This window comes from Ostrea edulis, chromosome 3, assembly GCF_947568905.1.
Source record: "Ostrea edulis chromosome 3, xbOstEdul1.1, whole genome shotgun sequence".
Taxonomy (NCBI): domain Eukaryota; kingdom Metazoa; phylum Mollusca; class Bivalvia; order Ostreida; family Ostreidae; genus Ostrea; species Ostrea edulis.
The window spans coordinates 8,064,840-8,136,928 of record NC_079166.1 but is presented as its reverse complement, the minus strand read 5'-3'; the positions used below and the strand labels follow the sequence as shown (position 1 = coordinate 8,136,928).

The 72,089-nt window shown below is 35.3% G+C and overlaps 3 protein-coding genes across 7 annotated transcripts; 1 reads left to right on the top strand and 2 right to left on the bottom strand.

The window, feature by feature from the left end:
• Positions 1-2,386: 2,386 nt before the first annotated feature.
• LOC125675787 (uncharacterized) lies at positions 2,387-24,002 on the bottom strand. Of its 3 annotated transcripts, none has more exons than XM_048913587.2 (23): positions 23,874-24,002; positions 19,041-19,116; positions 18,227-18,312; positions 17,511-17,542; positions 15,886-16,320; positions 15,319-15,750; positions 14,942-15,022; positions 14,373-14,495; positions 13,062-13,175; positions 12,412-12,483; positions 12,173-12,297; positions 11,443-11,526; positions 11,222-11,314; positions 10,898-11,014; positions 9,681-9,885; positions 7,933-8,076; positions 7,131-7,216; positions 6,804-6,874; positions 6,557-6,672; positions 5,084-5,329; positions 4,498-4,975; positions 4,176-4,250; positions 2,387-2,825 (listed from the first exon to the last, which is right to left on the bottom strand). In XM_048913587.2, coding segments are annotated over exons 2-23 (3,237 nt in total). In that variant the 5' UTR covers positions 19,062-19,116; positions 23,874-24,002; the 3' UTR covers positions 2,387-2,824. The 3 variants fall into 3 exon arrangements, with proteins under 3 accessions (XP_048769544.2, XP_048769543.2, XP_056015848.1); XM_048913586.2 differs by having other exon boundaries at positions 4,180-4,250; XM_056159873.1 differs by lacking the exons at positions 17,511-17,542; positions 18,227-18,312; positions 19,041-19,116; positions 23,874-24,002 and having other exon boundaries at positions 15,319-15,737; positions 15,872-16,281.
• Positions 24,003-32,013: 8,011 nt separating this feature from the next.
• Positions 32,014-40,809, bottom strand: LOC125674846 (kelch-like ECH-associated protein 1B). Its single transcript, XM_048912158.2, has 3 exons — positions 40,601-40,809; positions 39,358-39,591; positions 32,014-34,778 (listed from the first exon to the last, which is right to left on the bottom strand). Exons 1-3 carry the CDS (start codon positions 40,613-40,615, stop codon positions 33,741-33,743), a joined length of 1,287 nt encoding a protein of 428 aa, XP_048768115.2. The 5' UTR covers positions 40,616-40,809; the 3' UTR covers positions 32,014-33,740.
• LOC125674845 (calcyphosin-2-like) lies at positions 34,660-65,451 on the top strand. 3 transcript variants are annotated; one of them, XM_048912157.2, is made up of 19 exons: positions 34,660-34,764; positions 44,954-45,091; positions 46,747-46,802; positions 47,069-47,179; positions 48,671-48,737; positions 48,944-49,039; positions 49,649-49,780; positions 51,155-51,334; positions 51,669-51,736; positions 54,432-54,527; positions 54,926-55,000; positions 55,409-55,501; positions 56,117-56,210; positions 56,495-56,613; positions 57,809-57,894; positions 58,201-58,355; positions 58,960-59,079; positions 60,588-60,684; positions 63,527-65,451. In XM_048912157.2, exons 2-19 carry the CDS (start codon positions 44,960-44,962, stop codon positions 63,700-63,702), a joined length of 1,953 nt encoding a protein of 650 aa, XP_048768114.2. In that variant the 5' UTR covers positions 34,660-34,764; positions 44,954-44,959; the 3' UTR covers positions 63,703-65,451. The 3 variants fall into 3 exon arrangements, with proteins under 3 accessions (XP_048768114.2, XP_048768110.2, XP_056015847.1); XM_048912153.2 differs by lacking the exon at positions 34,660-34,764 and adding an exon at positions 41,650-41,962; XM_056159872.1 differs by lacking the exon at positions 34,660-34,764 and adding an exon at positions 43,169-43,401.
• The last annotated feature ends 6,638 nt before the right edge of the window (positions 65,452-72,089 follow it).

Here is a 72,089-nt window from a genome sequence, read left to right as displayed (position 1 = left end):
GGAGTGGTTTCTAACGGAATGCTGAATTTGATAAGTATGTTTTAGCTCACCTGTGCTGAAAGCTGAAGTGAGCTTTTCTGATTGCTTGTTGTCTGCATGTCTGTCTGTAAAAACTTTTCACATTTTCGACTTCCTCTCCAGAACCACTGGGCCAATTTCAACCTAACTTGGCACAAAGCATCCTTGGGTGAGGGGCTTTCAAGTTTGCTCAAATGAAGGGCCATGCTCTCCTCAAAAAGGAGATAATCAGGAAAATGCAAAAATAGGGTGGGGAGTCTGGGGACATATATTTTTTCCCCACAAGAACCACTGGGCTAGAAGAGCTGACACTTACCTGAAAGCGTCCTGGCAGAGTGCAGATTCAAGTTTGTTCAAATCATGGCCTCCGAAGGTAGGGTGGGGCCACAATAGGGGATCAAAGTTTTACATACAAATGTATAGGGAAAATCTTTAAAAATATTCTCAAGAACCACCTTGCCAGAAAAGCTGGTATTTACATGGAAGCTTTCTGACATAGTGCAAGAACCATTGGGCCAAAGAAGTTAACTTTTACATGAAAACTTCCTGACATAGTGCAGATCCAAGTTTGTAAAAATCATGGCCGCTGGGGGTAGGTTTAGGCCACAATAGAGATCAAAGTTTTCCATGCGAATATACATGTATAGGGAAAATCTTTAAAAAGATCGACCAAGGTGACTCAGGTGAGCGATGTGGACCATGGACCTCTTGTTGCTCATATTAGATCAGGAATGCTGCCACATAATAATGCATGTCCTACTATATATGCAGTTCACAAGGACGTTGAGTAGTCGTTCGTGTGTATGATATAAAGGCGTTATACGTAGAGTGTATAATCAATATGGAGTAACTTGATACGAAATGAAATACTAGTAAAAGATAAAACGTAATATAAGACAGACAGTGGTTATTATATATTGCATTTTTCCTCCTACAATTAGCTACACAATCATTAAGGAGGATGACATATGCTTACATGTATGTATTGTTATAAATGGGAGAACCATTTGAGTTGGATAATTAGATTTAAGTAAATTTTCTATGTACCTCTGATGTTTTAAAAAGCGCAAATAAGGCTTGTAGTATTGAATGCTGTTGTTAATGATAGAATTTGCAAAAAACCAACAATATCTGCAGGGACTGTAGCTCTTACAAAAACAAATCTTTATTTAGAATGATAAACTTTGCGGCAGTATTCATTTATACAACATCTTGTTGAAATCTGTTTACAAAATATGTAAGAGTACCATTTTCGAATGAAATATTTAAGAAACAACAGAAATTTTAGTCATCGAAATCTTAACCGATAATACTATTCAAATGTCGGGATTCTCAATATCCGACAAAAAATGTAGGAGTAGCACTTTGAAATTATTTGAAAATAAATCTATTTTAGTAACAGTAGCTGCCATATTGTTCATCAAAATATATCTCCGTAGTTTTGTTTAGCATAAACTCTTATGGAAATTAAACGGAAACAGTAGGTGTACATATGAAAGACATGCCTTGCTATGAAAAATCAGAACGGTTATTGCTATACCAAAACCCTGATGAGAACCTATTCAGTATAACCACCTCTATTACACAGCAATGTGTCTCTCTGCACAAGCACTTCATATTTTCCCGATGCTATGCATTTTCGAAAAGAATTTCATATAATGAATATACAGTCAAACCCTGAAATTTAAAGATCGCGAATGTTATGAAATACTGACCTTGGGGGAAAATTTTACTTTCAAATCAATAATTGCCCTGAACATATTATATCCAAATGATTCTTGAGGACCGTAATTGAAGTTTTAATCATATATGTCTTAACCACTCTCAAAGCTTTGAGGTCTCTGCTCTACTGTGTTGTGGGTACGGTGTATTTAGTGTTACTTTGACAGATTGAGTCAACTGTATCACTAAGAAAAGTGCCTACTGTATCTGATAAATAAGTAGCAACTACGCAAATAACACCAACACATTATTTGAATTCCTTTTGATAGCATTTCTGCCCATACGATAACTAGGGTAGCTTCGTTGTTCCTTGTCGAGGTTGTCGGGATCCTGGTTGTACACGAGGTAACGTTTACAGTGCCACAGTTGAATATTTCATCTAATGATTTCTAAGACCTTGAAGATGGGGCCAGATTGTGTTTATACTTGTTTCACTCTGTACGCTAACAACGTTAACCTTGTACTATACAACCTAGAGACAACTACTTTATCATAAGCATTTTTGGGGGGCATTTAAAGTCATTTGAATAGCTATGTATAACGAGGGCCTTATTTGACCCACATGATTGATATATATGATTTTGAATCAAACTAAATTTGCTGTGTTAAAGTCTCAAAATGACCTAGAATCAAAATGACAACATCATAAAGTTATAAATATATTTATATAATCATGCATGCCTTAAATTTTTATATAAAAAGAAATGTTCAGATGAATAGTAATCTTTAAATAAATTATTATTCCGTTAGAGTAATCATTTAAACAATCTAGCATGGTGATAAGACTCGCAATAATCATAAATGTACATAATTATGTTTATGACAATATGTTAAAGCATTGACTCTTTGATCCACCACATTAATACTTTGCATATGAAATCAGAACATCCAAGATTACTTTTAAGGGGAGGGGTGGTTACAATGCTTTCATAATATATGTATGGGGATAGACCGATACATCTCACATAAAATTGAAAACTGCACGTGGTGTTTCTCACCCCCACTTCCCGGATCTGACGATGATCAGTTAATAGTTTTCATAAAAAGTATCTGTAGGTGTTATTTCCTCCATCTTTGTACTTGGTCTGAAAAGGAACCAACAATTTACAATGAACATTATATATATATATATATATATATATATATATATATATATATATCTCACTAAAGTAGAAAACGAGACATTTACATTATGATTTAACCCATACTAAGGATATCTCAAGCACAAAACTGGCACTTCATTTTCATTATAAAAGATGCCCAATTTGAATTCAACCAGAACGGTATTTTTACAGGTTTCACGTCTTTAAAAGATTCCATGATCAGATAGTGGGGATAAATGGCTGTATTTTCGGTTACAGGTGCAGTAAGCTGATTGTATATATAATATGATTCAAACCACATAATTAGATAATATGTACTAATTTGAGTATATGACTGATGACTACATGTATATGTTGAGTAATTAGATAATGTGTACTAATTTGATTATATGACTGATGACTACATGTATATGTTGAGTAATTAGATAATATGTACTAATTTAATTATATGACTGATGACTACATGTATATGTTGAGTAATTAGATAATATGTACTAATTTAATTATATGACTGATGACTACATGTATATGTTGAGTAATTAGATAATATGTACTAATTTGATTATATGACTGATGACTACATGTATATGTTGAGTAAGGTAATACTTCCTGTTGGTTTAGAAGTTTATAGATTCATCATGTTCTAGATAATATGTGTATGCCCTGCGAGAAGAAGGGGGCAAGTCTTGAAATTGAGGCATGTATCGTTCACATTGACTTATCTTTTCTGACACAGAGTGCAGCTACTGTATCTGTAGATCAAACATACGCTGAATATGTATTATGAAATATGCGTAAAGTGTAGAGTCAGTCTAATTAAAATTAGATCTTCCATCCGCTCCCCAGTTTTCGATACGTCGCGACGTATCGAAAACTGGGGAGCGGATGGAAGATCTAATTTTGATTAGATTGAGTGTAGAGTGTTTAAGACTTTAAAAGAAATTTCATTCAATTGCATAAGAAACAGCAACTGATCAATATTTACATATACATGTACATGCAGAAGATAATTCGTAACCTTTAGTACTTAGAGGTCATTCTACTGTACTTGCGCCATTTGATCACTTTATGACAGTTTGTATGCAAATAATATCAGTATTCTTAAACTGCATACCCAAATGTACTTTTTTCCGAATCAACAATAAAAGTATAATCTTTGTCAGTTGCATAACTTTTTCATACCGGAATAAATCTTTTCTTCTGATAGCAAAAGGTTATGATGGAGAGCTTATCACTTGTATAGCTCTTTTAAAATCTGCGCAAACTATTATCCTTTACTACAGGAAATACATTTTAAAAAAGTATCAGCATGTGTTTGTGTGTAATATTTACCAACTTTTTCGTATTTCCAGCGTTTCCTTTGTCTCTGTGTTAATTTGTTTGTTCTTGGAAAACACAACTCTGAAACTGAATTGATTTATAAAGATTAGAAATTGACCAGCTCTAGCATCAAGCAAAGAAAATAGCTCGTTGCAAAAGATACTTCCTTATTCGAAATTTTACTACAATGCATAGAAATGAACATAACTTTGCAATATTTCAGAGAAATTTTGCATCTAAAATCATTATTAGATAGACTAACCTAAATCTGTTATAAGCCTTGATAAAAATTAAGTTTTATTCTTAATTGGTATCAAAATGACTATTGTCTTACCATACATCATCCATTGACACAAGGACAGACGCTTTAGGGTTTTTCAAATAGTTTTTCCGCAGCTTCTCTTGCACGTCGGAGGGATATTTCACCCATTGTCCATCGGAATCCTTCCACTCCCAGATAGCGGTGGTCACTTCCTGTTCCTGGATGCTGACATTACTGTCGTCATTAGTTTTCTGGCTGTCATTAGTTGTGTGAATTTCATAATTTCTGGAAGGTTGGTTTTCACCAGGATTGCTTTGAGCACCTATTTCTTTACTTTGAATTGAACGATCATCAAGTTTAGATTCCTCACCACTTTCACTAGGTCTATGAGTGATTACAGTGACGGAATCCACCACTGTTGATGCACCAGAACTATCGGACACATTACTTACATTTTGTTCTGATGTTTTATCATTTTGAACGTCCTCTTGTAAATGAACACTTTGTACGTTACCAGTATGCTCTTTTTTATCTCCCTTTGCAGATGTACCTGTAATTAAAGCCAATATTTCTATACATTCAAATTGTATTTCAACAAGCGTACATCCACATTCAAATGAATTATGTAAAAGCAGTTGTTTTCTTTTAACTTGTAAACCTCGTTTTGACGGATCCCTGTTGTTATGTGGGGTGGATGTTGCCGCTCCAGAGTTTCTGCTGCTGTTTCTATTGTTGATAGCATTGGTCGACATATTCAGAGGACCATCAAAGTCCGCCCAAACTGTATGTTTCCGAGGAGGAGCCATGTCCATAATGTTCAGGGAATCATTGGTACGTCTGATGTCATCCAATGTGAGAGTTTCCTGCCTGTCTGTGGAGGATTCCGGCTTCTCTGCTTTTTTATCTGAAATTTGACAATATCTAACATTGCTGTAGGTTCCATTTACCCATTTGTACTCTCTATTTTGTATTGCTTATAAGAGTTATGGGATTGATCACTGTTCGTTATCTTCGCCTTTTAAAAGAAATGATATTTCATGGTATTCAACGTAGTAGTCAGATATATACAACCGCATACGGGAATAGTTCATCCATATGGTTTGGAAAAAAGAAATACTTTATTTGTCTTTCAATGATAAACGAAAGCTGTGGGGTTTTGTTTTTGGCCATGCAATATCGTATAACGAGTGTTTTATGTGGGTGGAACGTTTTGCTATTCAATAACTGAAACGTAGGAAATTACATTCTGTATTTCTAATTTCAGCGGTTGCATTATATATACATTTTATTGAAAGTAGACATTAACGGAAAACTGACAACTCAACTGTATGACAAACGGGATGATTTCAGCTTCTCCATCGTCAACTTCTCACATTTATGTAGCAATATTCCATTATCACCTGCTTATGGTGTTTATATATCTCAACTGATTCGATATGCAACAGCTTGTTCTGGGTATAGTCAGTTTTTAAATCAAGGTAAGCTACTGACAAACAAGTTGATGGTACAGGGATTTCAACAGTCTCGATTGAAGTCAGCATTTCGCAAATTCTATGGTCGTTATAACGATCTAGTTCGTCAATACAACCTCGCATTGGGTCAAATGCTGTCTGACGTGTTTCATACCGTTTGTTAAGCCGTTCTTGGCACACTGATTTAGACTGCGGATAACTCCGTTTACCTGATCAGGATATGGGGCTCACGGCGGGTGTGACCGGTCAACAGGGGATGCTTACTCCTCCTAGGCACCTGATCCCACCTCTGGTGTGTCCAGGGGTCCGTGTTTGCCCAACTATCTATTTTGTATTGCTTGTAGGAGTTATGAGATTGATCACTGTTCGTTATCTTCACCTTGCATGTATATATAACTTATGTGTATTTATTTGTCTATCTATCGATCGATTGATCAATTATGATTTTCGTGAATTTTCCTAGGAGACAATAGCAGAAAACACCCGTTATATGCCATGTCATTTAACATAAACTGATAGATACAAAAAAAATACTGAGTGAAAATGAAAAAAAAACAAAACAAGTCCACTCATCGTTGATGTTTGTCGTGTTTCTTGCATTGATGGCATATCGTACTTCAAGTCAGTTTTGAAACTTTTCAACTACAGTTAAGAATTACCAATATTCTTGGTTGATTCTGCAAAGCTTGTTTCTGGTACAGTGGTGTGGCTGCTGGCCAATGCCATTGGATTCTGTTGTTGCAAATTTCTTTTCACCTCAGATGAAAATGGATCACTAAATCAAATGTAAAGCAACCATTTTAAAATCAATAAATTTTCTAAAATCAAAGACGTTGAACGTCTTCATAATGTTACAAATCATTCCCCATTCTCCCCATACTGTCCAGATAAATGTAAATGATTTACCAAAGCGTGACATCAAACTTCCCATCGAAACCGAATCGATAGTTACTTTTATTACCATTAGGCCAGCGAACCTGTCACAAATAAAAAGTTTTTAAAAATGTAGTGAAAACAGCACATATACTCAGAAATCTCATTTCCCATAGACGTGTACTAAATACCAATATTTTCTCTGTCATCTTAATAAAAATACTATCAACGTATTGTAATTTATGCAATTAATTAATTCATCATGATATTGTAGTAATTTGCACACAAGCATAGGATATAGTATAAATCATTTTACGATACTTATTTTTGGATTTTGGGGATATTCCACGCTATACATACATGGATAATTGCTCTGTCGTCCACACGGTACACAGATCCGATATTCCCTGTCCCTCCGTCTTGGTTTCCCCATTCCCAATCTGGACCTGCAGTAAATTAACCCAACAGGTATTAGTTGCACAACATTACAAATTTTAAATACCTTGACGTTGCTTTAGAGTAGCTCACGAATACTAACTACTTACAATTTCCCTGCTACTGCTAAATTGTTGGCTGATACGGTATGGCAAGAATCATACTAACCACTCTATGTCACTTATATTTCATTGCTGCTGTGATTTGATCAACTAGTGGTCTGGGAGAAGCATTAAATGTTTCTTATCGGTCTGCTTTTACCAAACAGACGGCTGATATATAGTAGGGTTAACTAATAGTTTACGGAAATCACACAAACGTGTCCTCACCCTGTTGAAAATATTGGAAGAATCACACATATTTTCCTCATCCGTTTTTATTATCGTTTAGAATCCTCTGCTTTTAATCTCTCTCTATATAGCTTTAAATCCTCTTCATCTTTGTTTACAGACAGTTATTCTCTATGGTCTGATTAAACGATTCTATAATTGGACTGATGCGTCTTACATTATTGTTTCTCTCTAATTAACGAAGAAACGTCAGTATCGTCTTTATCAATGAATCACATCAACTCATTACATGTAGTTCTACTTTAGCTACCGAACTGACGGTAGCTGTCATTTCACCTGGGGACAATCAGACTAATTGTTCTTACCTCAAATTACCAAACAGACTACTGAGAGATTATGTCGTTTCCCTAGGGGACAATCAGACTAATTGTTCCTACCTCTAGTTACCAAACAGCCCACTGCTATCATCTCATCGAGGAGTACTCTCGGTGAATCGCAGACAACTATGTCGTATGATGCATCAGCTCCGTATCTGTACTGAAACCCATTACCAGTATCCCATTCCACAGAAATCCAACCAGCTGTACAACAAATCGAAACATAGGTATATCATCATTAAAATATACATATGTCATCAAGGTTAAGTGGATGCTACATATATGTTTATCAACTAATATTGAGAGAGAGAGAGAGAGAGAGAGAGAGAGAGAGAGAGAGAGAGAGAGAGAGAGAGTATTAAAAATGAAGGAAAATGCTAAATAATATCTAAGATCGACACCATAGTAAATGTCATTTTTCATATTCATAAATCAAATTTAAGGTATTCAATGTATAATGACCATATTTCATCTCTAAATGGATGGTGAAATATTTGTAATCATGGTATCATTTTGAAGGGTTCATCAAATAAAAATAATCCACCATAGGAATTTTCAAAATTTTGTTTACTGCTTGATTTATTTCACCTAGAATTTAAAATTGAAGTATTTGGGAAAAACATGTTTTATTACAATATTTTAAAAACAAGTTATATTTTCATACTAATCTCTTGGTAGAAAGTTGCATGCACTTTCTTTTTATGAAAATATGAAATAAAATTAATCATTGACCACACATATTTTTAGAAAATTAGATTTTTCTTATTTTTACAAAGGGCAGACAACTCTTCCAAAAAGTCTTAAGTGCAAAATGGTCAGCTTCTAATCATTTACCAGTCATGTGAATTTCATCCGCTTCACTTTTATCATTATTTAACAATAATCATTTATGTTGATCTAAATCCTTCAAAATTGTTCATTATCCTTTCATTATACATGGAATACCTTAAATTAGCACTTGCATTTACATGTACACTGACTGGTCACATAGCTCAGTGGTGAGAATGTTCGTATCATGAGTGCGAGTCGTAAGTTCCAGCCGAATTCATGTCAAAGCCGCATAAAATTTAAGACACATAAATTGATAGTGATTGTTTTATCGTCAGACGCTTCCGATTTAGAAGGGAGATTCGCAGGTCTTTTGGAAATGACCTTAGAAACGGAAACCCCGTGTCGCGAAGGCGTTGGCACGTTAAACAACCCTAGCTGCTATACAGCTCTGAGAGCTAACCATAAGTGAATTAAGGTGAAGATAGCGAACAGTGATCAATTTTATAAATCCTAAAAAGAAAAAAAAGTTGGATAAACAAGGACCCCTGAATATATCAGAGGTGGGAGCAGGTGCCTAGGATGAGTAAACATGAGCCCTATATCATGATAAGGTAAACAGAGTTATCCGTAGTCAAAAGCAGTGTGCCAAGAACAGCCTAACAATCGGTATGAAACAAGTCGGACAGCATTTGACCCAATGGTAGGTTGTACTGACAACTAGATCATTATAACGACCATAGAATTTGCCAAATGCTGACTTTAAACGCGACCATTGAACCCCCTCTCACATCAACTTGTTTGTAAGGTGAAGATAACGAACAGTGATCAATCTCATAACTCCTACAAGCAATACAATATAGATAGTTGGGCAAACACGGACCCCTGGACACACCAGTAGCTTGCCGCGATTATATATGAGTAGTACTACATCTACAGATGCTGGTGTCTCAGTATGGGCGAACAATTGTGGAAGGGATATAAAACAAAACAAAAATATGTACACAGATGGAAAGGACCGACACATGCAAAATACATACGATTTTTAGAGTGTCCTGTCACCGTTCCTGGACCATTGCTATCTTGATCGTCCCATTGCCAGCCCGGACCTCGTCTGACTCTTGTGCCAATGGGTGGCATATTTGGGTTTCTTTCCTGGCATTGTGAGTCCAAATCTTCATCTACAATGTCCTCCATTGACTTAAATTCCTCTCCTGATCCTGTGGCCATCTCATAGATATCATCCTGATTTTACAAAAAAGAAAGAGTTCGATATCAGTAAATGAACTGTGAAATGATGAGGGGGAGGGGACCTAAACATTCTTAATTAAAACTGTGTTTCTTATAATCAGTTATCTCTTTAAGTAGAATACTTTGATATTATTCTTTCTCCATATCCGAGTTCGTACGTTTTACTGCACATTGCATTTATGACTCTTTCAGGCTTTAAAAAAGTATTCTACTTTGCAAATAGCATGGATATAATACACTTTGTTTTCTACATTTTCACAGTAAAGTTTCAAATAACCTGAGTACAGACATCGGTGTAATTCTTGATTTTCAATTCTTAATATAAATACATGTAATGTTTAAATATAACACGGACGTTAAAAAATATAAATGACAAAACGAAAGACCTATCTGCTCTCCATCACTATACATTTAGTTTTTCTTACAGACGTGTTGTTGTAGAAAAGAAGATTTTTGAAAATTGGTTATTTTTGACCGTTTTTATACCGCCCATCTGACCCCAGGGGTGTACGAGTCCCGCGGTGTACAGTATGTCAAACTTGTCCCACAGATGCTTCATTCCAAATTTGAAAAGAATCGGAATGACAGTTATCAAGAAGTAAAGAAAAATACCTATTTGGCATAAAATTTAATTAGCGGAAAATTATATATATTATATGTTATTGTAAAATGAGGGGCCACGTGTATCTACCGTATATGTAATTAGACTTGTGTGATGTTACCATACCGATAAACCACAGATAAATTTGTGATACTTTTGACCGTTTGGGAACCACAAACAGCCTGTGTCTGTAGTCTCAATAAATCCTTCTCTACATGCAAGGTCAAGATAACGAACAGTTATCAATCTCATAACTCCTATAAGCAATACAGAATAGGTAGTTGGGCAAACACAGACCCCTGAACACACCAGACGTGGGATCAGGTGCCTAAGTCTTATCTGAACTGTAAGTTATATATCTATTTTCTACGATTTATGGATAGTTTCCGGATGTATTCTACTAACCCAGTCACTCTCCGTGAGGTCTTGATCCGTCGTCAGGAAGTTAGACAGTACCGTTTGAAATCTTGACCTGTTCATTGACTCGGAATTCGCTATTCCACGTACTTGTTCAGCGATTTTCTAAAAATTAAGGCAAAATTGTTTGTTCAGCAACACTCTAAGATAAGGCTAAAAATGTACGTTGCCAACCTTGTTAAGACTACATTTGTCTTTAATGAAACGCTGTAGAAGGCTTTTATTCTTCAGAAAGGACAGAAATTAAAGATTGGATTTCCTGAAATATGGTTTATTGTGCATACTTCATTCATAGATCTAAAAGATACTTGCCACATTGACAGGGAATCTTCCGATCTTTCTTGCCTCGTGTAAATGGACGATTTTCCCTCCAACTGAAAGCCCGGATATCATTTCCAGTACGGTCTATTAAAAAAAAAAACCCACATGTTAAGCAGAGTAAATTCGTTCTTCGGTGAGTTAAGGGAAAACATAAATCTGATTAACATTGTCAAAGAATGTTTCCTGTACTATTTAACCTTGATATATCTTACCATGTCCGGCTCTCCCACAGGAACGCATATAATCGATTTGGCATCACTAATTCTTTGGACGATCTGTACTAACTCTTCAACTGCCTATAATTCAATTATCATACTTTCATTTCAAATAATTATCTCAAAATCACATACTCAGACCATGATGAAAATATTTGTACTAACGAATATACTACATATTGTATAATTATCATCAAGTGATAATCAACGTGTAAATAAAATGACACTTTTGGCAAAATGTTAATGAATACTGTTTGTACATAGACACATAAATATACAGAAAAGGCACGCTTAATCATGATTACACCAAATATTATCACCTCTTATAGTGTAAAAATTTAAATAAGCTAAAATGAGACTAAATACGGATGTATATTTAATTGCTGTTATAAGATTTAGAAATTCATTTCAAAATTAAGGATTATCTCCCTCATGCATAGTTCTTATCCTTGGACGAACTTGGCTCCACTTTTTTGGCACGCTGTTTTTGGCTATATTTAGCTCTAAACTTCATAGTTATTTCGGATTTCAAACATTTCGGTTGAGCATCACTGAAGAGACATTATTTGTCAAAATGCGCATCTGGTGCATCAAAATTGGTACCGTATAAGTTTTACATAGATACATGTAAATAGATGGATATAATTGTATGTATTTTTTCGTTTGAATTAACTCCAATGAGGTAAAAAGCGAAATATTTTGGGGACGACAATCATGCTGTACTAACTTGTCCTGGGGCGTTGCCATCCATGTCCTCCGGACCCTCAGGGTAGTGGTGGTCCGTGACTTTTCCATCCGAAATCAAAATTATTCTTGGTCGAATATGCCACTTCCCAATAACCGATATTCCCGCTTTGTTGATAGAAATTAGAGGTCTTCCAATGATATACAATAAGATCTATTCTGCGGTTTTGCTTTTATATTTGACAACATAAAGAAGATAAAAATATTATCAAAAATACTCACTTGTACCTTGGGTTCCCAATGATAGGAGGAGACCCGCTCCTATCGGAGACGGGCCACTACATTGAAGTTCGTCTACAAAATTGTTAATATTAAATTATACATGACTTGGAAAAGATCTTCATAATCATCACTTTTGGGGAAATTTATGGGAATGACAGGCCTGAAAATGAATCACTAAAATATGACTGTCAATAAGATTTTCTCTTTCTTTCTCCGCTCTCCCTTTCTCTTTCTCCAGCTACATTAAGCATAGTGGAAAATTGATTGACGGGGTGATTGTATATTGTTTAACGTCCCTCTCGAGAATTTTTCACTCATATGGTGACTTCGCCATTGCCGGTGAAGGGCTGCAACATTTAGAGCATGCTCGGCGCTTTTAAGGCCTCTGAGCTTGGAGGGATCTATATCGGGACCTCGATTTTTGCGGTATCACCCGAAGGACCGCTCTATTTAGTCGCCTCTTACGACAAACACGGGGTACCTATTCTAACCAAGATCCCAATGGGACTTGGACAACTGAGCCTGCTTAAATGAAATAACCAATCATTATACTTCATACATTACATGTTGGGTTGTAAATTAGCTAGATAGCCTCATCGCCGTCAGGTTCTATTTTTACATTGAGTAGTCGTCTTCATTTTTGTACTTGCCCAGACTGTTCTTGATATCGTAATAGCGGTTAGAACAGTAATGGAAGAAACCATTCTCATGTCCAAAAGTAATCACTCCCACATTTGTATCCAAACCAGATCTTCTTTCAAATTCTATGAAAAAGAGACATTCTTGTAAGTACACGTTGGTTAATTTCCAGGTAAAGTTTATAGTTTGTTTAAGACTCACAATTATTTATTAAAAAACATACATTAGTAACATTTGTTAATTCATCATTCTGAGGAAAATAACATTTTGTTCTCTATTTCATAAACTCAACACATGCATGCTTGAATTATAAATATTAACCTCCAAGTATGAAATATATATTATAGAAAAATGAAATGCCATTAACCATACAAATATATATGTCACAAAAGTGCCATTTAACAAGATATCAAGCATCGACAAACTCCATATTCTAAACACTCGTGCCATTTAACAAGATATCAAGCATCGACAAACTCCATATTCTAAACACTCATATTCTACTTTTGATGCTTTTCTCTTTCATTTCAACATTTATTACTGTAAACATGGGAATCGATTTAATGTATGATCTAGTAATGTACATCAATGAAAAGTGAAGATAATGAACAGTGATCAATCTCATAACTCCTATAAAATAGATAATTGGGCAAACACAGACCACTGTACACACCAGATGGGACCAGGTTCATAGGAGAATTAAGCATCCCCTGTCGACTGGTCACACCCGCTGTGTGTAATCTACCATGAAATTTTAAAAAAATGTTTCGATATGTGATGACCAATATTGAATATTTCCTAGCATATTCGTATTCAAATTTGATCTTATAAATTCACCATGCACATTACGAAATGCATGAATCTTTGTTACTACCAAGTACATGTATGCAGGGAGAGGGCGGTCTTAAATTTTTAGAACTTGTGCCCGATCCCATTGTAATTATATTACAATAAGATACGTTCAAACCATCACTGTGAGAATTTCGGATGGAAATATCAATTCTACAGAAAGTTTAACGGCGCACTGATGAAACGTTAATAATTTTTCACTTATTTTTTGGGGTAGGGAAAGGTTGCATGTCAATAACGCTACTGTTTCGCCAGTATGATTTGAACATATTTGTATTAGGGGTCACCGATACTAATAATTTTACTAATTATGAGGAAAAAAAACATCATTGACAGCGTTCATCCTTAAGATAAAGATATGGTTGAAAATCCTATTACGTAATATCTTAAACCAGGGTGATCTCAATTGTCGCATAATTTGAAGTAAAACAATGAAATTATCATACCGTACATGATAAATATTGAATAATTACCGTTCAAAATGTCGATCACAACACCTTTCATCTGCCTGAAACCGTCCCCCTCCATACTTGCCGATGTGTCCAGAATAAATATTGTATCCAGACCTCTTCCATGCTGATATTTCAGTTCAGAATCTTAAATTGAAAGAAAATATCGAACATTGGATTTTCAACTAGGAAATTGTGTACCATTCTTTGAAAATGTAAACAACTTATCAATGTGTTCGTTGACTTGGTTTAAAATTCGTAATATATATATATATATATATATATATATATTGTAAAAATAATTCAGTATTTGATACAGTAAATGCATCCAATTATAAAAGTCAAGAAACACAAAATTTGAAAACATTTCACTGTTGGCGCTTTTGGCTTTAATGCCTCTTCTGACAGTTATACAATATTGAAATATATTAAAATATTATTTCATTTTATAACTGTCTGAAGAGGCATCAAAGCCGAAAGCGCTAACAGTGAAATGTTATTCGAGTTTTGTGTTTCTTGACTTTTATTATTGGATATATATATATATATATATATAAATATATTCCATCTTGTTTTGTATACTATGTGATTACTTCTTTGTGCAGCTGAAGCAGCCTCGGCAAGCCACTGGTCAGTTTCGATTCGACGTGACATCATAGTCATCACTCTTCTTTCTGAAAAAAAGTATAAAGTTGTGTTTGCACTGTACCTGTTCCGAAAGGATTCTATATTTCTCGAAATCTATTTCCATATCTACTTTATATCATCGCGTTATCTCATTGTATCTTACGAAATGATAAGGCTAAAACCGAAAAATTCTCAATGTAACTAAATGCAATCAAACAAATTCTTTTTAAAAAAGTTGTTAATGAAATTCCAGAGGAATACAAGTTCACATTTATACAAATTAATTTACCGCCCGCAGTCAATGCTACAAATATACCGTCCGTAGTCAATGTTACAAATTTACCGTCCGCGGTCAATGTTTGCGCCGCCCTGACCATTCTGTGTTCCTGGTTGTAGGATTCCACCCCCTGCTTGGATGCGCTCCGTGACACATTTTGTTTCCCCCCGTCGTCTGTTTTCATTACACTGTTTTTAATGTTTTGTGATTCCTCGGTTAATATGACAAGTCTATTATCGACGTCCCTTTGAGTTCTTTTTCTCTTCAGTTTCCTTGTAGTTTCTGTTCTCGTTAATATTTCTTCCATCGTTTCCGAATGTCGGAGATCTGGCTCCTCTAAAGAGCCTTTTCTTGTTTCGTCCATTGATAGTACTCCTTTTATATCAATCCTATTTGCTTTGTCTTCTACAAAAATCGAAACTCTATCATGATCTGTTGACATATTTTCCGTATCCTTTGTATCCAAACCCTGTCGATGGGATACCCTATCCTCCTCATGTCGATGGGATACCCTATCCTCCTCATGTCGATGGGATACCCTATCCTCCTCATGTCGATGGGATACCCTATCCTCCTCATGTCGATGGGATACCCTATCCTCCTCATGTCGATGGGATACCCTATCCTCCTCATCTGGAGCGTCGAATCCAGTCTCTTCTCCAGAGACACACTTACCAGAAACCTTTCTGGTTTCGCTATCCTGTGTCTGTTCAGTAATACGGTGTGTTTCGTCAGTGAATTCATCTTCTGGCGATTTGCTGATGACCATTCTCTCTTCAATTGTTTCATCCTCCCTTACTGCTCTAGGTAATTCTTCTGTGATCTCGCTATTCAAACTGTTATCTGCTTTATCAATATCTCTGTCACTGGCCTCAACATCTAATTGGTCAATTTCCCCAACATCTTCCCCAGATACATCCGCACCGTTATCATGAAACTGGCCAATAGACTGAGTCAGAACTGCTACTTTTTCGTTCGTCGTCAGTATTGCTGTAATTAGCTCCGATATGTCGTTGCTCTGTTTTCGGTCCGTCTCTGATAGGTCTAACACTTGTGCTAAAAGAGTGTCTAAACAGAAAAAAAATCTTACATAGCAACAATATTATTTCATTCAGTACACGTTAGCATTTCTTACAAACCTCCATAGACGGCTAAATTAACACATGAATTGATTCTACTTTCAACGTCAACTATTTTGAATTTTTCTTAAGTTCAATTCAGCTGTACCCACTTTCAACCATCTGAGGAGAAATACCGCTGACAATCAAGTACATCCTACATGTATAGCATAGGTGACATACATGTGAAAATAACGAAAAATAAGCATTGCCAAACGAGGGGGGGGGGTGTTACGGAAAAGGACGAACGTGATCCGATTGTATATTATAGTCCCCTGGGTCGAGGCCTCTGCTGGTGGACTGTTAGTCCCCGAGGGTCTCTACAGCCCAGTAGCTAAGTACTTCGTTACTAGCTTGAAAATACGGATGTATATTTAATTGCTGTTATAAAATTTAGAAATTCATTTCAAAATTAAGGATTATCTCCCTTACGCATAGCTCTTATCCTTAGAGGAATTTGACTCCACTTTTTGGGGCACACTGATGTTCCCTATAATAGCTCTGAAACTTCATTGTTATTTCGGATTTCAAACATTTGGTTGAGCATCACTGAAGAGACATTATTTGTCGAAATGCGCATCTAATGCATCAAAATTGGTACATTATAAGTTTTACATAGTAACTTTCCATAGGACTTTACAATTGCACAAATTTATTTGTGCAATTCATTTAAAGATGAAAAGGTGAAGATAACAAACAGTGAGTAATCTTATAACCTACCGAGTATACGAAATTAAGAGTTGGACAAATACGGACCCCTGGATATACCAGAGGTGGGATCAGGTGCCTAGGAGGACTAAGCATCCCTTGTCGACAGGTCACATTCGCAGTAAACCCTTTATCTATACCCTATATCAGATAAACGGAGTAACCCGTTGTCAAAATGAGTGTGTAAAGAACGGCTTAACAATTGGTATGAAATATGTCAGACAGCATTTGTTCTATTGACAGGTGTTTTTTTTTCAAAAATCTCCACACATTATTTGAAAATTCAGCTAAACTCAATTACCCACATCTTTTTTAATGGGAAAATATCAAAGATATTTTCAAAAATTTAAAAAAACCCTCAAACAATTGCATGTACTTACAAACCATTTTACAGAAGATAAACGCAGAGATAAAGTAATGTGAATATTTTACCTATCTTATGAACTTCATCTTCAGTCATTTCCCTGCAAAATTAAACTACATAGTTAATCACATACCCTCATTGGATATTTCACCGACACATAACAAGAACCGGAACTGTGAAGAACGGACTATAAAGAAAATTGGATAGAGAAATCATGGTGCAAGTGGTTATATCAATGTTCTCCTTACGATTGAGTGACATGTAGTATGTATATCAATGTTCTCCTTACGATTGAGTGACATGTAGTATGTATATCAATGTTCTCCTTACGATTGAGTGACATGTAGTATGTACATCAATGTTCTCCTTACGATTGAGTGACATGTAGTATGTACATCAATGTTCTCCTTACGATTGAGTGACATGTAGTATGTATATCAATGTTCTCCTTACGATTGAGTGACATGTAGTATGTATATCAATGTTCTCCTTACGATTGAGTGACATGTAGTATGTATATCAATGTTCTCCTTACGATTGAGTTACATGTAGTATGTATATCAATGTTCTCCTTACGATTGAGTTACATGTAGTATGTATATCAATGTTCTCCTTACGATTGAGTGACATGTAGTATGTACATCAATGTTCTCCTTACGATTGAGTGACATGTAGTATGCGGATAGAAAATCATTGTGAGCAATGTCTTCACAAGTATTTGTGTTGTTTGACAGGTAGAATGTTATTGTACATGCGGTCTGGAAATGAGCAAAACTATCTTCACCTGTCTTCTTCTTGTTTAGCAAGTCTTTTCCTGATGAACTTGTTTTCCATTTGTATTGTATCCACTTTCTCATTCATACTCTTTAACTGTAAATAGAATCACAGCATATTCTAATGAATACACACAAATACAGCAGAGTGCCAAATGAATACACACAAATACAGCAGAGTGCCAAATGAATACACACAAATACAGCAGACTGCCAAATGAATACACACAAATACAGCAGAGTGCCAAATGAATACACACAAATACAGCAGACTGCCAAATGAATACACACAAATACAGCAGAGTGCCAAATGAATACACACAAATACAGCAGAGTGCCAAATGAATACACACAAATACAGCATAGTGCCAAATGAATACACACAAATACAGCATAGTGCCAAATGAATACACACAAATACAGCATAGTGCCAAATGAATACACACAAATACAGCAGAGTGCCAAATGAATACACACAAATACAGCAGACTGCCAAATGAATACACACAAATACAGCAGACTGCCAAATGAATACACACAAATACAGCAGAGTGCCAAATGAATACACACAAATACAGCAGAGTGCCAAATGAATACACACAAATACAGCAGAGTGCCAAATGAATACACACAAATACAGCAGACTGCCAAATGAATACACACAAATACAGCAGAGTGCCAAATGAATACACACAAATACAGCAGAGTGCCAAATGAATACACACAAATACAGCAGAGTGCCAAATGAATACACACAAATACAGCAGACTGCCAAATGACAATTTAATGCAAAAGATCAAGGAGAGAGAACTGAAGGAGCCTTACCTGCTCTACTATGGTGTTCATTTTGTAAAGGTTTTCAGGTGTGTAAAATGCAAAATTGCATTTCTCTCGGAAAGATCTGAAATATATTTCCAGACAAGCATGTTACAATGTACATGTAGTAACACAGGGGTGAAACCAGGGAAAGAAATCCCCAGGGGAGGGGTGCGACCCATGTCTTAAGGACCCCAAAATGGTACAAATAACCTTTTTGAATAAAAAATTCATGAACCAAGTGAGGGAAGGCAATCCCGGCAACCCCAGTAGAACTATCACTGTGACACGTACATGCATATGCAAATATTTATATAGATCATTCAATCAAAAAGTCAAGATTGCGTACAGTGATCAATCTCAAAATTCCAATAAACAATATAAAATTAAGAGTAGGGCAAACACGGACCCTAGGATTGGATCAGGTGCCTAGGAGTAAGCATCCTCTGTTGACCTGCTACATCGACGGTAAGCTCTATTTCTTGATCAAGTAAACAGAGTAATCCGTAGTCAAAAGCAGTACCAAGAGAACGGCCTAACAATTGGTATAAAACACCTCGGACAATACTCAACTAACGCAGGTTATATTTGCAAATACGATCAGTAAAACGACCACAGAATTTGCGATATGCCTACTTTAAACGAGACTGTTGATATCCTATAAAATCAACGTATTTGTACTTAAATTAGGTTATCAGCAAGGTGAAAATAACAAACAGTGATCAATCTCATAACTCCTACAAGCAATACAAAATAGATAGTTGGGCAAACACGGACCCCTGGACACACCAGAGGTGGGATCAGGTGCCTAGGAGGAGTAAGCATCCCCTGTTGACCGTTCACACCCGCCGTGAGCCCCATATCCTGATCTAAACACTGTTACACGGAGAACATGTTCGTGCGAATCGAATAAGTTGAGAAACATAAAACCACATGCAACAGGGGATGCTTACTCCTCCTAGGCACCTGTTCCCACCTCTGGTGTATCCGGGGGTCCGTGTTTGCCCAACTATCTATTTTGTATTGCTTATAGGAGTTATGGGATTGATCACTGTTCGTTATCTTCACCTTGCATGCAGTTAATAATGATATATTGCTACATAGATATGGGAAGTTGACGATGTAGAAACTGAAGGAATCCTGTTTGTTATAAAGTTGAGTTGTCACTTCGCCGTTAACATCTATGTTCAATATCTAAGTGTGAAGCGGATGTGAAGACTCTGTGGTGTCTTTTATGTCGAGTTCACTGTGATATATCGAATCAACATGTGAATGTAAATGAATATATTTTAATAGACAAAATTTCGTCGATATATCTAAATGTCGAGTTGAAGCCACAGCATTAGATTGTTCTTCTCATGTACAATGTTTTGAATAAATTCTGGGTTGTAAGATTATACAAACAGGCCAGCAAATAAAGGGACACAATTTGTGTCCATGGGAATTCCAACAGACTGTTGGGAGATTTGATCGCCAAAGATAACGTATAAATTGTCAATGAGAAACACAACATCAGAGTACTAATGCAGAGATCAGAGGGGCGTTTAACGAAGTAGTTTTTAAATGACTAATCACAAGATATGAATATTTCCGTGTTCCATTCTTATTGAAGAAGCAGCTGTCTATGACGTCAAAAAGCCTAGTCGTAAATCTACCGTGAACAATGGTCGTATACAGTGTCTAAAAGTCACGTGTTTTGATCTTGTTGATTTGAGAAAAGTTTTATGATTTCATCTTTGGAATTTTCTAGAATCCGCATTTATTATACACCACTTCCCACTTGTGGCACAATACGTTAGAAGTTTCTCCTTCTTACCAAATAATATTTTTATGAGGAGCCACGATAGGGTTTAGTAGAACATTGACTGGATCCAGCAATGTATCTCTGTATGGGAAATTTTGGTACTCATATTCATTCGTACCATTCGACTGACATAATAAATGTGTTTAAAACTGAAGCGTGATTTTGAAGAATTCCATCGTTTAACGAAAAGAAACTTGGGAGTATAAATAGAATTATGAAATGTGAAAATAAAGTTTGAGTCGTTTGAGTCATGACAATGAGCCTTACAAAGACAATGTCGTTACAAGCTTTGTCAGCTGGAACCAATGTATTTTCCTTATGTATTATATCTATTTTATCAATTCTGGTTCTCTAAACACAGAAGGTATTATATCTATTTTATCAATTCTGGTTCTCTAAACACAGAAGGTATTATATCTATTTTATCAGTTCTGGTTCTCTAAACACAGAAGGTATTATATCTATTTTATCAGTTCTGGTTCTCTAAACACAGAAGGTATTATATCTATTTTATCACTTCTGGTTCTCTAAACACAGAAGGTATTATATCTATTTTATCAGTTCTGGTTCTCTAAACACAGAAGGTATTATATCTATTTTATCAGTTCTGGTTCTCTAAACACAGAAGGTATTATATCTATTTTATCAGTTCTGGTTCTCTAAACACAGAAGGTATTATATCTATTTTATCAGTTCTGGTTCTCTAAACACAGAAGGTATTATATCTATTTTATCAGTTCTGGTTCTCTAAACACAGAAGGTATTATATCTATTTTATCAATTCTGGTTCTCTAAACACAGAAGGTATTATATCTATTTTATCAATTCTGGTTCTCTAAACACAGAAGGTATTATATCTATTTTATCAATTCTGGTTCTCTAAACACAGAAGGTATTATATCTATTTTATCAATTCTGGTTCTCTAAACACAGAAGGTATTATATCTATTTTATCAATTCTGGTTCTCTAAACACAGAAGGTATTATATCTATTTTATCAATTCTGGTTCTCTAAACACAGAAGGTATTATATCTATTTTATCACTTCCGGTTCTCTAAACACAGAAGGTATTATATCTATTTTATCACTTCCGGTTCTCTAAACACAGAAGGATAAATGGTACGCACATTTGTTTTACGGTATTTTAATATTGCTCTTATTTTTTAAATCCATTCTGATAATATATCAAGTTCTTCTTTTTCATATTTAGCCCATCGTCTGACATAATCTTCTACAGAATTCATACCAGAAGTGAAGTTCCGTCGCCAATTGAAAGATTGGTACACTCTAAATTTAGGACCTGACATCGCCAGTAATGAGATATCCAGTTGGACCATAGTTGAAAGAAGAACAAAAACATGGAGGTGGATTTGTGTTTAAGATGGTCTATATTTAGCCACTGTAAAGTTTGTAAATATTTTTTTTGGGGGGGGGGGGGGGGATGTGATATTGAATTTGTATAGGAAATGCAGGGTGTACAGTTGAACTATCACGGAAGACAACACTGAACTTTTTATGATTAAGAAAATGACAGCATGATTTGAACGCAGGCAGTTGCATCGCTTGGGGGCCGAATTTACTATATAAAGAGTAAAGGTATAGATATAGGGTATCCAAGTTAGCTGATGTAAAAACAATGAATTAATTGATATAAAATTCTACTTTGCATTTTAATTAATTCATACATAATCAATCTACATTACTACCAAAGTCCATCCCGAAATTCCGTATACTTCCCAAGATATGCAGAAATGAACTCGGAAAAATGCTTATTATTTTTTGGTTGACTTTTAGTTGGGCCCTGACACTATACAACTACACAGTGTTTGAGCATTGCAACAAGCTATCAAATAGAATGTGCAGCATAAAATATCATTTCTAAAATGAATTTCTTACCAATTCATAAAATGAATTCCGTAATAGCTCCAGGGCCCAGCTAAACGTCAACCAAAAAATAATAGGCATTTTTCCGAGTTCATTTCTGCATATCTTGGGAAGTATACGGAATTTCGTGATGGACTTTGGGAGTAATGTAGATTGGTTATGTATGAATAAATTAAAATACAAAGTAGAATTTTATATCAATCAATTTATTGATTTTACATCAGCTAACTTGGGTACCCTATATTTACAGTTCTATACCTTTACTCTTTATATAGTAAATTCGACCCCCAAGCGATGCAATTGTCTGTGGATTTGAAAGGATCGATCATCATCCGTAACTTCTTGTTGTTTTATGAGACTGTGATGGGCAACATCCTTAATCATAGAATTCAGTCTGTTTTCTGGTGTCGAAAAATCCATGTATGGCTATATATAATACAAGTGCAGGTTATGCATTTATGTAATGTAAAAACGCAGTCGATCAAACATTCTCAAGATCCTAAATACAGTGTATAAGACTTATGTCCCCAGACGATGTACATTCACACAATCCTAAAAAACTGCACAAAACACGCAGTACTAGGTCTACCTATATCACACAAGATCGATTCAGGGGAGTATAAACAATATTGGAATGTAATATTAAAGTAGTACATGTCTACTAAATTTCGATATCGACAGTTCAATTGCACAATTAACAAATTTCGCCCTGCTTTAACCACGAATCCAACCTGAACTCTAAAACTATAACCCGCATACACTGTATACCTAACGCTTCAAACGAATGCACAAAGCATGCATATATATATATATATATATATATATATACTGTACGTAAACACATAACCATTAAGCCCCTTTATTACGAAACCCTTTTATTTTCTAGAAAAGTTTGCATATCAATATTTTCACGATCTGGACCTGTTTTATATTAATTTGTGCAGATCACGCACATTTTAAATCTATATTAACCGACATTGTTTCGATATCAACGTTTTCAGTAGAAGTGCAGGTCTATTCTGCACAGTGTAATCAATGTCCCAGGCAAGCTAGATTACGACATTTTAATCAGTTAAAAGATGCAGTGATGTATCAGACTTAGTTTATAATTAAAAACAGAAATAATAAAGAGTGTAAATAACATTCCACATACCTACGAGGGTCGCTCCACTTGTGCTGATAATTTTCACTCTATAAATATACTTTAAATTTCCGTGGCAGTTTATTTATGTATTTGAGGTCTACTTTCGGTTTACATTTAAAAACTTCCTGTTGTAAAATAATGACAAAATCTATATCTATGCGCACTTTTTAGATAACTCACGTCGAGAAAACCCGTATTGTCAGGTTGTGTGCTTGTCCTACTCTTGATTTGTATTCTTTATGAAATTGATTAGTGTTCGTTACATCATTCATGCATCTTCACCTTCTCAGTTTACTGATTAATATTTTTGTAATATTCTATATTGAGTGAATACGATTTATTTTATTGATTTTGGAAAGTATTTTTGTTTTCAAGTGGTGTGTGTTACAACTACATTAACGAGGAATAAACCGAGAAATGGTATGAATGGAAAGGTAATATATATATATATATATATATATATATAAAGTCTCTTTTTTTGGAAGTAAAATACAGAAAAAACTCTAAACACTTTGTTGAAATATTTCGACCGTGTTACCGGTCTTCTTCAGTCGTGTTTATTTCTCATAACAACGTAACGCACGACTACATACGCGAAAGTACTATGACGTCACAGTAAATATTATAAACATCAAAGTTACGTTGCTATGAGAAATAAACATAAACACGACTGAAGAAGACCGGTAACACGGTCGAAATATTTCAACAAAGTGTTTAGAGTTTTATATATATATATATATATATATATATATATATATATATATAATTCAATAAAAAAATCAGGAAAATATACAGTTCCAAAATATATTTAAATCACTAGCGCTTTCTGGATTTTAACATCCATCCTCAGGTGAATACAAATTTTAAATAATGAATACAAAGTTGTTTATCTTAGAGACGTCTATTGTGACGTCATGATAGTCTTTGCGAGGAGGAAATACATACATGACGTCATAATACAAAAAATTCGGGAAAGGTGACTTGGACAAAATAAGCATGAACATTAACATGATAAAAGTTGATGAATTAAGAGGTTTAACAATCAGAATTGATTAAAGTTTGTTTAGTTTAGGAGAAAACAGTTTAATGAAATAATTTTCTTTAGCAAGTCTCATGGATGTTGATTCTGTTTTAAGTTTATAAAATGGAAATACGCTGTAGTTGCCTCTAGCACAGTTGTCAAAGTGTTCGCTGCATGGGGTATTTCTTGTACTGGGATCGTTAATTTGTTGGCGATGGACACGCATCCTCGCTGTTAGTTGTGTTCCGGTTTGTCCAATATATTCCTCGCCACACCCGTTGCAAATAATGCAGTATAGTAAGTTTTTCGACTTGCATGACATGTTATCATTTACAGTAAAATATTTTCCGCATTTAAAAGTAATAGAAGGTCCTGTTTTTAGGAAGGGACATGTACCACACATGCGTGTCCATCGCCAACAAATTAACGATCCCAGTACAAGAAATACCATTAATCTGTCCTAAGCTTTTATTTCCAGTTCACTAGTGCACATTGAATCGACATGTGAATGGAAATGATTGTTGTTAATGAATAAAACATAATCGATGTATCTAAATGGCGGGTTGATGATGTCCTCGTGAAACTTTTGGATGCATTTTGCATAAGAATCCAGAACTATGGCAGCCAATAGATTAAAGTGCACAATTTGTGCCCATGGAAATTTAACGGATTGTTGGAAAGACTACGTAAATATTGTCAATCTTTCTTTCTTTCCTCCAGATGGAGATTCTTACAAGTACAATAGTAGTGCATTAATCAAGACATATGCAAATGTGCAAAATAATATAAGGAATACAAGTGATTACAATGGAAGAGAGGGAGAATACAAAAATTCCTCAAGAACATATTAGAAGCATATACAATATTTAGTTACAGTGTAACTCAAAGTTTGCTATAATACATTGCTGTTGCATCTCTTATAAAACGAAAGTTCAGATGTAGTTCTGAAATGTCAAAATCAGGCAAGTTTGAGACCATCCTGCTAAATAAATACAAGTCATATTGGGACAACCCACATAGGTCGGCAGCCAAAGAAATATCAAAGTCTTCAATTAGAGTTTCCCACCAGGCGTCGCGATATAGGGTTGTTTCAGAACAGGTAGTTGATACGTGCTCAAACACATTCGTGAAAGGTCTCGCGCACAGTGAGCAAATTTCGGGTGGTGTATCCAGAAGAGTCCATAATTTTACAATAAACTTGCACAGAAGAATCTCGTTATTATTGTGCGGAATATTCCATAACAAAGTTGGTGATTTTCCATCGCAAAGAATGATAAATCGGGTATAGTTAGGATCAGCACGCATGCGTTGTCGTCTGGAATCGGAATGGTAAGTGATGACAGAGGACTTAACATATCTTTTCCACTCTGATTTTGAGGAGAAGGCACCACTTTCAAGATATCGAGTTAAAGCAGGATACAAATTGTATTTGGTCAATAGAGGCATGATGTCCTGAATAAATCCGCGATGTTTGGCACAGGGGTTCATCATATACGAGAATAGACGAGTGAGGAATATGCGCTTTGTGAGATAATTAGTGTCCAGTTCACAAAGACATCCAAATAATTGTAGTTTCTTGATATCAATCTCCGCAGCAATAGGAAGCAGACCCAGGAGGCTTTCACACATATCCGATCTTGTTTGCTGATGAAGACCCATTGCATGTTTTGCAATAAAATGTTGGAATGTATTGAGGGTTTCGACATCTTTTCGTCGTAGGTCGCACCAGAGTTCGCATCCATATAATACAGAGGGGAGAACTACCTTATTATATAGCTTGGAGATCGTGATTGGGTTTAGCTGTTCGGATGCTTTTAGTGCAAAATATGTTTGGCGTCCTTTCATGCAAGCATTCGAGGTTCTGCTACTGGGATCAAATGTGGAATTCAGTAAAATTCCCAGGTGCGTGTATTCCTTGGAAGAGTGAATAACATTCTTGCCTAGGTGCCAGGATAATGTGTCCACATGTTTTGCACTTTTTGGATAAAAATAGAGTACATTGATATTGTTTGCATTGAATGTAAAACGCCATTTTGTTGAATACTCGTATATTTTGCGTAGAATTTTCTGCAATCCATGCGGGGTGAGCGCAACACAACAAATGACATCCGCAAGCGTTGGATTAGAGCTTATGATACTGAAAATACCGGTATTTGTACACAGATTTTGAATTTCGTGCAGCAAGTCTTCGATAAATAAAAGGTAGAGAAAGGTTGACAAAACACCACCCTGTCTAACGCCTCGTGAAATTGGAAACCAATCAGAACTGACTTGGTTAACAACGACAGAGAACGATGTGTTTACATGACAATCGTTTATTAGACTCCATATACGACCCGAAATCCCAAGCCTGTGTAGTTTGCACATTAGACCATGTCACCATACAGTGTCAAATGCCTTCTGTGCATCAAGAAAGGCTACAAGGACGGGACTCCCATGTTCTATATTGTGGTAAATCGTCTCTTGAAGGTTGCAGGACGCTGTTATACACCCAAGATTTTGTTGAAAACCCTACTTCAAATATCCGATCACAGAAACCCTACTCCAAATATCCGATCACAGAAACCTTACTCCAAATATCTGACACCTCACAGAAACCCTACTCCAAATATCCGATCACAAAAACCCTACTCCAAATATCCGATCTCAAAAACCCTACTCCAAATATCCAACACATCACAGAAACCCTACTCCAAATATCCGACACATCACAGAAACCCTACTCTAAATATCTGACACATCACAGAAACCCTACTCCAAATATCCGACACCTCACAGAAACCCTACTCCAAATATCCGACACCTCACAGAAACCCTACTCCAAATATCCGATCACAGAAACCCTACTCCAAATATCCGATCACAAAAACCCTACTCCAAATATCCGACACCTCACAGAAACCCTACTCCAAATATCCAATCACAGAAACCCTACTCCAAATATCCGATCACAAAAACCCTACTCCAAATATCCGACACATCACAGAAACCCTACTCCAAATATCTGATCACAGAAACCCTACTCCAAATATCCGACACCTCACAGAAACCCTACTCCAAATATCCAACACCTCACAGAAACCCTATTCCAATTATCTGACACCTCACAGAAACCCTACTCTAAATATCCGACACCTCACAGAAACCCTACTCCAATTATCCAACACCTGCATAGGATCAAGACATAACAAGATATCCATTTTAGTATACATATATTTAATTTGGCGGTGTTCCTTTCATCCCAATTTACAAGATAATCAATTACGACACATGCAATATCGTTACCATGTCAGATGATGTATTCATCTACATGGATGCTGTACATGTATGTCAAAAATCAAATTGGTTCCAAACTTAAAAGTCTATAACAGTTCCAAAATCTGAATATACACAACAGATCTATTATAACAATAACAGAGAAACATACATCAAATTTTAAAACATCCAACTTCAACAAAATTCCAGCTGAATTTTTTTTGTGGGTAGATTCAAATTTTGGAAGGGTTTGTGGCAAAAGGGTTGTTTTATAGTTTTCTTTTATCCGACATTTCCTCAATATTTATACATGTACTGTGGTACTTTATACAGTTTTCTTTTATCCGACATTTCCTCAATATTTATACATGTACTGTGGTACTTCATACAGTTTTCTTTTATCCGACATTTCCTCAATATTTATACATGTACTGTGGTAGGCGTACTTTTACCTGGGTTTAAATTTTGTAATTTTAATATGATACAAGTAGTTGAGACTCTGAACTAATTCTGATGTTGTACATAACATGTATGTAAATTCATCAAGGTTGATATATTTTTTAAAACAGAACACCGATTCTTATAAACGTCTAATATATTAATTTACCCAGTTTAAATCTAATAATAATTTAGAATTTTCGCAAGTAATTTAAATATGCTATCTATACACCTCTACTTTTTAAAGTTCCATTTTCAATTTTTAGACAAGACCTAATACCTTACCTGCAATTCTTTATACTGACAATATACTCTTGAAATGTTCTCTCAAATTCTAAATGATGAATTTGTCTCTATTTCAAGTGCAAAATGGTCATTATTTATTTTAGATGTAGTACACGTAGCTAGCACTGAACATGAGTAAGAATATTTATTTGATGAAATGAATAATTTGTGTTGCTTACATGTATGTATTGTTGGCACAAACAGACAAATCAACATTATACAAATAAATCGTAAGTAAAATTTAAGTGCAAAAGTTGAAATTTAACACACAGGTACTGTAGCACTATAACAATTAACAATAAAAAAAAAAAAAAACAACCAAAAAATAAGATGTGTTTGTGAAACACAAATGCCCCCAATAATGGCCAATTCCAAAGATGGCCAAGGTCGCAAGGACAAATATTTTGGTACCAGTAGAAAAATCTTGTGACAAGAAATGCTCATGTGCAATATGAAAGCTTTAATATTTACCATTTAGAAGTTATGACCAATGTCAATTTTTTAAAAAGTAGATAAAATATAAAGGTCAAAAGGTTTAGTACCAACGGTAAGGTCTTGTCACAAGGAATACTCATATGTGAAATATCAAAGCTCTAACACTTACTGTTCAAAAGTTATTAAGGTTAGTTTTCAAAAAGTAGGTCAAACTCAAAGGTCAAGGATCAAAAATGTTGGTATTCACGGAAAGATCTTGTTACAAGGAATACTCAGGTGAAATATCAAAGCTCTATCACTTACTGTTCAAAAGATATTAGCAAGGTTAAAGTTTCAGACAGAATGACAGACAGGACAAAAACAATGTCCCCCCAATCTTCGACCTTGGGGGCATAAAAGCAAATAAACAATATAAAGAAATGAACTCCTAGTTCTATGTTGCCATGAGCACTAACAACTAAGAAAGAAGTTCAGCAACACACTACAGCTACCACGTACTAGATAAATAACTCTGCAATTTTACAGATTTACAATTTTACACCATACAGTAAAGCAACGAGAGAACATGTGTAAAAATATGACTTTCGATTAATCTGTACAATATTTAACTTCACATTAAATTAGTATCGCATTCACATGAAGCACATTTATACCGGTAAAGAATCAAATTTGAAAAGTGGCAGATCAACATTTCACACTAAACGGTTGTAAAATTACAGAATCTTGTTGTATTGTTTTTCAAGTCTAATACACCTTATACAGGTGTATTAGGTAAATTTCTTCTGCATGTATAATGTATTATGAATCACTCTCTGAGAACAAATTGAGGCGATTATTTGCAGTAGTTAAACATGTTTTTAACATATGAATTAAATCAACTCTTACACTTTAATGTACAATTAATAAGTGAATGAAGCATACAATATTTTAAAGCTAAAATATATATACAATTTAAATGTACACACATGTATACAATAAAGTAAAATATATAATAAATAGATAAATAAACTTTTAAAAACAAATAATTTGAAATGTTACTACCTCTGTTTGAAATAATAAATTAGATAATAAACATAGCAAACAACATTGATTTTCCCATTCCTAGTCAAATATCCAACATGTTTACATTCACATAACTAGAAATTAAAATCATCCTATATTGTACATGTTGTAATTTTATGCAATAATACCTTGGATAAATCATTAGAGTATTTTTTTTTTACAACCCTCCCCCCCTCCACTATTGAGACATCACCTGCTACAAGTGAAGTGTCACAAATTCAGATCTATGCCCAACACTCGAGGTCTTGGCAGTGAGGGTTTCTAATGTGTTAACACCAGCTAGGTCTCAAGACCTCCATTTCTTAGGTCACATCCAAACGATTTGCGACTCTTGCTTCTAAATATCGAGTGATCACTACCTATGTTTGAGTCTTAGGTCTGACACATGACATGAGCAGGGCTCAATCTCACAACCTCCCTTTTACAACATTATAATGCCATAGAAATTAAAAGTTATAATACCATAATATAAACTACAACAAAACTAGAAATGAGACAAAACAAGAAACTATTTCTAATCTTATAAACATTTCAATTGTAACTCTCCAAGAAAAGAAAAAAAAAATCAGATCAATGATCTATTCCTAATTTTTTTCCTAGACTGATAAATACACATCTACTTTAGAAGAGACAGGTAAAAAATCATCAATTCTATATCATTACAGGTATAAAATCATCAATTCTACATCATTCCAGGTATAAAAATCATCAATTCTATATCATTCCAGGAAGAAATATTCCACGAGGCTATAAACATTGTATCATAAATGGACAAGAGTACCACAAATGGTACAACATATGTTCATCGGACATTCTGAGTAGAAAAGCCTTAAAGTAGGCCATTGTGAACCAACCTATCTGACAATAGAGATGTGAAATGATTAATATGTATTTCCCTGAGATATCTGTATTCATGATGAGACAAAGTCCAAAATACTTTTTACCTACTTTTATAGTCTTAAATTTAGGTCACAGCGCACCAATCGATGAAATGTAAACTAATTATGTATTTCTCTGAGAGGGAGGTTTGACAAAATTCAAGGGCAATACCTGTATCCAAAATAAAAATAAAGGTGGAAAACTGTTTGACCTACTTTTAGCCCTAAGTAGGTCATTCTGAAATGCAAACTGAACTTATATTCCCCCGAGAGGAAGCTTATGACTGAATGTCAGGGCAATACCTGAATCCATACTGGAAAAAAGTCCAGAAAACTGTTTGCCCTACTTTTATCCATTAAGTAGGTCAAGGTGCACCAATCCAGCTGGAAAGAAAACATGACCTCGGACAGCCAGCCAGATGGACGGACAGTGCCATAACACATGTCCCGTCTAAAGACAGCCATATAAAAAAGAACCAATTGCATGTATAACGAACATTAAGTACCCCAACCTACATTCATGCATATACATCATGTACATCTAATATATTGCAAACACAAATAACAAATTAGGCATATATGACAGTACCATTTCCTTGATCACATGTTACTTGCATTACAGTACATCTATATCTCATACAATGTATATGTATATTGTACAAGAGGTGGGGCGATATACCAATACACACCAATATTTTTTATTATATTTTGCTAATCTATTGTATAAAAAAAAAAAAAAAAAAAAACACCCAAAAATACTCATTTTGTTACAATATTTTATTTATTTATTTATTTTTTTTTTTTTACGTCTCGCCGAATTTTTTTTCACTCATATTGAGAACAGCTGTAAGTACCACAAATTTAGACCTATGATAAGTATTCTGTGCCATAGCAGTGAGGGTTCTTTATCATGCCAACGATTGCAGCGACATGGGACCTCTCTTTTTAAGGTAATATCCAAAAGACCAGCGATTCTCACTTCTAAATGCCAAGCGTTTGGTGAAGGAGCAATCACTACTTAGGCCATCATTAATTTTTGTTTTGTTTGATCTCATGTACTCCGACCCACATTTTTCAAGTCGGGTAGGTAGGTCGGTATTTTTGTTTTGTTTTTTTGAATGTCATGAAAATCAGATTTACAAATTTACTGATGTTTTCATTAAACACATAACGCTTGCCAGACAAAATAGAGTTTAGAACATTCATTTTGTACACATTGTATATAATACACGTAAATCTTCCAATGTCTTCTGAAATTTTCTCAGGACGTTTTTGTATTCGTCACGGATTAGGACCTCTACAGTTTTTATTACCACCGATTGATTCTTCTATTTGTGGTTTGACATTCATAATAATAATCACTTAAACACTCTAATGTGATCCATGAATATCCAAGTGAATTACATGATGACGGCAATTTACAATCAGTTTTAACATTGCCCAATATAATTTTAATGCCGACTTCCCGCATCGTTCAATTTCTTGTGACGATCATGTTCCATTCATGTGTCTCAGTTTGAGAGCAAAGTAAAAGTGCCTTTCACCTATTAAATCGTCATAACATTTAAATAATCCCATATCAAAATTTTATGCATGCTTTTTCAGAAATATATATAGACCATCAACTTGAACGCAGACTCTGGGTCCGCCATAATTTTGGTGCACCATCTCACGTGATTTTTTATTTAAGTAACATGCCTTTCAAACTTTTGTACACAAATACGATCAGGCCTCGATGGGGGAGTTCGTAGCTTCTTGCTCTATCTTGTTGGTAGATAATGTGGTAATTTGGAGCAGGGATGCGGTATATTTGATCGTTCATATAGAAAAGTGTTTGAAAAGTTCCCGGATTAACAAATGGTCATTATCAAAGAGAAAGTAGAACCGAAAGACGCCCAAAGAACATTTTGATAACGTGTAACAAAAATTCTGTAAAACTAGTCCCCCCCCCCCCCCCCCCCCCACAAAAGACACCAACTTTAAAACTAATTCGAAGAATGTCTACTTTCCAGGAAGCAAAAAAAAATTAATTAAAATTTCGAAGTGTAGAAAAAACGATTGGGTCGGGACAAATTTCACGGGTCGGTCGGAGTACATCAAACAAATCAATTTTTATTTTAAGCCTTACGTTAACGTCTTAGGTTTGATGCGGCCATGGCATGAGCGGGGCTCAAACTCGTGACCTCCCAGTTGCGAAGCAAATGCTCCACCACTGAGGTACCGTGACCGGATACAATATTGTGAATTGTTATATTAAGATATGTGTATCACATTGTATTTATGTATCAAGATATGTAATTATTGTATCACAAGGTCTGTGTATCATCCCACCCCTACATTGTTGTCGTACACATAAGTGTAGATAATTCTTGAAGCAAAACTTTATGCACACACACAGTCACACATCTATATATATATTATATTCTTTACCAATTGAGCACATGATGTTCCAAATTTGATCCAAGTTGAATTGAACACAATTGAACTACACACACCATAAAATTACACAGGTAAACTAGCTGGCAGAATTGCAACAGTCAACCCATGAGTTTTGATGTCATTTTCGTAGCCAGTCGAACTCCCCATGTTAATGCAAGGTCCAAAGTTTGACACCTGATTCACAGTATCGTTTATAATTTTCACTTCTGCAAAGCCCTTACGCTCCCTTTTAGTCAAGCGGACCACTCGAAGTTGGTAAGGATTTACCATACAGTGCATGATCCCAGGGGACGGCAGCAGATACAATTCATTAGGTTTTCCATTTTGGTACTTCCATTTCAGTGTGACTCCATATTTTGAAGACATGTGTGATGGCGTTTGAAAATTATGTTCCCAAAAGGTTGTGGTGTTGAAAGTGGTTCCACAACGTTCTGTGTAAATTCTGGGCACGTAATTCTTGAACTTTTTGTCATTTGAGGAAATAGGAAAGCTGAGCCCAAATGAATGATACTTGTAGCTCATATAGAACTTTGGAAGAAGCAGCATAACAAAATCTTGAATCTCTTTCATTTTCTCGATCTTGTCAATGTCAGCTGGAGCAAGCATTGGAGCGCGGACACTTGTAAACAACTTCACAATGTCATCACGCAGATTTTCTTGCACTGGTCTATCATAACCTTTCATCCATTTCAGTATTGCTTGGATGATATCCATCTCTGACTTACAAACTATTGCTCCAGAATCCAATATCAGACTCAGCTCACTGACCTCCAATTCCATCAACTTTCCACTCTGGTGGAAATGCTCAAAATTGTGACTTACATATGTAATGCATTTATTGTACAATTTTTCCACATTGTATTTCAAAGCAAATCGAAACCACGGGATGGCATTTTCGTTGCAAACTTCCTCCACTAAAAAGCTAATGCAAAGGGCTGCAAGATCTTTCACCAGATACTTATCGGCCAGCAGCGCCAGTGGGATGACATTTTCCTCGCTCAGCTCCACTTTCCACGTGTAGAGAAACTGGAGAAACTCGTGGAAGGCATACTCACAGTCACAGGTTTCCTCCAAGGAAAGTTCAGAGGTAGAGCACCAAACCTAAAATATTGACAGCAATATGTCTGATTTCACGGTACTTTAATATTTTGTAAAATAGTAACAATACACAGTCAATCGTAACTACTCAGCTATTTCCGTAACCACTGTTTACGGAAAAGGACGAGCAAATGATTCGATTGAATACACAGTGGCTTATCTAATTTTAGAACTGGTAACTGGGAGTCATATGGTATGCAATAAACATGCTATTTCTCAGCTTGTGGTAATTTACAATTAATATATCCATTTCTTTATGTTTTAGTAATTGAATTATAATGGTAATTGTAGTCCGCCCACCCCTCTGTTACAATGACTGTACAACCTACTGAATGTGTGAAATGTACAGTAAAAAGAAAATGCAAGAAAAAGTCTCCATACAAAACATACTAGGAAAAATCCAAATCCAAATAATAGAACAAGAGGCCCAAGGGCCACATCGCTCACCCGAGTTACCTTGGCCCATATCTGAAGACTTTCCATATATATATATATATATTTGCATGTAAAACCTTAGTCCGTATTGTGGCCCCAACCTACCCCTGGAGGCCATGATTTTTATAAACTTGCAGTCTTCGACGTTAACCAGTGGCCCGATGGCTGAGGCCAGTAAAATCGGGATCGGGCTTCTTAAAATATTGAACCCAGGAGTCCGGTGGGCCTATGAATGTTTTCTTATATGTTCTGTATATATTACAAATAAAGCGTGAGATTGACTCAAACTTTGTCATGACTTAGTAGTCAAATTTCGCATAGAAAAACGATCAGGTGGCAGGGGACAGTTTCTTTGGTTTTGAAACATGTGGATAGGGGGTATACACCAAAGTCAGATTATGACAGACTAATGAAAAATCATATTTCCCTTTTATGTCAATACTTGTATTTCATATTAGTGTAGTTAATAAATTATGACCCAAAATTACATGTAATCTATAAATACTGGTGCTGGTGCACAAAACATGCTCTGAGCAGGTTCCCCTTTTTTGCTTTGATTTTCCCTCATTTGGGCTAATCCGCACCCCCCCCCCCCCCCCCCCCCCCCCCACCATCACAGTACCAAACATGGGGATTTAGACACTGTGCACAATCAAGAACCCTATCTGCCCTTCTCGAAAATCTACCTCTCATATGGGGCCATCCACCTTCCCTCACAGCTACAGACCTTTTGCTAGACCCTGCATGTTTTCACCGGAATTTCTTCAGCAACTGACCACGTGTCTTAGTTTCGTATTTGCACCCATCTATATGGTAGGAATCATGGTGACACCTACATGTTGTATATCAACATTTTTACTAAGCACTCAGCTACATTTGACATGCATCCTAAAATTATTGTATACATTTTTACACATGTAATATCACTTCAAATATGGGGTAATTCCATTTTTTGAAAAAGCTGACCGGGCCTATAGTGCGAAACTGTCCCCTGCTACCTCAACCATGCTGCCTTTTCTGAAGTATAGGGAGGGGGCTCGTCCGGGAAATTCAAAACCACCCAAACGTATTTCACAATAACAACCATCAGATCATACGAGGAGAAAAGAACGAAAATGTATGCCCCATTGGACAGAGGGTAGGCCTTGGCTAAGATTTTATTCTGGAGAAAACAAAATGTTTTGTACGTGGTGCATACAAAACAAAGTAGAACATGAGCTGCTGATGTCATCTTCGAGATTAATATGTTGAAAAATAAAATAAGATAATCCTTTTAATGTCAGTTGTTCTCTAACTATGATCATCTTGACCTCTATTTTCCTACAGTAGAACTGTGCATGTATCTATAGAATAGAATAAACATGCAGCACCTTGCAAATGACAAGTGGTCAAATTAGAAAAAAACATTTTGGGCCTGTAAAATATTGTTTGGGCTTGCACAATTATTATACTGGGAGGCCCGAAGGGCCTGTGCTTCACAAAGTTTTTCGTGAAGACTGTCTTGCATCTGCACTATGTCAAGAAACTTTCATGTAGATCTATCTCAGCTCTTCTGGCTCATTGGTTCTTGAGAATTTAAGATGATTTTTAAAGATTTTCTCTATATTTATTCTCATGCAAAACTTTGATCACCTATTGTGGCCCCAACCAACCTCAAAGGGGTCATGATTTGAACAAACTTGAATCTACACTATGTCAGAAAGCTTTCATGTAAATCTCAGCTCTTCTGGCTCATCGGCTCTTGAGAAGAAGATTTTTAAAGATTTTCCCTATATATTTCTATGTAAAACTTTGATCCCCTATTGTGGCCCCAATCTACCCCCGGGGACCATGATTTGAACAAACTTGAATCTGCACTGTCAGAAAGCTTTCATATAAATTTCAGCTCTTCTGACTCATTGGTTCTTGAGAAGAAGATTTTAAAGATTTCCCCCATATATTTCTATGTAAAACTTTGATCCCCTATTGTGGCCTCAACCTACCCCTGGGGGCCATGATTTGAACAAACTTGAATCTGCACTATGTCAGGAAGCTTTCATGAAAATTTCAGCTCCTCTGGCCCAGTGGTTCTTGAGAAGAAGATTTTTAAATGACCTCACCCTATTTTTATATTTTTGTGATTATCTCCCCTTTGAAGGGGGCATGGCCCTTCATTTGAACAAACTTGAAAGCACTTCACCCAAGGATGCTTTTGGCCAACTTTAGTTATAATTGACCCAATGGTTCTTGAGAGGAAGATAAAAATTTGAAAAGTTTACAACGCCGACAACAGACAACGGACAAATTTTGATCAGAAAAGCAGAAATGTAAGTAATCAGCCTGAATCCAATTAAGTAATCAGTCTGAACACAATTAAGTAATCAGTCTGAACACAATTAAGTAATCAGTCCGAACACAATTAAGTAATCAGTCCGAACATAATTAAGTAATTAGTCTGAACACAATTAAGTAATCAGTCTGAACACAATTAAGTAATCAGCCTGAATCCAATTAAGTAATCAGTCTGAACACAATTAAGTAATCAGTCTGAACATAATTAAGTAATCAGTCTGAACACAATTAAGTAATCAGTCCGAACACAATTAAGTAATCAGTCTGAACACAATTAAGTAATCAGTCTGAACACAAGTAATCAGTCTGAACACAATTAAGTAATCAGTCTGAACATAATTAAGTAATCAGTCTGAACACAATTAAGTAATCAGTCTGAACACAATTAAGTAATCAGTCCGAACACAATTAAGTAATCAGTCCGAACACAATTAAGTAATCAGTCTGAATCCAATTAAGTAATCAGTCTGAACACAATTAAGTAATCAGTCTGAACACAATTAAGTAATCAGTCCGAACACAATTAAGTAATCAGTCCGAACACAATTAAGTAATCAGTCTGAACATAATTAAGTAATCAGTCTGAACACAAGTAATCAGTCTGAACACAATTAAGTAATCAGTCTGAACACAATTAAGTAATCAGTCTGAACACAATTAAGTAATCAGCCTGAACACAATTAAGTAATCAGTCTGAACACAATTAAGTAATCAGTCTGAACACAATTAAGTAATCAGTCTGAACACAATTAAGTGATCAGTCTGAACACAATTAAGTAATCAGTCTGAACATAATTAAGTAATCAGTCTGAACACAATTAAGTAATCAGTCTGAACATAATTAAGTAATCAGTCTGAACATAATTAAGTAATCAGTCTGAACACAATTGAGTAATCAGTCTGAACATAATTAAGTAATCAGTCTGAACACAATTAAGTAATCAGCCTGAACACAATTAAGTAATCAGTCTGAACATAATTAAGTAATCAGTCTGAACACAATTAGATAAGTAACACAATTATTCCAAAATCACTGATTACTCTGAACCAGTCTGACATTGATAAAATATGTCACAAGTCATCTCACCAAATTATTTACTTATAACAGGTGCACACAGACAGGCTATTTACTTATAACAGGTGCACACAGACAGGCTAATTACTTATAACAGGTGCACACAGAGAGGCTATTTACTTATAACAGGTGCACACAGACAGGCTATTTACTTATAACAGGTGCACACAGACAGGCTATTTACTTATAACAGTTGCACACAGACAGGCTATTTACTTATAACAGGTGCACACAGACAGGCTATTTACTTATAACAGGTGCACACAGAGAGGCTATTTACTTATAACAGGTGCACACAGACAGGCTATTTACTTATAACAGGTGCACACAGACAGGCTATTTACTTATAACAGGTGCACACAGACAGGCTATTTACTGATAACAGGTGCACACAGACAGGCTATTTACTTATAACAGGTGCACACAGAGAGGCTATTTACTTATAACAGGTGCACACAGACAGGCTATTTACTTATAACAGGTGCACACAGACAGGCTATTTACTTATAACAGGTGCACACAGAGAGGCTAATACATTCCCACACTGTGTTGGCTGAGGTCGATTTTCAGATTTCATCCGAGTGACATATGACTATTGATATATATATATATGTCAGTCACCAAAATCTAGCAAGTCAATTGTTTTGAGTAATCATTAGTGATGCTGGAATGATTCACTTTAAATCATAGTAAATTCTATTATGAAGATCCTGAAGATGTTAATGACTATAACAAACTTACAGATGACAACATGGTCTGAAAGACTTCACTGGCAGTGGCCAGCACAATGCGATGACCAAAATAGGTTGTCTCTCCCACGGTGATCCTGACATCACTGAACTCTTCGTTGTTGCAGTAGTCCCCGTAATGAGGTGGGTGTGCCCCGTAATGAGGTGGGTGTGCCCTGTAATGAGGTGGGTGTGCCCCCGTTAGCTGTGCTCCGCCCTTCAATGCTGTCACTGAACACTCCATCACCTGTTTAATTCATACAACACATATTTACAGTCAAAATGAATAAATATTAACAACAAGAAAAAATACTTGCTACATATTAAATTTTATACCTGAATTGCATTCATGTATAATGTTATGTTACTTGGCAAATATTTTTTATTTTTCTTGGTCATCTGTCTGAATCACTGTTGAACAGAAGTGAAAATAGCCACTGGGCATGCATTTCAAATGTTGCAAATTTATTTAATGGAAAGTAATCCACACAGAGCACAATTCAAGCCGTGCTATTTATAGCATCTTCATTGGACATATCGTAATAAATTTTAGTGTAAATAATAGTGAAATATATTTTTCTCCTCTTCAAAAAGAAGTTCTGGTTGCAACGTAAATAAATTTAGATTTATGAATGATGTACATGATATGACATAATCGCCCATTTGGCCAACAATGCCGCTGAGAAATGCAATCTGAAATACTAGACATAAAACTTTGCCATAAATCATTATAAACGAAACTTTGGTAACATACATAGAAAGGACTAGGAGAAAATCTTTGGCTCTACCGGATATCAAACCCGGGACCCCTGCATTACTAGTCAGGTGCTCTAACCACTGAGTGACCTTGACCGATATCCACGGTCCGTATAGCCTACATTCCTCCCACCTTAATTTGTTTTCGCCCTGGAAGACACACACAACCCAGGTTCTTCCCTGGCAGGACAACTTGCAGTACAGGGTGGTCAACGGCACCGAATCCTGGGATGTAATTTAAAGTAAATCTTACCTAAAGTCAGCACTATATACATTAACTACATACATTGACTGGGAGTGGTGACGTGCTCCTGTGCTACTTGGAGATCAGAGTTGGTGGTAGTACTACCACTGACTGACTGAGCTTCGCGAGCGTGGTAGTATTTATGCCCATTTCTCATATATTTCTACTTTATTGATAAAATTGCCGACTCCTGTGGTTCAATAACACTCAACTATCACTTAGACAAGTATTAAAAACAATCACGTTTAAAACATACCGCTGTGTTCATCATTTTGACTTTAAACTTCGTTGACACTGCCTTGCTTTCAGAATTTAAAATTGGAGTCCCGCGCTCTTTCAATCCAGTCGTTTAACGGTAACGGGGCGTTTCGCACCGAAAGACGTTTCGTACATGTATAAGACATTGTTTGTTAAAATTATCGAATTATTTACGAATAAATATTGTTTAAACTAAGGAATACAGAACATTCATATTTTCCTATTTCTTAAGGTAGTACTCTACATCGTCATAATGGCCGACTTCCTTTAAAAACATGGATGAAAAAATCGATATCAGCAATATTTGACTTTTCCTTTTCTATTCAAATACCTAGCCGAGTAGCTCAGTAGGTTAGAATACCGACTGATGAACTGTAGGTCGCAGGTTCGAGTCCAGCAGGGGTTTTAAAAAATTTTCAGATTACCTTCTACTAAAACTGTATTTTTTGACAAAATAAAGTAAATTTGAAAATTTTCAACTTCAAAATACTGTTGCGCATATCCTCCACTTTTCATCTACATCAAATTTCTCTGGTGTAGCATACCTCCTTAATCGAAATCATTCATGTATATCCGGTAGCGGATGTAGGATTTAGAAAAGCAATCTTTCAAAGTTTCTTTTCTTTTTTTCACTCTCAGAGAAATAGATTTACAACTTGGAACAAATTCAAATGTTAATCTGGTACGACGAAATATATTTTTCAAACAGAACACCATGCAATTCCTCTAACACAACACCAATTTTTAAAATCATCTATATTAACACCTGGAGCATCAACTTAATATTTGAAGTGGGACCGCCATCGCGGTAGTTGTCTTTAATGTCGCTTAGATCACTTACCTAGTTTGTTGAGAGTGTTAATCCCTATAATTATTATTCCACATGTTTGATTATTTCTATAACACAGACTATTAACTTATTTTTTAACCAGTATGGATATTTATAAACATTAATCTACAAATTAAAGAAAATAAAGACAGTCACCAATGTAAGTTTAATATCAAAGTGCGAATCGTCTGAGGGCGAAACGTCTCAGAGTGAATCGTCTTTTGGGGCGAATCGTCTCAGCACGAAACGTCCTCAGGGGCGAAACGTCCCGTATTCCGTTTAACGATTAGAAAAATGTTGTAGGGGAAAACAACGACTAAAATTAATCGAAATGAAACTATCGATTATCGTGAAAGGATATATTTGTCTCGTACAGGTGTACAGAAAATAGTGGTGTCTAAAAATTTCTTTCCGGAATTTAACCTTTTCGTTTTTTCCTTTTAAGCGCTCCTGTAAGTGTCGGGATCAGTAAAATGTTTTTTAAATTCCGCTTCTAGTTGCCGAGCACATCGTAAACAATATTGTGAACAAGTATGTTTTTTATGATAATTTTATCTTTGTACCTAAAACGTTTAATCTGTGGTTTATGGTTCCATCAAATAGTTTGTATTGTGTGTGTTTAGCCGAGCTATACATTATTTTAGAATTTTGAGACGAGAATGCAGTTTTCTAGTAACATCATGTTAAACCACAGGCCTCTGAATTTCTATCAATAAGCCGTTATATGATTAATCAGAGTGATATATATACCCCTGTGTATTTATATATAGAAGGGGTATATATATCACTCTGATTAATCATATAACGGCTTATTGATAGAAATTCAGAGGCCTGTGGTTAAACATGGAAAATTGGCCAAGTTGTAAATGATTGAAATCTGTTGTCAGTATGTGTAGACTGAGTGTTTGTGAGGAATTGTGTTATATATCTAATATGTTGACTGTGCTACTATTAGAGTGAGTGCAGCATAGTTACGTATTTGTGTGCGTGGATACAGATAATGATTTTAATGAGGGACTTAATTCTAGGATAGATATAGCCAGTGATAGCATCACAGAAATTTTCTGGATGAATGGGTACAGTGTTAGCTAGGACTTTTGAATTATCAGACCTCACGGTTTGAGTCAGCATTTTGCAACAACCTAGTCTTATTGTGCTTACTACATATAATGATATGAATGTCGGACACTTCAGCCCAGACATTTCAGCCCAGTGACAGACACTTCGGCCCAGTGAGGTTTCGGCCCAAATTGTAGGACACTTCCGCCCTAATTTTTATGACATCTCAGCCCAATTTCTCTTTTCAGAGACACTTCGGCCCATTTTTTTTTTTTTTTTTGCTTTATATATATTATAGCATAATACATTTTCACACAATTTCATAGTTCATTGACACCGGCCCAATGACATTTTGGCCCATGAATTTTAGCATTTAGATTTATTTAATAGTAGCCAAGTATTAGATATTGGGAGCCACCCCCACCGAAAAATGGGAACCTATGCATACTTATATATACTAATATGTTTTACGGCGTTACCGTGTTTGAGGGCGAAGCAAAAAAGTTTTGGCATTAGTATCTATATCCAAAACAGGACAAAAACAACCTGAAGTTAGCACGCGGACGGAGCTGTATCAAAGCATCCTAATTTTGGACATTTGATCCACCTATATATTGAACGCGGGAAATATAACGCAATCGATGTAAACAGTACATTGTGACGTCATATTCAGCGTTGTTATTTAGCAAATTTACAAACATAGCGTTTGAACCACAACAAAAAACATGGCGTTAATCGTGGAGTGATTATATATGATTAGGAAAATAAGATTTACATGCTTTTACGGATTTTATGTAACATCTCAGAACGACGTGAACTAGGGTAGATGAGATTCAAAATGGAGGAATACATGTCCACGCGCTAATATTCGAATCGACGCCATTAGGTACCAAACTTTTCAAGTTCCATAGGTATGGTTTAATTTTTCATTATTTTCCTATATTCTCCTTTTAAACATGTATATACGTGTTACCTATACCCTTCGGGCCGTGAGAGGGCTTCGCCCTCTATAATATTGAAACTTATAGTCTCACCCGACATATACCCGCAATAAAAGGACATGGATGTCAAATGACTTAATTCTCTCAAACTGGTCATGATGAGCTTTTCATATTTAGCTGTGGGTACACAAGGACACGTGCCAAACCGTACATGTTTTTTGTTTAACAATTAATTAGTGTGTTTAATCAGATTTTACTTCAATCGTACCAATTCTACAGCTACAACACAAACGATGATGATATGAAAACAAAATACCTAAAAACGAAAGGAATTGATTGAATGATAAATATCTTTATTTTACATTGGGGCCGAAATGTCATAGTAGGAATGAATGGACCCAGGGGTGATGGCGAGAGGAATGAAGTGTAATCAACCATGGGTTTTCGACGATGAGTGTCTGTGTACCAATGATAATATGTTTTATGGCAAAGGCCTTTAACATCTTGCAACACAACTTTAGGCATTCAATGTGGAAAATGTAATGCATCTAATGTAAACACTGCATTGTGATGTCATATAAGCTGTGATGTTTTTTCCCCTTTCAAATCAAGTAATTATCAACAAAACATATACAGGTATGGGAAAGCTTGTCAGGAGTCATCTTTTCTAGCGAAGGTTCGAGTCTGGAACTTAAAAACTTTCGTACTTTCCAAGCAATGGATTTTATTTTAGCTATGAAGTAATTTACCGCAGTGATATGGCAACATTTTTTCAGAGCGCACTATGGGTAATATGAAATATTCATTATATTTCAACTGATGAAAAGCAAAATTAATCCTGTGACTGAAATGTGTATATCATTGGAGCGAGAGTTTCACTCGTTATTAATTAATCTATGGTTTGGTCAAAATAGTTTACTTTTTGTGTTTATCTTAACTATTCATTAAATCTTAGAATTTAATTAGAGTTTGATATAGCTAAAATGTTAATTTTCATCATTCACATGAAAAACTACATGTTTTTGATCCACTTCATTGCGACCGGTACTCATGCAGCTTACATCAGATATAGAATACCCATACATTTATTACATGTTTACTCCTTTAGACTAGGTGATATCACCCATTACATAAGTTTTGATTATTACACTGTATTCCAATGCTGATTGTGACGTCACAAACAAACATCAATTTTACGTAGTTTGTTTATAAAGTGTCAGGAAGCATAATTCCCAACAATTCATTAACGTAAATGAACGACCAGGCCAGTGAGGAAAGGGGGGTAACATGTGATAAAAAGAATCTCAGATTTGTGGTTTGATTTCATTTATATTCAACTTGTATGTCTTCTATTCCCTCGCCAAGGCTCAGATATAGAAAACATACAACTTGTTGAATATAATTCATATCAGACCACAAACCATATGGGAGATCTGATCATATATATATAAATTAATTATATATGCATTGAATATGGTACTGTATATTTTTAGTAATTTGATAAGTTTTGAATTTCATTTAGATTGAGATGGATTTTATGGTGCATGGTTCGCCAACACCCAGAAATCATGAGAGAGGTATCCCAGGTAACGCCAGGAACCGCCCAGGCAGTGGACGACCACAGAGTGCGAAACCAACAGTAATCAGAAATCCAATAACAGTAAGGATTGCCATCATTGACGAGATTAATTCAGACATTTTTAAATCTTTGAATATGGTTAGCAGTGCTACCTTTAGAGTTTAAATCATCATATATATCAACAGTTTGCCAAAGTTATAACCCAAATGACACAGCCATCTTATGAAGAAAAGCAAACATTTCCCCACTTTACTCTATAAAGTAGTAAGTATAGGCTTGATTTTACAAGTAAATTTAAAGGTTCTGTACCACTTGTAAAACACAGCATGGAAAAAAAAATTGGATGGCCAAGGGACATATAGCTTTGGTTAACTGTTGATTTCCTTTTCTGTCAGCATCATGGACTGTACACACTATGAAATTGTGCAGGTGATGTAGATGTGTCCAATCATTAGCAGACATATATGGAATATGGCAAACAGTTTGAGTTAATGAGATTTGTTGGGACTTTTTGGAGGTTTACAGTTTCTGATTATGACTAGTGCTCTTGTCCTGTTCTGACACTAAATGTACAAAAATTGTAATGAAATTGAGTCTACTTAGATTACATAATTCACATAGTGTATATAAATATTTTTTTTATTGACTTCAATTGTAAGAGAAAAGGGAACTGTTTGTTTTGAATATTTTTCTTTAAAAATTTCAAATATTTCCGTGTCATGATCACTGATGTCTGTCAAATGTATTGAATTTAATATAGTGATGGAAAAATATTAACACATCATGGACTGACAAGCTGCAGGTCAAAATATCAAGATTCTTAAAATACCATGAATACCAGTACTTGCATCTTCGGTTTAAACAGTCTGTTAGAATTACCATGGGCACAAGTTGTGCTCCATTATTAGCTCAACTGTTTTTGTAAACTTATGAGCCAGAATTTATTCAAAAGTTTTTACATGAGAATAAAAAATCTCTTGATGTGATCTTCAGCTTGATATTTAAATATATTGACAATATTTTATCTATTAACAACTCTCATTTTCATTCATTCAATTTGATACATCACAATGAACTAAAAAAAAAAGACATCTCAGAGATTTCCATATCTGTTTCATATTTGGAATTGAACAGCAAAATAACATCACAACTTTATGACAAACGAGATGACTTTAGCTTCTCCATTGTTAACTTCCCATATTTGTGTAGCAATAATCCATTATCCCCTGCATATGGTGTTTATGTCTCTCCACTGATTCAATACGTTGGAGCATGCTCTGTGTATGATCAGTTTTTAAATCAAGGTAGGCTAATAACAAATAAGTTGATGTTACAGGGGTTTCAACAATCTCAACTGTGTCATTCAAAGTCAGCATTTCACAAATTCTAGGTTGTTATGATATGATCTGATTTGCCAATACAAGCTTTGAAGTTTCACTGGATCAAATGCTGTCTGACTTGTTTCATACCAATTGTTAGGCCGTTCTTTACACACTGAATTTGACTTGGGATTACTCTGTTAATCTGATCAGGATATAGGACTCACGGTGGGTGTGACTGATGAACAGGGGATGTTCACTCTTCTTAGGCAGTTGATCCCACCTCTGGTGTGTCCAGGGGTCCGTGTCTGCCCTTCTCTTAATCTTGTATTCTTTGTTGGATTTGTGAGATTGATCACCATTCGTTATCCTCACTTTTTCATGTGTTAAGTGATAATCATATGTTGATGTTTGTAGGGAGAAGAAAAACCAGCATCCAGGGCTGAGGAGAGGCCAGCTAGCAGACCACAGGGGTGAGGAAGTGTTCATTTCTTATGTTACATTAATCTTTACAATCTCTTAAATGAAAGATAAAAAGTAAAACCAGTTTAACCAAAATTTATTGTAGTCAATGTTATGAGTACAAGATGTGCAGGCACTTTACAGCACCCGGAGTTCATTTTTAAGATCTCTGTGTTTTAATTGCACAGAAATTTGGATTATACACATATACAGGGTGCAGATCAGACAGGTTTCACTCTACCTATACAATGTAAATCAGCTTGTGGTTACTTGACAGTGTTCCAGCACTAAACCTCGGAGTATTCCAGAAGGATGATCACATTATCTCCAAACCCATTGAATTGATGGATTATCCGGATACAGGACGGTCTGGCATTTCCACGATAAGGTACAATAATGTAGGAACCCCATTGCATATATACATATTGTTAAAAATGTATCCAAAGTCCAAGTATTGTGTCATTCGAATAATTTCAGATGGAAATCAAAACCTTTACAACTGAAAAGCATTTATTCATTTAATTACATGTATTTATTAGAACTATGTTAAAACTTTATAGATTTGAAAATAAGGGATGTGGTCAGTTACATGTACATTTTTGAACACTATGCTTCAACAAAAAGCTGGATTGATAAAGTTTAGACAACATATATTCATACTGAAGACAATCTATCTTGTTGCTCCATGTACATTATAGCTATTAAATTTGTATAATACATTACTTTTGAAAATTGGATTTTGATGCATCATTATGTTTTTTTTAATATTCTGCTTCTGGTGCAAATGTACCACTATCTCTTTGACATAACTTTATGAAGGGGATCATTTTTCTCTCTCTTTCTTTCTCCCTCTCTCTTTCCTCCCTTCCTTACCTTTTTCTTCCCTCTCCCGCCCCCACTCCTTTCTCCCACCCCCACTCCTCTCTCCCACACCCACTCCTCTCTCCCACCCCCGCTCCGCTTTCTCATCCCCGCTCCCTTCTCCCACCCCCGCTCCCCTCTCTCACCCCCGCTCCCCTCTCCCACCCCTGGTCCTCTCTCTCACCCCCGCTCCTCTCTCACCCCCGCTCCTCTCTCACCCCCACTCCTCTCTCCCACATCCACTCCTCTCTCTCACCCCGCTCCCCTCTCCCACCCCCGCTCCCCTCTCCCATCCCCGCTCTCACCCCCGCTCCCCTCTCCTACCCCTGCTTCCCTCTCTCACTCCCGCTCCTCTCTCCCACCTCCACTCCTCTCTCACCCCCACTCCCCTCTCTCACCCCCGCTCCACTCCCCTCTCTCACCTCTCCCACCCCCGCTTCCCTCTCTCGTTCCTGCTTCTCTCTCCCACATCCACTCCTCTCTCACCCCCACTCCCCTCTCTATATTCTATATATGATAGACCTTCTTGGATTCTAATGTTCTATATATGATAGACCTTTGTGGATATTTATGTTCTATATTTGATAGACCTTTGTGGATATTTATGTTCTATATTTGATATTCTATATTTGATAGACCTTTGTGGATATTTATGTTCTATATTTGATAGACCTTTGTGGATATTTATGTTCTATATTTGATAGACCTTTGTGGATATTTATGTTCTATATTTGATAGACCTTTGTGGATATTTATGTTCTATATTTGATAGACCTTTGTGGATATGTATGTTCTATATATGATAGACCTTTGTTGATTCTAATGTTCTGTATATTATAGTTTTTATTCTACCATTATCAGGTATATGTGTATATATGTCTTGTACCATTTGGTTTTTGATGCATCACTACCAGATCTATCTTTAAATTTCGTCATTTTTATGGTGTTGATGAATTATTACGAGGTATATGTCTTTGACATGTGGATGATTATAATATATACCAGCATGTTTTTACAGTTGGGGGACACCTTGTTCATCAGCAAGGGGTAACATGGACAGACCCTCCAGCAGGACAGCCAGTAAGGTATATCCGTACAGTTCACTCCATTAATACCACATTATTAGTGATAATACCACGTACAGGTCATGGGTACCCCTTACATTAGGAGCCTGTGGATATTTTACACAAACCAGAATTTGCACTAGCACATGTACAGATATTATGAAACATGTATTGATTTATCATTATGATTATGATTTTTGATATCGAACTTTGTTTTCCAACCACAGAGCAGCAAAAATGTCCGACCAGATAGCGTCCCAGGCCTTTACTTTGGATACACAGATGATAACAAACAGAAAGTGAAAGTACAGAAAGAGAAACAGGTAAGGTATACGTCCCACGAATGCCTCGTGGACAGTCCATTGTTGAATATAACTCATATATAATCAGATAAACATTTCATGTAATTAATTGTTTGACGATAAACACTTTTTGATTCTTTTGAAGATGATGTTTATGTAGACAGATAGGGTTTAATTTTGTACCATGTTTTGTAAAAGACTTACGTTGGGAAAAACTTGTTATTGTTAATTTGTATAACGAGAAGCTATGAACATAATTTTCCTAATCTGATTCAATGAATTTTCCTCTACAAGTTACATATATATGATTATTATGTGTATTTATATGCATGTACATTAGTACTTTGACAGTAAGTTCTACACTCAGAGTACATGAATATAATTAATTCATGGTAATATCATGAAGTGGATTTGACTCTTTGTGACTGAAAAAAACCCTAAATAACTAAATGAATAGAATGGATTACGTTTACAACAAAGCAGTATTTAATTAAATGATTGTAGGCCAGTACAGTTACACTATAAATCTATAAATGGTAACAATGTGTAAATTCAAATCTTTTTCTTTTGAAATCGATCTGTGAGTTAAGCTTGCAAATTTGAGATGTTACATTGTATATATTTTTTCAGCCTACTGCCTGGGACAAGGACCCATGTCCTGAAGATTTACAACCTCCATCCGATCGGTACAAAGACATGTACCAGCAGTATACTGATGACATGAAACAGTCCTACAGGACAAAAAACCATCCTGTCACTGAGGTTAGTATCCAGTCCTACAGAACAAAAAACCATCCTGTCACCGAGGTTAGTAACAGTCCTACAGAACAAAAAACTATCCTGCCACCGAGGTTAGTAACAATCCTACAGAACAAAAAACCATCCTGTCACCGAGGTTAGTAACAATCCTACAGAACAAAAAACTATCCTGTCACCGAGGTTAGTAACCAATCCTACAGGACAAAAAACCATCCTGTCACCGAGGTTAGTAACAATCCTACAGGACAAAAAACCATCCTGTCACCGAGGTTAGTAACAGTCCTACAGAACAAAAAACCATCCTGTCACCGAGGTTAGTAACAATCCTACAGAACAAAAAACCATCCTGTCACCGAGGTTAGTAACTAATCCTACAGGACAAAAAACCATCCTGTCACCGAGGTTAGTAACAATCCTACAGAACAAAAAACCATCCTGTCACCGAGGTTAGTATCCAGTCCTACAGAACAAAAAACCATCCTGTCACCGAGGTTAGTAACAATCCTACAGAACAAAAAACCATCCTGTCACCGAGGTTAGTATCCAATCCTACAGAACAAAAAACCATCCTGTCACCGAGGGTAGTATCCAGTTGTATAGGATAGTAACGATCCCGTTATTGAGGCTAGCATCTAGACCTGTCAGACAAAAATACATCCTGTCACCAATCCATGCAGTCATACTTGAGAAAAAAATTCCTGTGAACCTGTCGCAGAAGTTTTCACTTTGATATGCATAGTCTGTGCCTGCAGGTATGTTAGACCTGTAGTTACAAACTTATATGTATTACTCAAACTCCACAACAATTAACATATCATCCCCTAGTCTGCATCTATCTTAATGCACAGACTATGCATATCAAAGTGAAAACTGTAAATATGAAAGTAAAGCTTAAATCTTTAATTGATTGCAATAGAAAATATCATTTTCAAATCTGGCTAACAATTTGAAAGCTTAGTATTTTATTACTGAAAGTATTGTATCAATGAAATGACAAACAATCACTCAAAATGTGGTAAGCAATGTTACAACTTTAAACCAACACATCATGAATATCATAATAAAGTTTATCAAATTTTAAGATAGACCCTCGCTATGTGAATCCTTGCATTTTTCAAAGTTTATTCACAGCCTCTCAACTTCAAGATACTGAGGTTTTACTGTACATATTTCATCAGAAATCCACATATAAACTACGTTGCCCACATATATACTATGTCACCCACATATAGACTATTTTTGCCCACATATACAAGGGCCCAATAAGTTGAAAACAGTGAATAGAGAACCAGCTAATGAAAGATAGAAAGTATTAAAAGATATAATACGCTTTGGCTATCATACAGTGTAGATGCTAGACGTAAATTTCTTTGATAGGCAGATGTACATAGAGAGATGGAAGCTGTGAAGAAATCCCGGCAAAAAACTTACGGAGAAATTCGAGATGAAGTGGAAAGAGAGAGTGCGAGGTATGAAGAGCCCGAAGACATTCTGGACAAGAGGTGGACGCAGAAAAAATCATACTCCACACAACAAATGATGAAAATCATGGATGCTGTAAGAGTGATCATTGAACCTGCATGTATTACCTGAAATATTGCATGCATTGTTGAATCTGATGACACAGAATTTGAATTATGGATTGGAATTAAAATTGTGGGAGTTTCAAAATTCAGATATTGATGTCATACATGTACATCACGGCAAATGCTAAAACTCGTTGTCAATGTACATATTGTAAATGAAAAGATAAAATTCGATTTGATTTCAATTATACAAATTGCTATTGATACATTCTCTTTTTTCTAAATATTGAAAATTGTTAATTTGTAATAAATTTGAATCCGGTTTGATAGAATTCATGCATTTATCAGACTGTGGTGTTTTGTAGGAAGAATTAATGGAATTTAACAAGCAACAAAAACTGATAGAAACTGTGATGGTTGATCAGCTCTCAAGGTAACTGTACACAGAAACTTAATATTCTGTTTGTTTGTTTACATGTCTGTGCTTTGATATTGAAGTTGTTAAGGTCTCGACAATGTTGAGGTAACTCTACCCTCTTGTGACTTTACCTTAGTGTGGGTACAAACTTGAAAAACTATTAATTTCCACTTAATGTGGTTTTAAAAACTGGTTACAATGTCAAAATGTTAATGTTAACAATTTAAAAAAAGTACTATTTGTGTTTTAGAAATATAAATTAATTGTGGATTTCAGGAAAATCATTGCATAATAGATATACAGTAGAGAAAATGCCGCCACATGAGTTATTGCCCTTGAGAATATTTTTTAATATAGATTATTTATAGAAAATATAAACTTTTACAATATCAAACAGTTTACTAGATTTTCATTTTATCCAGTGAATAAAATTTCTACAAAGATATATTTCTATCATGTATAACGTTTAATAAAATTAGAGGTTCTGCAAAAAAAAATCTATGTTTCATGAGAATAGAGTTATCTTAGTAATATCTGTACCACACAAGATGGAAACTTCTGTAATTCATCTAAGATTCATTTAGTGTTATTTGTCCCAGAGAGGATATATCACTAATTTGTCAGCATGTATCCTCAAATGAAGCCAAAGTAGAGTCCACATTGTGGGACTTGCAGTTGTATGCTCAGAGATCAAGGTTCAGAAAGAATCCACAACAAGGGCATTGTGTTCAGACAGTTTTCATTTTTCTGCACATTCATATAAATTGTAAATATGATTGCATATTTTTTTTTATATTTCATGGTGTTTTTTCATCATATCCTTCAAGTTATTGTTGGTATCTGGACCTTTTCAGGGCTGTTATAAGTTATTGTTGGTATCTGGACCTTTTCAGGGCTGTTATAAGTTATTGTTGGTATCTGGACCTTTTCAGGGCTGTTATAAGTTATTAGGTCACCTGAATTCATTCAGGTGACCTATTGCTATCTGTTTTTGTCCGTCGTCGTGCGTTGTGCGTTAACATTTGAACATTTTCAGCTTCTTCTCTGAAACCCCTGAACCAATTTCAACCAATTTTGGCATATAGCATCTGTGGGTGGAGGGGAACAAAAATTGTGAAATTCGTGGTCTCTGCCCCCCTGGGGCCTGATGGGTGGGGCAAAAACCATCAAAATGAGTGTAATGTTAAAAAATCTTCTTCTTTACTCCTGGACATCAAGAAGCCAAACTGTGGGCATAATTATAATGAGCGTTGAGCCCTCTACCAAAATTGTTTAAATTCATGGCCCCTGGGGCAGGGGTTCTTGTGTTAGGGTGGGGCTCTATTGGTCATATAGTGAAAATGTAGAAATTCTTTGAAAATCTTCTTCTCTGTCTCTGGGTATTAAGTAGACAAACTAATAGCATGGTAATGATGAGCAAGGATGCCTCTTTAAAAATTATGAAATTCATGGCCCCTGGATCAGAGGTTCTGGTATGTTAGGGTGGGGCTCTATTGGTCATATAGTGAAAATGTAGAAATTCTTTGAAAATCTTCTCTGTCTCTGGGTATTAAGTAGACAAACTAATAGCATGGTAATGATGAGCAAGGATGCCTCTTTAAAAATTGTGAAATTCATGGCCCCTGGATCAGGGGTTCTGGTGCTAGGGTGGGGCTCTATAAGTCATATAGTGAAAATGCATTATTTCTTTGAAAATCTTCTTCTCTGTCCTTGGGTATTAAGTAGACAAACCAATAGCATGATTATGATGAGCAAGGATGCCTCTTTCAAAATTGTGAAATTCATGGCCCCTGGGTCAGGGGTTCTGGTATTAGGGTGGGGTCCTATTGATCATATAGTGAAAATGCATTTTATTTCTTTGAAAATCTTCTCCTCTGCTGCTGGGTATTAAGTAGACAAACTAATAGTATGATAATGATGATCAAGGATGCTTCTTTCAAAACTGAAATTTATGGCCCCTGGGTCAGGGGTTCTGGTGCAAAGGCGGGGCTGATTGATTATATAGTGAAAATGCAATATTTCTTTGAAAATCTTCTGTTTTTGTCCGTCGTCGTGCGTTAACATTTGAACATTTTCAGCTTCTTCTCTGAAACCCCTGAACCAATTTCAACCAATTTTGGCATATAGCATCTGTGGGTGGAGGGGAACAAAAATTGTGAAATTCGTGGTCCCTGCCACCCTGGGGCCTGAGGGGTGGGGCAAAAACCATCAAAATGAGTGTAATTTAAAAAAATCTTCTTCTTTACTCCTGGACATCAAGAAGCCAAACTGTGGGCATAATTATAATGAGCATTGAGCCCTCTACCAAAATTGTTTAAATTCTTGGCCCCTGGGGCAGGGGTTCTTGTGTTAGGGTGGGGCTCTATTGGTCATATAGTGAAAATGTAGAAATTCTTTGAAAATCTTCTTATATTGGTTTTATCTAAGGAGTAAATAACCCTTTTCTTTATGATGTCTCAGACCTAGGTTTTTTAAAAAGGATTATTGATTGAACATAAAAATGACACATGTACTTCATGACCACATAGCTATTCAATGTTTCTTCCATCCAAAAGTAAAATTCTTATATTTAAACACAAACCTAATTCAAACATTGGAAGGTTGTAACATGATACTCAGGTGACCTATAAGGCCCCTGGGCCTCTTGTTGTTGGTATCTGGACCTTTTCAGGGCTGTTATAAGTTATTGTTGGTATCTGGACCTTTTCAGGGCTGTTATAAGTGATCCTGAACAGAATATACGAACACCTGTTACGTATGATTCAAGACGAGCAAGGGGAAGTAACCGATATCTACATGACTCCAGGTGAGAATGACAAATTATTATTGTGACTCTAGTCCAATGGTTGGTTTATAAATAGATAATGTGCAACTTCCAAATAGTCAGAACTGAATAAAAGTAGGAGAAAATTTAGATATTGTGTAGGTTTCATTAATTTTCCTTGTTTTTAAAACTAATTGATCATTGACCTACATGTACAAGTTTGACCAAGCAAAAGGACATAGAGTTGCTATCATTAAATTACATATCAGCGAATTAAACTATTTTTCTTCTTCACAAATTGACACCTTCAACATTCTATGAAACTGTAGTAAATATTTTAAAATTATGATATATATAATTCATGCAGATGAAATACATGTATACATTAAATGGATAGATTAGTTATCATGTAATTGAATGTTTTGTTAATTTCTCACCAGGGTTAGAACCAGTGCCACTGCCACAGAGAATTTATTGTCAAAACGAGTTCGATTTGGTGCTAGAATTCTTACAAGGTATGAGACTCTCTCTTCTTCTCTCTCTCTCTCAATAAACTGTCAGAACTGATCATTTTACTCCTTTCATCTTTGATATATACATTTCGATTACGTAAGGTTTTCTAAAAATAGAAGCTTAAAGGACCCAGTGTCCCACTATTTGCTTATACCAGTCATATATAAAATCTTATCAGTCTGAACAGTAAAATGTACTGTCATCTATTAATAATCCAAAGACATTTTCAATGGTCATAAAGCCTTCAAATTGCTACAATTAAAATACTATACCCATTGTCTGTATTGTCAATAAAATTCAACCTGCTTGATAAAGAGACAAGTAATGAAACAAAATGAAACTCTGAATGCATGTGACACATTTAAGTCCTCTACCTTGTGTATGTCAGTTTCATTTATATCTGTTTTTAGAAATGGACATGATGCACTGAGAGAATTGACTGGTTTTTATTTCCATATAGACAACACACTCACAATATATGAATTCAGACAGTTTGGTAAAAGGTATGGTGTATTTGATTAATTTTATCATGCAGTGCTGTTAATTTAAGTCGTTAGCATTAAGTTCAAATGAAGATCTGCATGAATACACAAAAACTAGAACTACAAAGCAGGTCAGGACAAATCAACATATACCTATATTTATATTTCCGACTGTTTCTCTGGGATAACCCTTTGAAGCTCTAATGTGTTAATTTCCGCACTACTTACAACTGGATGTAAATTTCTCAGTTCATGCAAAATAAAATCAACATGGATTTCAATTTCTATGAGGCAGTGTTTTTAATATGTTGATTTTATATATTTATTTCAAATATAAGAAGTCACCTAGCTTGTTTGGTCTAAGGAGATGATTTTATGTACTGTAACTACAATGGAAAACGTGATAATTTATTTAATTTATATTCAAATAATCAGTTTCCATTGCAGGTAATCACCTCACATACCCTACAAACTAGATCGTGATATTCCTTATTTGACTCATATGTAGCCTCTGTCCTGTCGAGTAGTACTTAAGTGCCTCTCTCTAAGATAGTTTGTACTATTTTGAATTTAGATTTTTAAGCCCCACCCATTTCATTTTATTCTGTTCAACAGAATGCATGTTATATTTTCCAGTGCCAAGGCTTCACCATTTATAAAGAGGGGAAAATATCAGGTACTGACTGGCAGCCGGAGGGGCGAGGCATACTCACTGTTTGATATTTATTCTGTAAGTACTTATTAATTTTTATTTCATTACCATACCTGAAATTACATATTTACGATTATACTTATATACATGTGAAATACTTGAAATAGATTTCATTAAGGAGTATTTTGTTCTATAAATGAGTCACTCAGATGCAAGTCAAAAAACATACTTATTATTCTTAGCTTAGAATACAGTGATGTAAATTTTTAGAAAATAAAGAAATTCAAATAACATTATTTTTACAACTTGGTTCCTGTAAAAATTAATTACACTAAGATTAATTGCACCAAAAACTGTTATAGGGAGCAAACCTGATCATCTCCACAGAAAACCAGCACTCTCTACCGGACTCGATGAAGAAAGTGGACCATGTCTACTTCAGAATAACCGATGTAGATCAGGCAGCCAAACAAGAACTTGTGTACGTAGACAGTCACAATGTTTGTCTCCCTTTGGTTTGATGACCCACGAGGATGGGTGGAAGGGGAGATAATATATTTGGTCTGTCTGTCTGCAACTTTAATCTTGACAATCGTGTTTGAACTATGCAAGATAAGAACTTACTGTATTTGAAAGAAAACATCAGAATTTTAGAGCCTTTGTTTTCAGTAAGATATCACAGTCACAGATATACTCGTGGGGGTATACCACACAATCAATGTGATTCTTTGACTCGCGTGGCTATACCATACAATCAATGTGATTCTGTGATTCTTTGACTCGCGCGGGTGTACCACACAATCAATGTGATTCTTTGACTCGCAGGGTATACCACACAATCAATGTGATTCTTTGACTCGCGGGGGTATACCACACAATCAATGTGATTCTTTGACTCACGCGGGTGTACCACACAATCAATGTGATTCTTTGACTCGCGGGGGTGTACCACACAATCAATGTGATTCTTTGACTCGCGGGGGTATACCACACAATCAATGTGATTCTTTGATTCGCGCGGCTATACCATACAATCAATGTGTTTCTTTGACTCGCGGGGGTATACCACACAATCAATGTGATTATTTGACTCGTGGGGGTATACCACACAATCAATGTGATTCTTTGACTCGCGGGGGTATACCACACAATCAATGTGATTCTTTGACTCACGCGGCTATACCATACAATCAATGTGTTTCTTTGACTCGCGGGGGTATACCACACAATCAATGTGATTCTTTGACTCACTGTGGTATACCATACAATCAAAATGTAATTCTTTGACTCGCGGGAGTGTACCACACAATCAATGTGATTCTTTGAAGGCTATGGGATAATGTTAACAATTTTGTGGTGTTACAATGTTGTATCAACTCTAACTGGGGATTTGGGGGTGTGTTTTAGATACATGTAGAATACACACACACACACACACACACACTTTTGTTATATGAGTAATGTAGATATAATTGTACAGGTATTTGGTGTTGGTCTTCTCATTCAGGACTTGATTTGGTGTTGGTCTTCTCATTCAGGACTTGATTTGGTGTTGGTCTTCTCATTCAGGACTTGATTTGCTGTGAATTCTTTCTATCTTGTTACAAACCTATCTCTGGTGAGTTAAGTAGAGTGAGTGTTTTGTGTACACTGAGAGATATGTAAATACTTTGTAGTGCACATGACATGCCCACCACCTACAGGCAAGGCCTTCAGAAGTCCAGTGACACAGATTTACTGAAAACAGTGGCAATGGTACAAGGTAAAAGATTTCTATTTCATGCTATACAGAGCCCCTGCTGTCACAAAAGCTGTTCTTATAATCCTCAAACGACAACAATTCAATACATATAGTGCCCTGACGACAACAATTCATATAGTGCCCTGACTACAATTCATATAGTGCCCTGACTACAACAATTCTTATAGTGCCCTGACTACAATTCATATAGTGCCCTGAGTACAACAATTCATATAGTGCCCTGACTGCAACAATTCTTATAGTGCCTGAATATTGATGAAACCAGGGTCTTTTTCCATTCAGAACATTGTCAACATTTTTTTTCAGCTGAGGTTCAGGAGAAAATCAAGAGGCGTGGTATAAAGACATACACGGGACTGGGTCGTTACTACAGAGAGAGGGACGAGCGGGGAGACGCTGTAATGTACAGATTCCAGCTGGAGAAAGGGCTGTTCACCTACCACATAGATCTGGACCCGGAGGTAGCGAGGATACTTTTACTTCTGACTGATTCACACACAGAATTGGATATGATGCATTCAGACAATGAATTCTTAAGGAAATAATTTTTTCAACTCGGGGAAACAAATATACAATGATTTTATAGAATAATACATGTATTGTAAATGCAACATATGAAGGAAGTTGTTGAACAAAAGTGTTATCATGATGGAAAACTTTCAAAGTACAACATTGGTATCAGAACAGTTAATGAAAAGGGTACCGGTGTCTGGGTAGCGCAGAGGTAGCGCTCTCGCTTCTCATCATTGCAACCCGAGTTTGATCCCCATGATCGGCAGTGGTTGTATGTGAGAGGGTATGGCGGTCGGCCGCTCGGACACGTGGGTTTCCTCCGGTTACTCCGCTTTCCTCCCACCTAAATGACACCCTAGCGCAAACATCCGTGCATCAAAGGACCCCATTGGAAATAAGCTTTCGAGCTTTCATGGGTTATCCTTGGTATTTATGTATGTATGTTTGTATATATATACCGAATAAACATTTATTTTATTTATTGGGCTCGGTTGGGGTGAAATAAATTCATTGTAGTTGTTGTGTGTTACATATGAATGTTTATTATTGTAGTTACTAGATGCCATATTTGAAGCATTAGATGTTGATGAAAAGGGAGAACTAGATTACAGTTTGTATATGAGGGAAGTCCTGGGTCAGATGAACGAGTACCGCAAGTCAAAGGTCAGAAAGGTGAGTCACCTGTCATTTCTTGGAAATTCAGAACGAAACATGTTACTTACACTGCAGTCTGAAACAGAGTCCTAAGAATGATACTCCGACATTCTGATAGTACAGAATCTTAAGAATGATACTCAGACATTCTGATAGTACAGAATCTTAAGAATGATACTCAGACATTCTGATAGTACAGAGTTATAAGAATGATACTCAGACAATCTGATAGTACAGAGTTATAAGAATGAGACTCGGACATTCTGATAGTACAGAGTTATAAGAATGATACTCAGACATTCTGATAGTACAGAGTTATAAGAATGATACTCAGACATTCTGATAGTACAGAGTTATAAGAATGATACTCAGACAATCTGATAGTACAGAGTTATAAGAATGAGACTCGGACATTCTGATAGTACAGAGTTATAAGAATGATACTCAGACATTCTGATAGTACAGAGTTATAAGAATGAGACTCGGACATTCTGATAGTACAGAGTTATAAGGATGAGACTCAGACATTCTGATAGTACAGAGTTATAAGAATGAGACTCAGACATTCTGATAGTACAGAGTTATAAGGATGAGACTCAGACATTCTGATAGTACAGAGTTTTTATTGGGATGTTTGATTACTAAATGCATCAAGTTGGGAAGGACAAAGATTTTCTTAAAAGTTATGAATTCAGTCTCTTTGATTTAACTTCTCAGACAGATTACACAATATTACATGTATATAATACAATTTCCAAAAGATTTTTCTGTAGATAATCCTACTAATTATGTCTCCCTTCTTCCAGGGGGAGACATATTGTTTTTGTTCTTTCTGTCTGTCCGTCCATCTGTCTGTCTTTCACAAAATCTTGTAAACACTTCTCCTCCTATATGGCTTATCGGATAGACTTGAAACTTTGTAGAATGCTTCATTGGCATTTGTAGATGTGCATATTGTTGGGATGGGAGGATTCAAATATTTTCCTCAAAGTTATAGTGGATCGAAGAGGGGTGGAGGATGTTAAAATAGTTGTGAACACTTCTCCTATATGGCTTATCCGATAAACTTGAAATTTTGTTTAATACTTTAATGCCATTTGCAGATATTCATATTGTAGGGACAGGAGGATCCAATTGTTATCCTTAGTGGATCTGAGAGATGGAGGGTGTAAAATATAGTTTGTGAACACTTCTCCTATATGGCTTATTGGAGTTCATAATATCTATGTTCCTGCTCATGCTTTCTCCTCCATACCATGCAGTACATTAAGGGGAGAAGGTTTAATTTGGAGCACTGCCAATTTGGGGAAATGGGGGGGACATTTTGTTTTTCATAAAAACAATCTCTAGTCACCAGTAAAGTTTAATTCATTCAATCTATGTTGTATCTAGAAAAAAAATGGTGTGACTTATTCTGAAAAGTCTTCAATTTAAGTGAAATTAGATGCAAATTGGGGTAGTTCATTACAAAGATCAACTTACAAGCAGCATTAGATAAAAAGAATTAATTTTTTGATTTACTTCAGGCCTTCAAAAAATTGGACTCCAGTAAAAGTGGTAGAGTGACTGTGACTGACATCAGGAAGTACTTCAACCGGAAATTCCGTCCACCCCCACAAGCAGGTATGGGACTAAGAGGGAGTATAACTCGCTTCTTTCTTTAGATTGGAAGTCATTAATGCAGGTTTAACAGTCACTAACTGAGTTTTACTGACAAGGCTTTATTGGAGCTGGTGAAACAGATGTTTGTGACAGTTAACCCATCCCCAACAACCTCAAATTCATTCTCAATGGGCCACCTGAAAAAATTGTCCGTTTGTCCTCTCCTGACTGATTGACAGAAAGCGGCTCGACTGAAAACTTTTATTGGCCTCCGAGAAATGATTAATTTTTTTCAGCATTCCTGAATCTTCTCAACCCATTGACACCAGTTTTAATTTTAGATCTACGACTACTTGATCATTAAAACTCTTGACTTATATGACAGGGTATTTGATATTGGGGAGGTGTACTGAATCGAAAGGGGGGTCTTAACTAACGTGCTTTGAAACGAATTCAGATTTCTACCCGAATCTTGATATTTTTTCCCATTCTGTCAATGTCTTTAAAGACACAACCCCACAAAAAGCAAAGTTATTATACTAATAAGCTAGATCTTTTGCCTGAAAAATAAGACAAATTTTCAAGATTGAAAAATATCATTCTCACAAATATCGGATTAGTGTACATATGATGTAATTAATGTATATGAACCGGCGATTTCAATACTTGCAATACATTTAAGATTTGTTTTGTTTTAAAATATGAAAGAGTAGATAAAAGAATATATTTTGATATAGTTACAGTTGTACTTTGTCATAATGTAACCATGCGTATGGTTTAAACCAAGAAAGGTTAAAAGCATGCAGTTCTGGATTCTTCTTGCTGAAACAACGCCTTAGGAAATTTAAAATCAACCGGTTGATTAATACTTATTAATTCCTGAATTTATTGAAGAAAAAAAAATTCAATATGTGTGACAAAGGTACAAAAAAATCTCAACTAAATCTCAACTAATTGTTTTAGACAGTGATTTTAATTAATTTTTAGTATTTACCTTTAAATTTGATAGATGTTTATATTACATTGTAATATTTTTCGTAATTTTTTCAATTGACTTACAAGTTTCCAAACATCGATCAACCAATTATTGTTAGACAATGAACAATTTCTAGCAATGAAGCATACTTTATACCTGGCCCCATTTATTGTTTACATCTGTCAGGTACAGGTGCATGTATAGAGGTATACATGTATATGTACATCCCATCTGTGTGTAAACAATAGCTTTCACACTTAGCTGCTCCATTGACAATTTTCTCTGTAGAGAAGTGGACAGGCATAGCCTACGTAGACTACCTGTCCACTTCTCTAAACAGAATACATTGACCACAGATTGTCGCCGTACATTGTACTCGCCTTTCCAATGAAAAGATGTTGCTGTAATGGTTACAAATTTTCTAATTTTGTTCTTATATCTATATTTTTTTGCTAAATTATTGGGGTGGCGACTGCCGCCCCTTTGCTGACGCCCTTGTATAAGACCACATAATGAGAAGTTTCTGGCAGGGTTGGAATTTACATTTTATTTCTCAGACAGTAATGGACAAAATTTTACGTGACAGCCTGGCAATTGGGCTAATTTTTAAAGGCAGCTTTATTAGTAAATTCTTTTGGGTAACATGATAAGCACCACAAAACTAACAATCAGGACAAGCACATTTTGAATAGGACTGGCAACTTTTGAGCAGCCCTGTGATTGGCTTTTGATTTCTTTGAGTTTCCAAACCGACACTAATTCAAAATGGCAGATATGCCAGCAACAACATTGTTTTTTGATTAATTTTGCAAGACTTGAATTAACATTGTTAAAAACATTCTTTAAAAAAAGAATTTTTTTTCAAAAAACCTACATGTTCCTTATTTTAATGCTGGGTTGGGAGAGAGCAAGTAAACAATTTTTTAAAGGTGGCCTTGTATTATGCAAATATCAGTATTTTTGCTGAACATTTTTCGGTTAATTTGTTCATTTTTTAAATTGAAATCTATCAACAAATGTTAATATTAGTTTTGGCTGTTCATCATTCTTCTCTGATGTCACAATGGAAAGCTTTAATGGTGTCTCATCGTGCTCATCAATTTAACTGCCACAAACCTCCATTAATTTACATTTTAAGTTAATCAAAATAAACAATACATATTGACTGTACATTGTATAAGAATTACTACTTACTAATACTTCTCAATTGTAATTAAGACTTGTACATTGTGTAGTATTTTTCATAAATCTTATATATTTTATCATTCAGATTGATCTAGCAAAAATTCGTGCATGAAAAGAAATGGAAACATAAATCATGAATAGATACCAGTCGGGTGTTTTTCTGTCAGATAGAACAGTATCCTGTATATTGGGCTTATGTCAGGTGTGACCGGTCAACAGGGGATGCTTACTCCTCCTAGGCACCTGATCCCACCTCTGGTGTGTCCAGGGGTCTGTGTTTGCCTAACTATCTATTTTGTATTGCTTATAGGAGTTATGCCATTGATCACTGTTTGTTATCTTAACCTTTCATCCTTTAGTTTTGCTATCAATGTGATGGAAATCTTGTATAATATGAATAAATGTCATTCGCAGATTGACAATTTTCTATTTGTTTGTGTTTTTAGAAATACATCTATATTTTTAATGCTTAATTAATCAAGTAAGTATAAGATACATACAAACATATGCAATGTAATTTACATGTATGCAAGGTGAAGATAACAAACAGTGATCAATCTCATAACTCTCATATGAATGATAATATACTGTACATGCATATGATGTATGCTTGCACTGACATAAATGTAATATGTGTTTATGAATGCATTATTTTCTATAGATTTAGACAATAATTGATATAATTTTTTGGCCTCTCTACAGCGGGAGTTACTCCAGATATGAATCCAGTCCAAGCCTTTCTAGAGGCCGTCACTGCATCATCCAGACAGGAGAATGTGTCATTCGTGGAGTTCGAGGAATATTATGAAGGACTAAGCCTCGCTATTGAGGCAGATGAAGATTTTATCAACATTCTTCACAATACATGGAATGTATGAACAAAAATCTAGAAATTCCTTAGAGTTAATGTCAATTCCATATTTTTTTAATCGTCATGGAAGCCAGGTAGTTTCTATATCAATTAAGTCGAAACTATAGAAGACTTTGACGGGTAGATAGACCTGCAAAATTATGTAGATTGAAGAGGAAAACAAAAAATACAACAGCTGAAGTAAACTGAGAAATTACTTATACATGTAGTGATATATAGAATGTTGGATGTTAGGGACCAAGTTTTATAGCTAAATGCTATTTAATTTGACTTTGATTTACTGCTCTTTAAGCAGCAGGACTGAGGAGAGACATATTGTATTGAACGAGGGACATCATGAAAAGACGATTATCCCTTTATAAAACTTTGTCTTTGTTGTGTTGTCATTTACTTCAAGGCTTAAATGTAACAACTTTGTTGTTTGTTGTTGTCGGTTCTTTTTTTTTTTATTTCTGTACAGAATTACGGGTAGTGTCCACACTAGTGGGCCCCCTTCCAGGTATGTGGCTAGCTGCACGCATGGCAGATCTCACCTCAGATCTACATTTTTTCTGGTCTTGAGGGTCGGCAGTAGAGAGCTTCCATTCTCTACGATCTTTCTCCGACAGCTCTCTCCATGAGAGCATTGGCCGACCAACTCTACATCTCCAAGGAACTTGTATGTTTGCACGTTTGACTGCACTGCTGGATCTGACAACGTGGCCATACCAGCTGAGTCTCCTTTCCCTTAAGTTGAGGTCAAGGTCATTGATGCCAAGCCGCCCCAGCAATTCAGTTGAACCTGCAGTGGCCATATCTTCAAGCTTTGATGTTACAGATCTGTCTTTATATCATGGTCCTGTCATTGTGCAGTAGGTGATGAAGATTTGGCTTGGTCAGTGCCCAGGTTTCGCTGGCATGGAGCATAGCGCTTTTTATAGTATGATTTTGACTGCTGAAGAATGAATGATCTTGTCATTGCAATGGTTTTATAGTTAGATTACATTTACAGTGTAGATGTATCCAATCCATGCTTGAGTTCTTTTTTTTTTCTGGAGAAGTTGAAACGACCATAGATGTGTTTGGGAAACACTATGTCCGAGAGTGTTTACAAAGTCCAGTTGTGGCGCATTTGACCTTGACTTTGATGAATAAGTTAATATACAATGTATGTGTCATATTGTGTATTTATTTCTTGTGCATAGCTCTTATCCTTGGACGAATTTGGCTCCACTTTTTTGGCACGCTGTTTTTGGCTATATTTAGCTCTAAAACTTCATAGTTATTTCGGATTTCAAACATTTCGGTTGAGCATCACTGAAGAGACATTATTTGTCGAAATGCGCATCTGGTGCATCAAAATTGGTACCGTATAAGTTTTACATTGTGTATGTGAGATGACGGATGACATTGACCTTCAGTTTTCACATTGCAAAGTATAAAATCTCTATTTGGTAAACCTGTAGTTCAAAAGATATGACTTAGATAAATTTGCAGAAAAACGTACAATGTTAACATATTGTTGTTGAAAAAAAAAAAATAATAATGGTCAGGAATTGAAAGTTTTTGATGAAATGTGAGAAGAGCTATCAGATGATGTACTTGTATATATTTATGAAAGGATTGTGATTCATATATGAAGGTGTTGCAACATGAAATTTTAGATTTTATGACTACATGTTCATGTTCATTGAATGTGGTACCCGTCTTAAGAGATTATTAAGGAGGAATGAAATTGTTACAAATTGTATGCGAATAAAGTTTGAAATGCATTGTTTTTTTCTTTTGAAATTCATTATCTTCCTGTGCCTATTATAGGTATTTCAGAGGATTAAAGCATTAGGCTTACAATCTATAGGTTAATTAGGCTTGCAATCTATAGGTTAATTAGGCTTGCAATCTATAGGTTAATTAGGCTTGCAATATGTAGGTTAATTAGGCTTGCAATTTATAGGTTCATTAGGATGACAATCGATGTGTAGGTTAGTGTGTGGTCAAGCCCTACGGGGTTTTTAATCTTCTCTCTTGATTTTATACTAAACTTGCTATTTATCAATCCATGAGGTAAAGTTTTAAATTTTCAACACTACAATTTTATCATCAATATCCTAAATTTTATTTTTCAGTCCTGACAGTTTTTTAGGGGTGTGTTGTATCTCCCTATTAAAGATAGGTCCCACCCTCTTGTGACCTTATAGGTCTCTGCAAAATCTTTATTTGATTAAACTTTGTGCATGGTAGAAATATATCTTTTTAAGGAGTTTTATTCGCTGAGCAAAATAAAGACAAAACCTTAAACTATTTGATACTGAATTTTTTTTTTTACATGTACAAATACAAATGATGTAAAAATGATTTCAAGGGATATAACTCCTAAGCTGGCATTTTCTCTATGATGTATAATTATACAACAATTTCCCAGATATCCACAATTGATTTATATACATGCATATTCATAGCATGACAATTTTTTGAAACTGTTGAAATTATAATTTTGTCATGACTTTAGCCAGTTTTTGTGTACTTCTATTAGGAATTTCTGATGTCAAGGTGGCAACATAAGCATTAGAAATATAAGTTTTTTTAGTAATCGACAAAAACGATTATGGTGTCATAAATGCAAGGTATACAGCTACATATAATTGATAACAGAATACATTTTTATTTTTCGTTTAATGACAGTGTTGGTATCACAATGACAATCAATTTAATCATAAGAATTTCACAGAGAGCTATTATTAGCTGCATATATATATATATATATATATATATATATATATATGAGTTGCGTCAAGCGAAAAGGGCCCTTCGAGACATGCTTAGAATAACGTCACAATCGATCATAAAAGTAACGTTGTTACAGCCGACAGTTACCGAAAAAAAATCTCAACGCGAAAAAAGAAGAAGAATTTTTAGCAGAGAAAATACCATGCAGCAAACGCCATGGATAGGCAGGTAATGTATTATATTTAGCTTAATAACACCTAATTAGTCATTTAAATTGTGTTTCACATGTGTCCCCAAAAATTATCCGTTTTCTGCATGGAAGGTAGCATTTGCCTAGTCTGGCTAAATGATTCTTACGTAACAAGGAGTCTACAGTAAGCAGCTTGTGTGTATAGGCCTATAAGTGACATGATGCAAATAATAAATCTGATGTAAACAATGTACAGACCACAGTCGGTGACGATGGAAAGGAAACTAAAAGTATTTGCAATAGGCCTAGTCTTGTATTAAATTAATGTTTACAAACAGACGTTATTATGTGCACCGACGTGATGTCGGCGCGGCACCGAACATTGCGTTGATGATAAAAGATGTAGAGCAAGTGTAAGAACGGGAAAACATGCATAATCAATGGATAGACTTATAGAACTATTGAATATAAAGTTTATTAATCAAAAGATTTGACCACAGTTAAATCCTTTATCTATTCTTCTTTTCCTAATATAATTTATCTTATTTTCTCCCCAGTGGTCACAAAGTCAACTTGGTTGTGAGGTAACGTTCTCGAAAAAGAGAAAAAAAAAACAAAAAAAAAAAAAAACGTTCTCGACTGTCATGCGGGTGGTCCGCGTTCAATTCTCTTAGCGGCTGTGCAATTTTTTTAATTTTTTTTTTGGAGTGCAATTTTTTTTCTAATAATTTATATTTTTAAGTTCACTCATTATTTTATTTTTCAAAGGTAATATAAACATTATTAGATGTAGTCTTAAGGCCAAAAAAAATAAATAAATATATATATAGAGCCTACATGTTGGTTTCCACTTTCATCTCAAAATTTTTAAGGGTCGGTAGGTATGCAGTGATTTTTTAATTTTTTATTTTATAGGTTGAATAATTTTCTAATGATTTAGTATTCTACTATGCATAAAATAAAGTGATTATTTAGTAATCAAATAAAATTTATATGATGAATCAATACATTTCTTTACTTTCCTGTAAACAAAAACTGTTTCTGTGTTTTGGAATCTGTCTAGTATTAGTGCATAATAAATAACTTGATAAATAAGTAAATAAATAAACTCTTGTTGTAGTGATGACATTTGCAAAATCTGTGAGAATGGGAAAAAAATGTGTTAGGGTCGGCAGAAATTTTTAGGGTAGGTAGGGAAAGTGGAAGCCAACATATATATATATCTTTTGGCCTAAGCATTATTTATAGTATCAATTTTCAGAGGATGTTACTCTATCAAATGAATTATTTTTTCACATAATTTAAACAATGATTTCTTTTGAATTGATTTTACATACACTTCAAAATTGCTGTAGTTAAAGCCATTCACAATTTAAAAATCCAAATATATATATTTTAAACGTTATTACTAAATATATGGTGTTGCCAAAAGAAAGCTGATTTTCATAACTATGAAATAGGCCTACTCTAAAATCAACATAAAACAAAAGTAAAAGAATTAGATGAACAAATACACGCATTAGATTGGCAATTTTTTTAACAATCCAATATATCCTAATCACTCTACACATTAATTTTGTATTGACACACACCCAGTAAATAATAATAATAAAAAATACAGTATGGGGCTGTTGTCTTTTCTGTTTTGTTTTTATTAATAAAAATATTTATTCGCCATTCATACCTATCCATTTCAAAGGGTCGAAGACATTACCAGTGTTGATGTGTGATTTCCTATATATTTAATGTTATATACCTGTGGCAGGGAAAATATTCATTATAACATGTTATTTATAGATAGATCATTAAAATGTTGAAAATGAAACGAAATTATTTGTTGCTCCAACATTGAGGATTTAATTTTGATTAGATAGCTCCAGCATTATATCAGCTGGCAAATATGCTCCGACCTGGAAATGTATTATTTCAATACAATTATTTCATTTTGTGTGAAATTTGGTCAAAGAAAATATAAAATATTTCTAATGCAAAAGATTCAAATGACAATTCGTAGCATGAACAACATATATGATACATTGTACTGGCATATTAATGCAGGATTTTAAATTGTTTGGTGATATAGAACAAAAAATTATGACACATACTAAAAAAAATGTAGAGTAGATATACTGATTCTTTATATGCTTTATCTTTTACTGTGTGCACTATTTTTTTTAAAACAAAACTTTGATATAAAAATTAATAGATCATACAAATCGAATATATACCTAATTACATGCTTTAATACCAGCTTTAGACAACTTGATTGACGAATTCCTAACTCGTCATAAATCAATTCCTGAATCTGCACCATTGATGAGGAGAATAGTGATTTGGACATAAGACATTCAATCGACAGAGCTCACAATGAGGATCTCGGGAAGAAAATAAGGAAATTTGGCAAAACCTTTGCACAGAAAACAGCGTGCAATGGATATAATGCCATGTAGAGTTTGAAAGAAAAAGTATTTAAAAAATCTTGCACATGTGGAGAGAACTGTCTAGGTCATGACAATTCAAAAGAAGTACGAAATTCCATCTTGACTACCAGTGAATTATCAAGAGAGAGAGATATGATTATTTTTGGTAAACTTTCAGAGTTTTGGCAGCAGTACGCACTTTTTTCAGTTTTTTGCAGGACCACACTGGGAACTAGCTATATGCTAATTTGTGTCATCCTGGATAAATAAAGGCTATTATTACAGTGTGAAGTCTTTTTCGGGTCATAGATGTTGTGGGAAGTCCAACATCTTCATCATAAGTATACACTAATGATGCAGACAAATATTCTTGTATTTCTTTAAAACTTAAGTTTGAGTTTTCTTTTATTTGAGCAGTCAAAATTTGAGTAAAATCTCCACCTTAAGTCAAAGTTTCGACATATGAAAGTTTTCTTTGAGAAATCCAGGTGAGATTTCATGAAAGTGGTATGACTGGAATACATTTACCATTACCTTGAATTCTGCTTCTGAATCATGTCCGTCAAAGGTATACGAAAAATACAACTTACAAGACCTCAAATTTTCATCTCCAGGTTTGCATGGCGGATTGTCTACATATAAATGTCAATATATTTGATGTGATAGTTCCATATAGGGTAGTATTAAGATTCCATATCCATGGTTTACTCGTAATATTTGTACAACTGTCGTTTTGGAATACTTCATAGATCAATCTATACACAGTGAAGCTGTTTGTTAAGAGTGGTGCAGAAGATACACAGAAAAAATTCATTCTGCTGAAACCCACCATCGGACCTGAGGACTTAATGCCTGACAATCCTCCGAGCGGATTGCCTTTGGAGCGATGCTACCTGTTCCGCATGGTCCGTGACACAAACAAGGATACCACGCACTTGTCCAAATGTTGAAGAGTGATGATGCTGGAATTCTGTTGTTGATGATTTACAATACTCATTTTTCTTGTCCATAATTGATCACTATTTCAGAAATCAACTTAGCATTGTTTATATAGTCATTAAAATGGTCACCAGTGGTATAGTCTTTAATTACATTTGATAAAATTCATTTGCATTGAATATTTAAGTCTTTGTTTTCTTTACAATGATGTTCCAACGATATAGACGTTATATAACGTTATCAAATGATTTATAACGTTATCTCAGGATCAATGCATGCATTTCAAATCAGTGTTACTATGGGTTAGGTGTAACGTTCAAGGTAAACTTTGGTATCAAAATAATCAGGAAGATATGTGCTTTCAGAAAATAATAAAAACCCAGTTTTGAAAATATTGTCCCGAAGGTCCCTTTTCGCTTGATGCAACTCATATATATATACACTGTATATTAGCGGACTGCCGCGGGCCGTCATTCTAGGAATACATGTACGCGCGTGCACACAATTTCCACGTGTCCGCGTGTTTACACAGTCGTCCTCGCGAGAAAGGTAATTATTTATGTTTTAACTTCTGGTGTAGACCAAATTTATTGAAATTTAGTAGTTTTATTTCTTCCTTCAATCATATACACGTACAACTACATGTAAGAAAATTAGATGTGTTAACTTAATTAAAAAGATATCAATTTGAGTTGTTTTAAGCTTTGAACTTTCACACCTATTAATTATCATACCTTACATACATGCTATCCCTACCTTGCCTCATTCACAGCATTTTTTCATTCTATAATCTGTTTTGTTGTTTTCTCTTGAATGAAATCAAAAGGATTAGGAACAAGTTCTAACAACTTACAAGTCCCTCTCCTAAAATATTACAATATGTCATGCAAGGTAATAATTAACAGGTAAACTGTACAATTATCAAACGAATTTTTGTTTGTTTGTACGCCTATGCTATTTTTGTGGTCAGAGTGAATATGTACATGTATATATATATATTGTATGCATGTTTATTCAGAAAAAACTATGACACGTGATATCTGTATACAGCATGTGATTAACAAAATAAACAGACGTGGCAACGGTGACTATAGCAGAAAGTGGTGGATGGACAGTTTTTAAATCACCCCCCCCTCCCCATTAACAAATATATGAAAATATCTAACTATAATAAATGAACTGGAGAGATGATTATAAACAATTAAAGCACAGATAGGGTTGGTTAGCGTGTTTATCTTGTTCAGTTAAAAAGAAAAACAATCATTCAATACTTTTATGATTTTCCTCCGAAAAATCAAAATTGAAAGTTCAAGAAAATTGGATGATAATGATAAAAAAATCCCTTTGAGGTGCAAATTCCGAAAGACTAAACGTGCAATTTCTATAAGTTGGATCTTTAGTGTAGATCTATATGAGACAGCCAGATGTACTGTTCTTTGTGGAATGCATGTTATATCGGGGAAATACTGTACTATAACGGAAAATGAACAGTGTCGTTACCAAGAATGGGAGGACGGAAACCGCAATCAGCGGAGCGGAACTAGTGTACATCGTCACGAGTCAATTAATGTGTCTGTTCTATCATTAAGGTGAATACTTCTATCATTACGGTACAGGTATATATACTAATACTGTCACCTTTTGGTTCGAACTCATTTAAGTCAGAAGAGATATCATACAGACTGATTTATGAAAAGCCTTCAGATGACTTTTCTTCAAGGTGGCTCATTACACTAATTCTTCATTTAATGGCTCATCAAAACACCTTTTATAAAGTACGAATTCTCAATCGAAATAGTGATACAAACTTTCAATTATTTGATATGATTTTTTGTGATTTATTCCGGACTGATAAAAAAGGTACTTATTTTGCAAATAACATACTCTAGAGTATAAATTTCGCTGTGATTTGATGCATAGTATAAATATCTAAGAAAACATGCATAAACGACTCAGATAAACGTTCTATTTCTAACACACACACACACCCGAACGAAGTTCAGGGGGGGGGGGGAGTTATATAGGAATCACTCTGTCTGTCTGTCCGTCTGTCTGTCTGCATGAGACGATGTGTCGGGTACCTTCATGACCTCTATATGACATTGAACTTTGACCTCAAGGTCAAGATTGATTATAGGG

What these genes read in the sequence shown, in the direction of transcription:
- LOC125675787 (XM_048913586.2), bottom strand. Translation starts at nt 19,061, where the DNA reads ATGAACACCATAGTAGAGCAG. An exon ending in GCTAAACAAGAAGAAGACAG is followed by an intron (nt 17,543 to 18,226) that starts GTGAAGATAGTT and finishes TTAATTTTGCAG; the next exon opens with GGAAATGACTGAAGATGAAG. An exon ending in AACGCTGGAAATACGAAAAA is followed by an intron (nt 2,826 to 4,179) that starts GTTGGTAAATAT and finishes GTTCCTTTTCAG; the next exon opens with ACCAAGTACAAAGATGGAGG.
- LOC125674846 (XM_048912158.2), bottom strand. An exon ending in TTCAGACCATGTTGTCATCT is followed by an intron (nt 34,779 to 39,357) that starts GTAAGTTTGTTA and finishes TCAATATTTTAG; the next exon opens with GTTTGGTGCTCTACCTCTGA.
- LOC125674845 (XM_048912157.2), top strand. Translation starts at nt 44,960, where the DNA reads ATGGATTTTATGGTGCATGGTTCGCCAACACCCAGAAATCATGAGAGA. An exon ending in CCAGCTAGCAGACCACAGGG is followed by an intron (nt 46,803 to 47,068) that starts GTGAGGAAGTGT and finishes GTTACTTGACAG; the next exon opens with TGTTCCAGCACTAAACCTCG. An exon ending in CACTGTTTGATATTTATTCT is followed by an intron (nt 56,211 to 56,494) that starts GTAAGTACTTAT and finishes AAACTGTTATAG; the next exon opens with GGAGCAAACCTGATCATCTC.